This window comes from Lactuca saligna, chromosome 6, assembly GCF_052625555.1.
Source record: "Lactuca saligna cultivar CGN05327 chromosome 6, ASM5262555v1, whole genome shotgun sequence".
NCBI classification, from domain to species: domain Eukaryota; kingdom Viridiplantae; phylum Streptophyta; class Magnoliopsida; order Asterales; family Asteraceae; genus Lactuca; species Lactuca saligna.
This window is the reverse complement of record NC_136422.1, coordinates 42983167-43055255: the sequence shown is the minus strand read 5'-3', so window position 1 is coordinate 43055255 and position 72089 is coordinate 42983167. Positions and strand designations below refer to the sequence as shown.

Here is a 72089-nt window from a genome sequence, read left to right as displayed (position 1 = left end):
AAGATCCCACACATATAATGCCCCTTTTCTTGTAACAAGCAACAACTTCCAAGATTCATCACAATCGATGAACACAGGTGTGGACCCCATCATCATAGTTGGCATAGATCTTCTCCCACATTTTGTGTAAACCTTTTCAAGATTTCAACATTAAACACAACAACTACTAATAATCATACAAAAATAAAACACTTTTTCAATTTAACCATCATTTTTTTCCACCTAAATCATAAATTTTCAATTTGTGACCATTATTCTTTCACCATAAAAAAGATGATGTTGCATTCTTTAGAATTTTTTCAAATTGACCAATTTGACCTCGGATCAAGAATTCAAGATCCTAGGTCAAAAGGGTTGATTTAGAAAAAATTTGGAACTTCTATGGTTTTTAATTGGAAAAAATAGAAGTATTAGTGGTTAAACCGCAAAACCACCGAAAATATAGTGGCTTTTATGTAATTTGCTCGTGAAAAATATTGAAAATATAAAGCTTTTCAAGATTTGAACATTAAACATACTAATCATACAAAAATAAAAACACTTTTACAATTAAACATACTAACCATTATTTTTTCCACCTAAATCATAATTTTTCAAGTTGTGACCATTATTCTTTCACCATAAAAAAGATGATGCTGCATTTTTTCGAACTTTTTCAAATTGACCTATTTGACCTCAAATCAAGATCCAAGTCAAAATGGTTAATTTAGAAAAAGTTTAAAACTTTTATAGTTTAATTGGAAATATTAGTGGTTAAACCACAAAACCACCAAAAATATAGTGGTTTTTTCGTAATTTGCTCAAGAAAATATTCAAAAAAAAATAAAAATAAAAATAAAAAAAACAACTAACCTGAAGAGAACCATCTTCACAACCAACAGCCCAAAAATTTGCATTTCCCGCCAAAACCATGACATTCCCAGAAATTCGATCTGACCAAATCATTTGACCATTTTTCGTGCAAGAAATTTCTGTTTCTTTCATAGTAAATGACGTTCCTACCCCTACAAGGTCATTTGGTGCATGTTCTTTAGGCCGAGCTTCCAAACAAACATGTGGTGACTCACCTCCTCCCTCTTTACTAAACACCCTTATTGAAATACCTTTCAAAGATCCCATCTTTTTCACACCTCCAATTTGTTCAACACTAATATTCCCATCTTTATCATTTAAAGGTGACACCTTTTCAATCACAAGACTCTCACTAACAGTAGCACGTGCAGCCACACCAGATCGCTCCCTCACATCAACGGGTCCCACTCCCACTCCCACTCCCACTCCCACCATTGCTCTTTTACTAGGAGGCCCCTCGTGAAACCCTGAGTCATGTACAAGTGCACCATTATTTTCGGTTGACTTTGTGGAAAAGTCAACCGTTTGAGGGATGTTTTCTGGAACCCTAACAGCTTCCGGAATGATCCGTTTCCTTCCATCGGGTCGCCTGTATTCTCTTTGCTTCACTGGACTTGAAACTCGGGGAGAGGGTTTAATGGTGGATGAAGAAATATTGGTATTGATATTGTTGGTGTTTGTGTTTGTGTTTGTGTTTGTGTTTGTGTTGTTGTCAAGTTCGTGTAAAGATTCGGATGCTTTTGATGGAATTATTGAAGAAGATGATGATTTGATGGTGGAGGTGTTGTGGTTTGTGGTGGCTCCGGTGACCTTTTTGGAGGCGGCTTCGAGGAGTAATTGGGCGGGAGATTCTGCTAAATTTGACTGGCGGATGATGACATCACCATATCGGCTTTTTTTCAATTCTTCTAATTCGATTTCGGTCAACCTATGACCGAGTTCTTTGACCTCAAAGTGAAAAGTGGCAACTGTTCCATCTAAAGAACATGCAAATAGTGAATACCCATCTGGGCTCCTGAAAAAAGAAATGAATTAAAGTTTGATATGATGGAATGGAATGAAGAAGGGAATGGAATGGAATGGATCATTGAATTGGATTAAATGTGCTTGTTATGTGTGAAGAAAAGTGAATGATGTTAGATTGATGTATGAAGAAAAGAATGTTTTATGTGTTGGAATAAAGATAGATAGTCTATGCCCTTTAAATTATGTATAGAGTATATGTATTTCAAGTAAAGAGATATAGTTATCATTTATTCAATATTGTTTAGAGAGATAAAATATTAATACCATGAAACTTTGAAATAGAATTATAATAGAAAATAATTTTGGTTATTTGAAAATAAACAATCTCATAAAAGACCTTGTATTTTGTTTGCCTGAAAAAGACCTTGTATTTTTTCATTTTTTTCCGAAAAAGCCCTCGATTTTGTTTTTTTTTTCCGAAAAAAAAAAACCTCAACCTTCTAAATGCTTTGAAATAAACCCTCAACTTTTTTTGTTTTTCTCGAAAAATCCCTCGCATTTTACAATTTTTTTGTAAAAAAATGACTAAAAGGGCCAGATAAGAAAAAAATGATGGAATACAAGCTCTTTTTTAGGCAAAAAAATAAATTTGAGGATTAATCCAGAAAAAACACAAAATATACGGTCTTTTATGAAATTAACCAAAAAAAAAAAAAAAAAAAAAAAAAAAAAAAAAAAAAACACTAATTTAACCGGAGTTTGGAAATCTTTTCAAGAACTCTAGTGTTATTGAAGATTATATAAACAATAGTAACTTGGGATTTTAATGTATTATTCCATTCCACCATGGAATAAGAAAAATAAAATAAAAAACAACCCTCGTTCGTGGAAGGAAAAACATCTAAGGAGGAGGAATCACTCATTCCATTCCTTCTTCAATTACTTCATACCAAACACTACGTATACCAAAATAAAGAAAAAAACATAAACTTGTGCTTTAAATGTGAATAGATAATGTGATTTACCAAGATAAATCCACAACACTTTGAGAAAAGAAGTGTTTGGCAACGAATAAAGGGCGAGCACTTGCAGTAGTCCACACAGTTATGGTTCGATCTTGACTTCCTATTGCAATAACATTATACGGTTGTGATTCTTTTCCATTGTTTTTTGAAAAACCATTAGCCCATCCACCCGAACTAGCTTTTCCTTCAAGGGTATTTGTTGGGTTTCTTTTAAACATCGAGTGATTAAACTTCACCACAATAATAGGGGCGTTGTGTCCTAAAAAGTCAAAGGTTGCAGTCCACTCTCCCCTCTCTAGAACAGGTGCCGAATGCCTTGGTTTTTGAAAACCGTGTGTTGTTGTTATGAAATGACCACAAGGAGACCACCCTAGTCGCCTGAAGAAAGTGGATCCAAGCTACCAAAAGAAAGTATACAGACAATAAAGTATAAAGCAGGTAAACAGACAATAAAGCATAAAGCAGGTAAACAGACAATAAAGCATAAAGCAGGTAAACAGACACAATAAAGCACATAAAGCAGGTAAACAGACAATAAAGCATAAAGCATGTAAACAGACACAATAAAGAACATAAAGCAGGTAAAAAGGCACAAAGCAAGTATACAGGCAATAAAGCATAAAACAGGTAAACAGACAATAAAGCATAAAGCAACTAAACAGATAATAAAGCATAAAGCATGTTACACAATAAAGCATAAAGAAGGTAAAAAGACAATAAAGCACAAAGCAAGTATACAGGCAATAAAGCATAATGCACGTAACCTGACAATAAAGCAGGCAATAACGGAATAAAGCATAAAGCATAAAGCAGGAACTAACAATAAGGGCATCCACAATGCATTGAACTCTATAGTCCATAGAGTTCAATAGATTGTCACATCAGCATTCTATATTCCATACAACTCTTTATCAATTTTTTCCTACAATGCATTGTACTCTACAAAGTTCAATGGAACATATTTAAATATTTATTTAAGAATCATAAAACTTTCCTTTCCCCATTGAAGGGTTCAATGATCATTGAATGCCAATGGGATGGCTTGCTAGTTGCCACCTCATTCAACTCTCTAATTGAACTCTACATTGTAGAATGTAGATGCTCTAAGGCTAAAAGAGAAAAGGGGAATAAAAGAAGATACCAAATAGGGAAAAACAATATGCAAGTAAATGATGTACAAAAGGCACAATCATATAAGAAAGAAACTAGGACCTAATGACCTATACTAAGGGAAACAATCTCATTTATTTGAATTTTAAAATTTGAAATACATACCGATTTTGACCAATGTCCATCTGTTCTATGTGCAAGACTCCAATCAGATGTTCGCCAAATAATTACAGTTTTGTCATCCGATTGACTTGCTATAAATGAGCCAATGGGATCCCAAGTTACCCCTTTAACAAGACTAGAGTGACCCCTTAAAACAGCTGTGCAAATCCCATTGGTCACATCCCATATATGAATAGTGTTATCCAAACTCCCACTGGCTAAAGTTGAATCATCTGGTGACCAATTTAGATCCACCTACTCTAAGCACAATAAAGAAAACCTCCATGATTAGAAAAATGTTAAACAGTTCGATTTAAGATGATACAATCAGTTAATTACCACATCTGCAGTATGTCCTCTTAAAGTGGAGGCGATTTTCCAGTTTTCAACATCAGGTGCCTCACCACTACCAAATTCAGTTGTTCCAGAACCAGGTTTTCTTTCATGTATTTGAATCACTTGATCATCTGAACCTGATGCAATGTATCTGCCATGTTTGGCCCATCTAACACAATTCACAGATCCAAAATGATCACGAAGTGTAGCAAGAAGTTCTAACTTTGATTTATCTGGATCCAAGTGAAGGATTTTGGCAACGTATTTCATGTTCCAAATCCTTACCTACATGATGAAGAAAGGTCATGACCATGCATACAAGTGGTATAGAAAGTGATGAGAATCTTCCTAATTCATCCTACCATTTCATTAGAAATTTAGAATTATGATTGAAATCCACAAAAACCAGAGTAATTGGCAAATTCTTACACTAGAACTATATTCAGGCACAAATTAGGATATTCATATGTAAAGACATCTTATAGCATTATGTATTATTCCATGTATTTGGTTCTCTATGGACATATACGCCAAAAGATTTATGCCTTCAAGTGTTTTTCATTGATTTAGGGATCAGAAGTTTCGAAATTTATCATGTAATTGAAGATAAGCCTGTGAGTAAGAGTGGAACTGATATAACTTATGTTGACAACGTGAAATAATGCTACTATAGGTCAATCAACTCTTACAACTTCATACAACTGTGATTTCTCTTCGAACCCTAGCAAACATACAAAAATACGCTCTTTTTCATAGAGTAAACAGTAAGAAAACGAGAAATTGAAAGCGCATTTGTTACTGATACCTTGTGATCGCCACCGCCAGTGGCAAATCTAAGCCCTCCAGGCTGTATATCAATTGAGAAGATTTGCATGCCTTCATGTTTAACCCAATTTGGTTTTTCTGCAATCATCTTCAGATATATGTTGATCTTCAAGCGAAACCGAAATGAGCTTGATTAACAAAGGAAAGCAGTATCATAATACGATATCTCTACAAAAATTCCATCAAGAAGAAAAGCCCAGAAATAACACTTGTCAGAATTGGAAAATTAGAGAAAATGGAATAAACCCCTTTTTCGAAATTTTGGTGCCCTTTTTTCTTGACAAAAACCCTAGAGTTTTGGGTGTTTGCGAGCTTTATGTTCTTTAAACGGTCATAAGCCGATGGTACGCGATGAGTCGATGAGGACTCTACTAGTGTCGCAAATATACACGATGAATTTCAAATCCCTCTACTTTTCATTGATCTACATATTTTATCCCTCAAAGGAAAAAATGTTTGAATTTTTTAATCTTTGAAATTTTTGTCTTAGTTTGAATTTTTTTTTTAATTACAAAGCACATGTAATTAAAGTTAAGCTAATTTAATTATCATCGTACAACGAGTGAGATGTCAAACGGACAACGAGCTTCGTCGCTAAGCCTTTTTTTTATGGTGAAACTAATTCTTTTAAACACTACATTCATAGATCTAGAGGATATAACATTGGTGTGCATGATCCGATGTACTCTATTAAGAAGTTTCACCGCATCCGGCGCGAGAAAACCAAACGTATCAAATGCAAATGGTATGATCACGTGTTGATTTTCCATGCACAATTTCTCATGTGTTGGTGACTTTGCATGTAGTAGCTTTTAAAGCAGCATGTCTCACTGTGAAACCCCCAACCCTCAAGCCTATGACAAGGGATACCCCTGTAAGGTCCACACATATGTGTTTCCCTCCGACCCATCCAAAAATCAAAACGTCAGTCAGTCTAAGGGTTGACCTTCCTTCTGGTGGGTCAGTCAAGAAATTTACAGGTGCATCTTTCTTGGCGAAAACTCTGACACACTTGAATATGTCAAACAAAACATCCCTAACCATATCGTGTCTGTATTTGAACCCCAGGAGTTCTTTACAATGAACCACATGCTCTCCAAAAGATTCCAAACATATCTTACGATACATCAGACATATCTCGTCAGCTGGGAATATTGGAATCATGAGTCGATATTTGAGGATAGTACGATACTCCACACAAAACATATGTTGTCCAAGCCCATCTATAGGGATAGCTAGACGAGAGTCTTGAGCATATGGTGCACGTAAGCACTAGAAAACCGCTTTCTGCCGAGCCACCATGTCGAGATGCACTTCCATATCTTGGACAATTTTACGAAAAATGGCACTCGCTAGTGTATTCTGGGATTTAGGGGGCGATGTCTTTAGTAGTAAAACTGCTAAGGCCAATATCCAGAAGTTTGTTACGAAGAGAAGCCAAGGCACAATCATAATCAGAATTCATACCATATATGGCGCTATCCCATAAGATGTGGTATTGCAATACCCAAGATTGGACCCTTAAGGCAACAAAAGCATATAAGGTAGACTCTACTATCGGATATAAACATAAACCACCAAACTTGATGGGTAAGGAAGCAATCCCCGACTGTATGTCACCAAAGAAAGGGACACCATAAACCACAATGTCCTCAATCACCCCGTGCTACCTATTGTCAAAGAATATTGCCACCTTCTCCATGTGAACGGGTTGGCATGCCTCAGCCTAAATAAAAGCTTAGCAAAACCTATACAAGACCGAAGCAGAAGAATCTCACCCTGGATGTTAGACAATTGTGGAAGAATGCGCATCAAATTCACAACGTTTTCAGCTCTCTTTATGGCTAAGCTGCTAATAAAACTAGCATATCTACTAACAAATCCCCCAAGAAGTTTCACCCTTAAAAGGTGGATGTCAAGCGGGAATAGCCCTTCACGTAGCTTCTTACAATCACACGAGGGCCAAAAGAGCTCGTTTTCTTGATATTCAGTTGAAGGCCTAATTTTGGGCCACTCACCGTAATGATATCGATCGTTTTGGCCACATCCTCCAAATCTCCAATAAGTGTGTCATCATCAAGGTACCATGCATGGAAAAAAAGCTTTCAATTGTCTCTAATATTATGCAAGAGCGGGTGCAACACAAGGGCAAAGAGAAGTGGTACCAATGGGTCTCTTTGTTGAACCCCAACGGTGGACCAAATATGTGTGTTGCCTAAATACAATCTTGCTTCTTAACCATAAAGGAATTCTACCCACAAGGATATATAAGGACACCTCAATCTGGCCTCATTAAGTAATATGGATCTCTCGATAGGGTTAAAGGCATTAGAGAAGTCTACGGTAAGCATGGAAAGAGATCCATAATCATGGCACTCACTCAACACCCTATTGGCGTTATGTAATACGGCCTTAGCACCACCCGACACCCCGACCCCGAACTGAAAATCATTGAGATACTTGGCCATTTATTTACTAATGCCTTTCATAGCCAACTTGGAAACCAAACGTCTCCATATACTGCCTACTGCAATAGGTCGTATTCCCTTGTCAGGTTTTAAGAACGGCGTGAGAGGAGCAAAGGCAACAAATTTTGCCAAACTTGAAGGCATCTTCCCCCTAGCCATACATTAACCTTAGGTGTAATAACACGTAGGAGTCTTTAGCTATAGCTAAACCTTCTCCACAAAGAGCATCCAAAATATGTTGAGCTCTTAACCCATCTCTCCCACACGATGTACCTTTAGGGAAGGATTTAATTCCCCCAAGGACATTTTCAACATCCACTATAAGGGGAGGTTCTGAAAATATGGTGATTGGCATGGAAGGTGGTGGCTTGTATTAATGATTATCATCTAATGCCTTCGTGGTATCACCCCCAAAGGGAGCAACCCCAAAGAACATAAAACTTTCGTTGCCGCTGTAAAGTGTCCATCAACAACCTTACGAAGACATTGATGGGTTATATACAAACGATCATATATGTGCATGCAACCCTAGTTTTGGATCTATGTTTTCTCTATTAGACATACAACATATGAACACAAAAGTAAAACCTAGCATGCATCTAATATTTCGAAAATTACAAATCAAACAATAAAATACATACATTTGTTGCTATAGTAATTGATGGGTTTATAGCATTCTAACACTCCTATGGTGTACATACAACACTAGAAACCTTGGATCTATGTTTTCTCTAATATTCATGCAATTTTGATTTTTCCAAGGTTTACATCCTAACTAGCATACAATGGGGGAACTTGTAATATAAAAACCAGTAGAATGACTTGATGGGTTTTGGCCATATGAACATTCCTATGTGCACATGCAAACCCTAATGCTTGGATCTAGGTTTCTCTAATTAAACATGCATTGAATCCAAGACTTCTAATGGCTAATTAGGTATAAGAATAATACAAAACTAGAGTTAGAAGCTAACCTTGAAACACTTGTTTGATCTTCTTGTTCTTGGAGCTTTAGAGTCACAGTTGTCACTCCTCTAATGGCTTACAAACACCAACTAGCAAAGAGAATGATTTGAGAGAGAGGAAAGAGGAGGAAATCGGCCAGGTTTTCCTTGATTTAGAAGAGGTGTCGATTTCCCTATCCCAAGGGGTCTGTTTATACTTGTAAGGCTCCTAGGGTTTCACCCTTAAACCCTAATTGGATAACTTAAACTCTAAGCAATCCTAATCCTTACCTTAGATAGGCCTTGGACGGATTTGAGGCTTATCCTAGCCCTAGAAATCGTCCAACCCTCATCCCTTAATGATTTACAGCCCAAAGTGTAACTATCAAACAATTGACAGATTATACCCTCTTATTTAATTAATCTCTTTAAGTCACCAAATTAATACTAATTAATTTATGACTTATATTAATCAAATAACAATATTGTTATTCCTTATATTATTCTCATAATATATTAATAATATCTATTTTCTCATAATAAATCATCCTATCAAGTTGCTATGGTGAAGGCAACCCAAAAGGACCATGCACAATCGGGTCAAATACTTGCCTAATATAGTTGCAGCCTTAGACACTATTCCAACAGTCTCCCACTTGGATAAGTGTAGAACTATATGCACAAGTATAATTCGATTTGCAATCGTAGCTCTCAAAGATGCTGTCAAACTCTGATCTAATCAATCCTGTCCTTTAGATAAGGGATCTTACAGTCCTCTGTTAGATATAATGCTGACAATTCTATGGAATAATTAGTCAAGCATTTGGTTTCTCGATCTCCGATTTATTTGACATAGAACTTAATCGAACACATCAATTCAGTTCTGACCGAGCCCGGCACATAAGTCAAATCAAATCATCAAGCGGCCGAGATATCGCTTTTTCCTTATTAGGATAAAAGTTACAGATAAACTTCGACTTATATGCATTTACTTATTCATTAATCAACTATACACAACAATGCGTTTTATAACATCGAGTTACCAATGCGTTTTCGCATTATCAATGTACAATCAATTAACAAATAACAAACCATATATCTAGGTTTTAAGACTATATGATATTATCGTCTTGCGATCACCCTTTTTATCACATTCCATAAGGTGATTCCAGCAAGCGCGGGTTTGTTCCAATGCTCAAAACTAGTTCATAAGCACTCATGAACGTTGCAGCAATCTTTTGCTATGTCTAAAACCATTTAGACAATCTACACACCTATTCATGACAATCTTCATTCATATCTACTTCCGACATATGAACGATTGTGGACAATTTGAATAATTCGATTATTCTTAATAAACTCAATTATTCTGGAAGTCAAAACATGCAAAGTGAAACAATAGTTAAACAATTAACATAAGACAGTAACATTACTTATAAATAAAACTCCTTTATTTAATCATCAAATGTTAATTACATTTATCTATTACACGTTTCTAATATTATCTAATCTATGCTAATATCATCGTTCAGCCCAATACTCCTAGCATGCTGCAAGTGCTAAACCCTACTCAGTCCCTTCGTAAGCGGATCTGCTGGGTTATCTTCTGATGATATCCTCTTCACTACGAGTTGTCCTTCTTCTACATGATGTCTAATAAAGTGATATTTTCTGTCGATATGTCGTGATCTACCATGATCTCTCGGTTCCTTGGTCAAGGCAACCGCTCCTTCATTTTCACAGAAAATCTCCATGGGCTCCTTTATGGCAGGTACAACTCCAAGATCACCAATGAAGTTCTTCAACCATATTGCCTCCTTCGAGGCTTCGCTCGCTGCAATGTACTCTGATTCGCACATTGAATCAGCTACGGTTTCCTGCTTGGAACTTTTCCAAGTCACTCCTCCTCCATTCAGGGTAAAGACCCAGCCCGACTGCGAACGGTAGTTGTCCCTTTCGGTCTGAAAGCTGGCGTCACTATACCCTCGCACCTTCAAGTCATCACTCCCTTCGAGGACTAAAAAGTATTCCTTCGTCCTCCGAAGGTACTTAAGGATATTCTTGACCGTAATCCAATGGGCTCTGCCAGGATTCCCTTGATATCTATTAACCATGCTCAAAGCAAAGGCTACATCAGGGCGAGTACAAGTCATAGCGTATATGATTGAGCCAACTGCGGAAGCGTATGGAACTCGGCTCATTTCAGCTATCTCAGCTTCGGTACTTGGACTTTGAGTCTTACTCAACTTGGCATTACTTTGTATCGGTAATTCTCCCTTCTTCGAGTTTTCCATACTAAAACGTTTTAGTACCTTCTCTAAGTAAGTGTTCTGACTAAGTCCTATTAGTCTCTTACTTCTTTCTCTTACTATCCTTATTCCCAAAATATAGGAAGCCTCTCCGAGGTCCTTCATAGCGAAGCACTTCTCGAGCCAGGAGTTAACCTCCTGCAGAGTCGGGACGTCGTTTCCTATGAGTAATATGTCATTGACATATAGAACGAGGAAGCTTACTATACTCCCACTGGATTTGACATATACACACGATTCATCTTCGCTTCGTACAAATCCAAACTCTTTGACTTTCTCATCGAAGCAAAGATTCCATCTGCGAGACGCTTGCTTAAGTCCATAAATGGACTTCTCAAGCTTACACACTCTATCTGGATGCTTCGGATCCACAAACCCCTCTGGCTGAGCCATGTAAACATCCTCAGCCAACTTCCCGTTAAGGAAAGCGGTATTGACATCCATTTGCCAAATCTCATAATCATGAAATGCGATAATAGCTAGCATTACTCTAATAGACTTTATCTTCGCAACTGGTGAGAAGGTCTCATCATAGTCAACTCCGGGAGTTTGAGTAAAGCCCTTCGCAACCAATCGCGCCTTATACGTGTGTACTTTTCCATCCACGTCGGTCTTCTTCTTGAAGATCCATTTGCACCCAACGGTCTTACGTCCAGGTACATTGCCCTTCGCAACCAATCGCGCCTTATGCGTGTGTACTTTTCCATCCACGTCGGTATTCTTCTTGAAGATCCATTTGCACCCAACGGTCTTACGTCCGGGCACATTGTTAACCAAATTCCAAACTTGGTTATCATACATGGATTGGATCTCGCTATCCATTGCCTCTTTCAATTTTTCAGACTCCGGGCCTGCCATGGCTTCCTTATAGCTATTAGGTTCATCAAGGTTTATTAGTGTACTATCACTAATATACGTGTCCCCTTCGGTAGTAATATGAAAACCATACAACTGGGGTTGAACTCTAACTCTTTTGGAATGTCTAAGAGGTAAAGATACGTCAATCGGTTCAACTCCAACTCTAACTCTTTTGGAATGTCTAAGAGGTAAAGATACGTCAATCGGTTCAACCGGAGTTTCCTCCTCGGGTTGAGCGCCAGTGGTAGAGGTTCCTTCATCTATCGACTCTTGAATCTCTTCAAGCTCAATTTGCCTCCCACTGTCTCCTTGGCCTATGAGTTCTCGCTCTCGGAAAACTCCTCTCCTCGCAACAAAGACAACATTGTCCTTTGGTCTATAAAAGAGATATCCAAAGGATTTCTGCGGGTAGCCAATGAAAATACATCGCTCATTACGAGGTTCGAGCTTGTCATGAGTATCTCGTCTTACGAAAGCCTCGCAACCCCAAACCTTGATATGTGCTAACGAAGGAGCTTTCCCCGTCCACATCTCGTGATGTGTTTTGGCAACCTTCTTAGTAGGGACTCGGTTAAGGATATGGGCGGCAATCTCTAAGGCGTACCCCCAAAAAGAGATAGATAGCAAAGCACGACTCATCATAGAGCGAACCATGTCCAACAAGGTTCAATTACGCCTTTCTGCCACACCATTCAATTGCGGTGTCCTAGGTGGCGTCAATTATGAAACTATTCCACACTCCTTGAGATAATCGTGGAATTCAAGACTTAGGTACTCTCCTCCTCGATCGGATCGAAGCATCTTGATTTTCCTACCCAATTGATTCTCCACTTCATTCTTGAACTCTTTGAACTTTTCAAAAGTTTCTGACTTTTGCTTGATTAAGTAGATATACCCATATCTACTATAGTCATCGGTAAAAGTCACGTAGAAGCGGTTTCCATCCTTCGTGGTAGATCTACACGGTCCACACACATCGGTATGTATGAGGTCCAATAGACCCTCACCCCTTTCGCAAGTACCAGCGAAGGGTGGCTTAGTCATCTTTCCAAGTAAACAAGACTCGCATGTGTCATCTTCCCTAAGGTCGAATGACTCCAACACTCCATCATTTTGGAGTTGGGCTATGCGTTTCTTATTGACATGTCCAAGATGACAATGCCACAAGGATGCCTTATCCATACTATTGGAAGAATCCATGCATAAAACATCATTTCCTAAGTTATCTACAATCATAACGGTTTCATAAATTCCTTTACATGGTATAGCTTCAAAATAAAAGACACCATTTAGATAAGCCAAAATAGAACCATTCTGATTATTAAAAGAAAATCTAAAACCTTGTCTAAACAAACCATGAAATGAAATGATGTTTCTAGCCATTTCTGGCGAATAGCAACAATTGTTTAAATCTAAAGATAAACCATTCCTAAGCACTAAAGAATACACTCCAATCTTGGTCACAGGCGATGATCTTCTGTTCCCATGATTAGATTTATTCTTCCATGCTCCACGTCTCTATTTCTTCTTAGTCCCTGCACATTAGAACAAATGAGGTAACCACAACCGGTATTAAGAACCCAAGAAATATCATGAGATGAATCGTTAGATTTAATTGTGTATATACCTGCGAAAGACGGCTTGATCTTTCCTTCCTTGATGGCTTGCAGGTACTCTGGGCAGCTTCTCTTCCAATGTCCTATCTTGTGGCAGTGGTGGCACTCTGCCTCCTTTGGGTTAGGGCAGGGCTTAGCGGGATCAACTTTGGTCCCACTAGAAGAGGCACCATCTCGGGCTTTAACCTTGCGATAGTTCTTAGACGAAGCCTTCCTCTTCTTTCCCTTTCCTTGTCCAATTGCCAAAACAGGAGCGGCGGGCGGATTGGGAGTTGGTGCAACAGACTTGTCCTTGAAGTTGCTCTCAACGACCCTCAAGAGACCTTGGAGTTTGCTTAGGGTGACCTCTTCTTTGTTCATGTGATAGGTCATCCTAAATTGATTGTAACTTGGAGGCAAAGAGTGAAGCACCATGTCGATCGCCAAGTCTTCGGCAAAGTCAACATTTAACTTGCGAAGACGGTCGACAAACCTTTGCATCTTTTGCAGGTGCACGGTAAGAGACTCTCCATGACCCATCTTAGCGGAAATCATGTTAGTGAAAATCTCATAACGCTCTTGTCTCACGTTTTGGTGGTATCTCTCCAATAAGTCTTGGTGTATTTCGTACGGATACATGTCCTCGTAGGACTTTTGGAATTCGGAGTTCATAGTGGCGATCATGATGCAATGTACTTTTGTTGCATCACGCTCGTGAGTTTCAAAAGCGGTCATTTCAGCCGGAGTAGCGATTTCAGGGTTGATTTTCTCGAGCTTCTCATGGAGGACATACTCCTTATCCTCATAGCGAGCAATCGTGCAAATGTATCTTATCCATTCGCTAAAGTTCGTTCCATCGAAGGTGACCTTTTGACAAAGGCTCATCAAAGTGAATGAACTAGCAGCAACGTTGTTAGCGTTCGACATCTACAAATAGAAAGGACAAAGATATATTAGAATATGAATCCCTAATTATCACCCAATAAGAAAAATTAGGGCTAGGATCCAACAACAATATTTACACATTAGAAAAGGGATGCCGTAATCTAATATGCAAACAATTTGAAGGTAAGTGAATGACGATTCACTAGTTCTCCACCATGAAAAACATAACTTTAAGTCCTAAATGTATTGAGAATTCCTAGGTTTGGATGAGATTCATTGAAACTTTTCAATGGCATGTTTAAATCTCGATATGCCCCTCTTGTTTGTGACTGGGATACCGAGGATCACAAAGCGGGTGTGAATTACCATGCAAATTCACATGGTGCCTTCATTGTAACGATCACCTATTCGATATGCTGGTAAACCACACACGCTCCATCGAACTATGATAAACAATGAATCACCCTTTGCCACCTTCGCTTAGAACCAAATAGTGTGCCGGTAAACCACACGCTCCACTAACTTCTTAGCAAGGTGCAAAGTGTAATTTCATGGGATTGCATCAATTCACTTTTCCTAAAGTAACTAAGATTGGGAAATTTTAAGAAAACATGTAGTTACTTTGTATTTCATATTATACTTTTAATGAGAGGATGAGGTTGCCCTATCCTACCCGTTCGGCTAACGACCCTCCACCGATCAAGCAAGCGGTGGGTGTGAGTGTACACCCAGTAAGTGCCATTTTATAGGCCGCAACCTTATACCCACCTTATAGACCGACTTCGTGAATGAGGTCTACTAACGGTAAGACTAGCATTTAAGTCATACATACATACATATATATATATATATATATATATATATATATATATATATATATATATATATATATATATATATTAATCTTGTAATATTATATTAGTATATGGTTGGATTTTAAACTTGTAAAATTCTAGGCTTTGAAATTTAAATTATCTAAATTAAACTTTTAATCACAAAACATAAATTTCAAAACTTGAGGGCAAGTTTTAAACATTTAAAACATAAAGGATCAAATATCAAATAATTTAAATTAACAATTAATCACATAATTATCCATATTTGATTTATTTATGATTTATTGAAAAACAATTTACCAATTTAATCAAAATAATTAATAATTATCATATAAGGAAATTAAATATTTTATTAATTGATAAATATCTTCAATTAGATCAAAAATATAGTCATATATATCATAAAATCGAATTTGGGTTGATCTAATATGATAAAGGTAAGTTTCCAAAGATAAATATGAAAAAATCCCGATTTTGGCTCTTCCTGACGCTCGGACTCGCCGAGTACCCACTCTGGACTCGCCGAGTCAGGCCAACTCGCCGAGTCCACTATGGGACTCGCTGAGTCCATGAATCAGAAACATAAAAATCGAATTTTGCAGGTAAGATTCAAACAGTCAAGCAACAATTTAATAGAAACCAATCTAGTCTCTGATACCACTGATGGGTTTTGGTCATATGAACATTCCTATGTGCACATGCAAACCCTAATGCTTGGATCTAAGTTTCTCTAATTAAACATGCATTGAATCCAAGACTTCTAATGGCTAATTAGGTATAAGAAAAATACAAAACCAGAGTTAGAAGCTTACCTTGAAACACTTGTTTGATCTTCTTGTTCTTGGAGTTTTAGAGTCACAATTATCACTCCTCTAATGGCTTACAAACACCAACTAGCAAAGAGAATGATTTGAGAGAGAGGAGAGAGGAGGAAATCGGCCAGGTTTTCCTTGCTTTAGAAGAGGTGTCGATTTCCCTATCCCAAGGGGTCTATTTATACTTGTAAGGCTCCTGGGGTTTCACCCTTAAACTCTAATTGGATAACATAAACTCTAAGCAATCCTAATCCTTACCTTAGATAGGCCTTGGACGGATTTGAGGCTTATCCTAGCCCTAGAAATCGTCCAACCCTCATCCCTTAAGGATTTACAGCCCAAAGTGTAACTATCAAACAATTGATAGATTATACCCTCTTATTTAATTAATGTCTTTAAGTCACCAAATTAATACCAATTAATTTATGACTTATATTAATCAAATAACAATATTACTATTCCTTATATTATTCTCATAATATATTAATAATATCTATTCTCTCATAATAAATCATCCTGTCAAGTTGCTATGGTGAAGGCAACCCAAAAGGACCATGCACAATAGGGTCAAATACTTGCCTAATATAGTTGCAGCCTTAGACACTTTTCCAACATGACTTACCTTTGTGTGTTGATGATTCCTTAAGACCTTGTGAGCCTAGCACCCCAGGTGTGATGCCTCAAATGTTTCACACAACACCAAAAACCCTTGGAATAATTTGAGAGGAGAATACTTTGATCACAAAGTTGACTAGCCCTCACTCAATAGTCTTAGTGCCGATTTTTACTAGCTAATGAGGTCTTTATATAGCGTGCCACATGTAGGGTTACTCCATGTAAACCCTAATTCGCATGGCTTTTCATATTCCATGATCCATAGGTTCGTAACATCCATGGACCATCCATAGAGAACCCAATGGTTCCTAGCCCAATCTAGTGAATCATGGACCTTTAGCCCACTACATAAGAATAAAAGATTTACATAATCTATCCTCATATTGTGACATCCCCATTTTCACGGACAGAAAAGACCGATTTTGTTTATTCTTTAATTAAATCAGAGTACCTCTTTTAATTAAAATGTTACGGAATTTGTTCCCAGTAAAATATGATAAATACATTATCAAAGCATTTCCGAAAAAAAAAATATTTTTTTTCGTTTTAAAACATTTGGGATGTCATCGTCAATACAGAAACATAAGCATAAACATAACTTAAATTCATTATCACTAGTGATTTATATCTCATTAATCTCTCAGTGTAATGTGACTTCATATCAACACTTGTGATATAAATACACTGAGTGGTACAGGTTGGGAAAACATGGTGAGTACATAGGGTTTTCAACCCACAATAAATAATTTTATTAACTTTATCAAACCAAACAAAGCCGATTACCCATTCCCGTTAACCTCACTTTACGTCCCTAAAACATCTAACACAAGGGACCTAGTCTATGGACTTCCATCAGGGTGACAACACATGCTTTGGGGGTTCATCAACAATTTATGTCAAATAAGGCAACCATGTGGGGGATGGAGTACTACTGGTGAGCACACAGTTCAAATAAACACCTACATGTTGTGAGGCTTCTCTATAACATCTATATTGAGGCCTCTCGTTATTTTATTTGATCACACATCAACTATTACATCTACCCATGTTTTACCCAACACATTTTGTAGATATAAAATACATATAGAGTTTAAATCATTTAAAACGTGTATAAAAATATTTCACCCATTATAGACAGCAAGTATTCAGACAATATGCACACATAGCACGTAATTTATATTAAATACTTCATATCTATGTGTAAGATGAAAGGGACCATGTACTCACTTGAAAAGGTGGTGATTCGGAACTCAGACAACAATTCGCTTCTTAAAAATAATTCCCGTCGACGAAACCTACTATTATTACCACTAGAGTTTAGTTTGTTATTCGTCGAGACTTATTAATAGTCTAGCTATTATTGTTGGAATAGTGTCTAAGGCTGCAACTATATTAGGCAAGTATTTGACCCGATTGTGCATGGTCCTTTTGAGTTGCCTTCACCATAGCAACTTGACAGGATGATTTATTATGAGAGAATAGATATTATTAATATATTATGAGAATAATATAAGGAATAGTAATATTGTTATTTGATTAATATAAGTCATAAATTAATTAGAATTAATTTGGTGACTTAAAGAGATTAATTAAATAAGAGGGTATAATCTATCAATTGTTTGATAGTTACACTTTGGGCTGTAAATCCTTAAGGGATGAGGGTTGGACGATTGCTAGGGCTAGGATAAGCCTCAAATCCGTCCAAGGCCTATGTAAGGTAAGGATTAGGATTGCTTAGAGTTTAAGTTATCCAATTAGGGTTTAAGGGTGAAACCCTATGAGCCTTACAAGTATAAATAGACCCCTTGGGATAGGGAAATCGACACCTCTTCTAAAGCAAGGAAACCCTAGCCGATTTCCTCCTCTCTCCTCTCTCTCAAATCATTCACTTTGCTAGTTGGTGTTTGTAAGCCATTAGAGGAGTGATAATTGTGACTCTAAAGCTCCAAGAACAAGAAGATCAAACAAGTGTTTCAAGGTAAGCTTCTAACTCTGGTTTTGTATTTTTCTTATACCTAATTAGCCATTAGAAGTCTTGGATTCAATGCATGTTTAATTAGAGAAACCTAGATCCAAGCATTAGGGTTTGTATGTGCACATAGGAATGTTCATATGGCCAAAACCCATCAGTGGTATCAGAGACTAGATTGGTTTCTATTAAATTGTTGCTTGATTGTTTGAATCTTACCTGCAAAATTCGATTTTTATGTTTCTGATTCATGGACTCGGCGAGTCCCATAGTGGACTCGGTGAGTTGGCCTGACTCGGCGAGTCCAGAGTGGGTACCCGGCGAGTCCGAGCGTCAGGAAGAGCCAAAATCGGGATTTTTTCATATTTATCTTTGGAAACTTACCTTTATCATATTAGATCAACCCAAATCCGATTTTATGATATATATATATATATATATATATATATATATATATATATATATATGACTATATTTTTGATCTAATTGAAGATATTTATCAATTAATAAAATATTTAATTTCCTTATATGATAATTATTAATTATTTTGATTAATTTGGTAAATTGTTTTTCAAGAAATCATAAATAAATCAAATATGGATAATTATGTGATTAATTGTTAATTTAAATTATTTGATATTTGATCCTTTATGTTTTAAATGTTTAAAACTTTCCCTCAAGTTTTGAAATTTATGTTTTGTGATTAAAAGTTTAATTTAGACAATTTAAATTTCAAACCCTAGAATTTTACAAGTTTAAAATCCAACCCTATACTAATATAATATTACAAGATTAATATCTATATATGTATAACTTAAATGCTAGTCATACCGTTAGTAGGCCTCATTCACGAAGCCGGTCTATAAGGTGGGTATAAGGTTGCGGCCTATAAAATGGCGCTTAATGGGTGTACACTCACACTCACCGCTTGCTTGATCGGTGGAGGGTCGTTAGCCGAACGGGTAGGATAGGGCAACCTCATCCTCTTATTAAAAATATAATATGAAATACAAAGTAACTACATGTTTTCTTAAAATTTCCCAATCTTAGTTACTTTAGGAAAAGTGAACTGATGCAATCCCATGAAATTTGTAACGCCCGTAGATCCGGGCTAGTCAATATAGAGGCAATAGGGGTCGAAAATGACTTTTCACAAAAAAGATTATTTAGAATAAATAATCTTAACCAATTTGTGGAATATGTCACAAGGTTTCCGTACATATAAAGAAGGCCGAAATCCGAGTTATAACGAAGAAGTTATGACCCGCCGAAGTTTTACGGCAAAATCGGCACGACACCGGAAGACGTAAATAGTGAATTTACGATAGAAGACTTTTAGCCTTATCAATATAAAAAAAGTCATAGAATATGTTAAACTAAGAACATCGATAAAAAGAACGCCCAAATCTGACTTTGTATGAAGAAGTTATGATTTTTCTAAGATTCGGCTTAACAGTGCACGACCCGAAACTCGAATTTTAGTTCGAGCGGTTTTTGGCTTACGCGACCTAAATGAGAGTTGAAGATCTCATTAATAGGAACTCAACGGTAAAAAGACAGACGAAAACGGAGTCCGTATGAAGGAGTTATGAACTCTTCGTGGTCATTTAACAGTCTAAACGCCTCCTATTGTTAAATTTGAGATCGGTCGAGAATTAGCCGACGGAGTCTAAACGAAAGTTGTAGATCTTGATTTTACCTACGTGTGGATATAAAGAACGTCGAAAACGGAGCTTGTATGCGAAAGTTATCATTTTTCTAAGTTTGAAGGCTGATACGCGATAGGGGGTGACGTGGCACCACCAGAATTGGACACGTGGCACCACCAGAAGGCCACCACATGGACCAACTCGGCGAGTCATGACTTAGACTTGGCGAGTCCATCAGATTCTTCCCCTATAAATAGAGGTGCCGGGTTCCTTCATTTCCTCACCCCTCAACCCTCTTCTTTCTCTCTCTAAACTCTCTCTCTCTCTCTAAGCTCCCTAACCCCCCTAAAGCCTAGGTAAACCCCCTAGCACCCGAAGGAAGCCCCGAGGCTCCCGGAGTTCCGAGAAAAGAGCCTTTCGGCTCGGGAAACGCTGCTCCAGCGAAGCCCGGTTTTGCGAAAAACCCGCTGTAAGTGAGCTACGCCTACGCTAGTCTTAATATAGCTTCTAATTAATTATAGTAACATTATTAGGACCTGAAAATAATTATTTGGGCTATTATTATGAGTTATATTGAGTGTTATTTAACGCTTATATAATAATAATAATAGTCAGACTATTAATTTGTCGCGGTTATCGTTAAACTAAACCCTAGTGGTATCGGTACTAGGTTTTATCGAAGGAATACCGTTTTGAGAGTATCGAAGCGCTGTCCGAGTGCTGAGTCACCACCTACTCAGGTGAGTGCATAGTTACTTTCAGCTTACACATAGATATGAAGTATTTTATATAAATTACGTGTTGTGTGTGTATATTATCTGTATACTTGCTATCTATGCTGGAAGAACGTTTTATACATGTTTTCAATGATTTAAACTGTATATGTATTTTATATCTACAAAATGTGTTGGTAAAACATGGGTAGATGTATTAGTTGCTGTGTGATAAAATGAAATAATGAGATGCCTCGTTATAGCTGTTCTTGATGATCTAGTCATCTAGCGGAGTATAGATGACGACCACGGACTATTCTAGACAGTCCAGTGGAACACTAGCAGGCTCGCAACCTGTAGGTGTTTATTTGAACTGTGTGTTTATTCGAACTGTGTGAACTGTGTGCTCACCAGATATACTCCATCCCAATGATAGTCCTTTGACTAGGTCCCTTGTGTTAGATGTTTTAGGGACGTAATGTGAGGATAACGGGAATGGGTAAGTGGGTTGATTGTTTGATGTTTAAAAATAATAATTATATTATTGTGGGTTGAAAACCCTATGTACTCACCAGGTTTCCCAACCTGACCCACTCAGTTTATTTATCTCACAGGTGTTGATACGAAGTCACTTTACACTGAGAGATTTAAAGAGATGTAGATCACTAGTGTAAATAAATGTAAGTTCTGTTTATGCTTATGTTTCTGTATTAACGATGACATCCCAAACATTTTGAAATGAATAAAATACGTTCCTTCGAAAAAAATTTAATAACGTATTTATCATGTATTTCTGGGAACAAATTCCGCAACATTTTTATTAAAAGAAGTACTCTGATTTTTATAAAGCATAAACAAAATCGGTCTTTTCTGGCCGTGAAAATGGGGATGTCACAAAATTACACTTTGCACCTTGCTAAGAAGTTAGTGGAGCGTGTGTGGTTTACCGGCACACTATTTGGTTCTAAGCGAAGGTGGCAAAGGGTGATTCATTGTTTATCATAGTTCGATGGAGCGTGTGTGGTTTACCGACATATCGAATAGGTGATCGTTACAATGAAGGCACCATGTGAATTTGCATGGTAATTCACACCCGCTTTGTGATCCTTGGTATCCCAGTCACAAACAAGAGGGGCATATCGAGATTTAAACATGCCATTGAAAAGTTTCAATGAATCTCATCCAAACCTAGGAATTCTCAATACATTTAGGACTTAAAGTTATGTTTTTCATGGTGGAGAATTAGTGAATCGTCATTCACTTACCTTCAAATTGTTTGCATATTAGATTACGGCATCCCTTTTCTAATGTGTAAATATTGTTGTTGGATCCTAGCCCTAATTTTTCTTATTGGGTGATAATTAGGGATTCATATTCTAATATATCTTTGTCCTTTCTATTTGTAGATGTCGAACGCTAACAACGTTGTTGCTAGTTCATTCACTTTGATGAGCCTTTGTCAAAAGGTCACCTTCGATGGAACGAACTTTAGCGAATGGATAAGATACATTCGCACGATTGCTCGCTATGAGGATAAGGAGTATGTCCTCCATGAGAAGCTCGAGAAAATCAACCCTGAAATCGCTACTCCGGCTGAAATGACCGCTTTTGAAACTCACGACCGTGATGCAACAAAAGTACAGTGCATCATGATCGCCACTATGAACTCCGAATTCCAAAAGTCCTACGAGGACATGTATCCATACGAAATACACCAAGACTTATTGGAGAGATACCACCAAAACGTGAGACAAGAGCGTTATGAGATTTTCACTAACATGATTTCCGCTAAGATGGGTCATGGAGAGTCTCTTACCGTGCACCTGCAAAAGATGCAAAGGTTTGTCGACCGTCTTCGCAAGTTAAATGTTGACTTTGCCGAAGACTTGACGATCGACATGGTGCTTCACTCTTTGCCTCCAAGTTACAATCAATTTAGGATGACCTATCACATGAACAAAGAAGAGGTCACCCTAAGCAAACTCCAAGGTCTCTTGAGGGTCGCTGAGAGCAACTTCAAGGACAAGTCTGTTGCACCAACTCCCAATCCGCCCGCCGCTCCTGTTTTGGCAATTGGACAAGGAAAGGGAAAGAAGAGGAAGGCTTCGTCTAAGAACTATCGCAAGGTTAAAGCCCGAGATGGTGCCTCTTCTAGTGGGACCAAAGTTGATCCCGCTAAGCCCTGCCCTAACCCAAAGGAGGCAGAGTGCCACCACTGCCACAAGATAGGACATTGGAAGAGAAGCTGCCCAGAGTACCTGCAAGCCATCAAGGAAGGAAAGATCAAGCCGTCTTTCGCAGGTATATACACAATTAAATCTAACGATTCATCTCATGATATTTCTTGGGTTCTTAATACCGGTTGTGGTTACCTCATTTGTTCTAATGTGCAGGGACTAAGAAGAAATAGAGACGTGGAGCATGGAAGAATAAATCTAATCATGGGAACAGAAGATCATCGCCTGTGACCAAGATTGGAGTGTATTCTTTAGTGCTTAGGAATGGTTTATCTTTAGATTTAAACAATTGTTGCTATTCGCCAGAAATGGCTAGAAACATCATTTCATTTCATGGTTTGTTTAGACAAGGTTTTAGATTTTCTTTTAATAATCAGAATGGTTCTATTTTGGCTTATCTAAATGGTGTCTTTTATTTTGAAGCTATACCATGTAAAGGAATTTATGAAACCGTTATGATTGTAGATAACTTAGGAAATGATGTTTTATGCATGGATTCTTCCAATAGTATGGATAAGGCATCCTTGTGGCATTGTCATCTTGGACATGTCAATAAGAAACGCATAGCCCAACTCCAAAATGATGGAGTGTTGGAGTCATTCGACCTTAGGGAAGATGACACATGCGAGTCTTGTTTACTTGGAAAGATGACTAAGCCACCCTTCGCTGGTACTTGCGAAAGGGGTGAGGGTCTATTGGACCTCATACATACCGATGTGTGTGGACCGTGTAGATCTACCACGAAGGATGGAAACCGCTTCTACGTGACTTTTACCGATGACTATAGTAGATATGGGTATATCTACTTAATCAAGCAAAAGTCAGAAACTTTTGAAAAGTTCAAAGAGTTCAAGAATGAAGTGGAGAATCAATTGGGTAGGAAAATCAAGATGCTTCGATCCGATCGAGGAGGAGAGTACCTAAGTCTTGAATTCCACGATTATCTCAAGGAGTGTGGAATAATTTCACAATTGACGCCACCTAGGACACCGCAATTGAATGGTGTGGCAGAAAGGCGTAATCGAACCTTGTTGGACATGGTTCGCTCTATGATGAGTCGTGCTTCGCTATCTATCTCTTTTTGGGGGTATGCCTTAGAGACTGCTGCCCATATCCTTAACCGAGTCCCTACTAAGAAGGTTGCCAAAACACATCACGAGATGTGGACGGGGAAAGCTCCTTCGTTAGCACATATCAAGGTTTGGGGTTGCGAGGCTTTTGTAAGACGAGATACTCACGACAAGCTCGAACCTCGTAGTGAGCGATGTATTTTCATTGGCTACCCGCAGAAATCCTTTGGATATCTCTTCTATAGACCAAAGGACAATGTTGTCTTTGTTGCGAGGAGAGGAGTTTTCCGAGAGCGAGAACTCATAGGCCAAGGAGATAGTGGGAGGAAAATCAAGCTTGAAGAGATTCAAGAGTCGATAGATGAAGGAACCTCTACCGCTGGCACTCAACCTGAGGTGGAAACTCCAGTTGAACCGATTGACGTATCATTACCTCTTAGACGTTCCGAAAGAGTTAGAGTTCAACCCTAGTTGTATGATTTTCATCTTACTACCGAAGGGGACACGTATATTAGTGATAGTACACTAATAAACCTTGATGAACCTGATAGCTATAAGGAAGCCATGGCAGGCTCGGAGTCTGAAAAATGAAAAGAGGCAATGGATAGCGAGATCCAATCCATGTATGATAACCAAGTTTGGAATTTGGTTGATAATGTGCCCGGACGTAAGACTATTGGGTGCAAATGGATCTTCAAGAAGAAGACCGACGTGGATGGAAAAGTACACACGTATAAGGTGCGATTGGTTGCGAAGGGCTTTACTCAAACTCCCGGAGTTGACAATGATGAGACCTTCTTACCAGTTGCGAAGATAAAGTCTATTAGAGTAATGCTAGCTATTGTCGCATTCCATGATTATGAGATTTGGCAAATGGATGTCAAGACCGCTTTCCTTAACGGGAAGTTGGTTGAGGATGTTTACATGGCTCAGCCAGAGGGGTTTTATGGATCCAAAGCATCCGGATAGAGTGTGTAAGCTTGAGAAGTCCATTTATGGACTTAAGTAAGCGTCTCGCAGATGGAATCTTTGCTTCGATGAGAAAGTCAAAGAGTTTGGATTTGTACGAAGCGAAGATGAATCGTGTGTATATGTCAAAGCCAGTGGGAGTATAGTAAGCTTCCTCGTTCTATATGTCGATGACATATTACTCATATGAAATGACGTCTAGACTCTGCAGGAGGTTAACTCCTAGCTCGGGAAGTGCTTCGCTATGAAGGACCTCGGAGAGGCTTCCTATATTTTGGGAATAAGGATAGTAAGAGAAAGAAGTAAGAGACTAATAGGACTTAGTCAGAACACTTACTTAGAGAAGGTACTAAAACGTTTTAGTATGGAAAACTCGAAGAAGGGAGAATTACCGATACAAAGTAATGCCAAGTTGAGTAAGACTCAAAGTCCAAGTACCGAAGCTGAGATAGCTGAAATGATCCGAGTTCCATACGCTTCCGCAGTTGGCTCAATCATATACGCTATGACTTGTACTCGCCCTGATGTAGCCTTTGCTTTGAGCATGGTTAATAGATATCAAGGGAATCCTGGCAGAGCCCATTGGATTACGGTCAAGAATATCCTTAAGTACCTTCGGAGGACGAAGGAATACTTTTTAGTCCTCGAAGGGAGTGATGACTTGAAGGTGCGAGGGTATAGTGACGCCAGCTTTCAGACCGAAAGGGACAACTACCATTCGCAGTCGGGCTGGGTCTTTACCCTGAATGGAGGAGGAGTGACTTGGAAAAGTTCCAAGCAGGAAACCGTAGCTGATTCAACATGCGAATCAGAGTACATTGTAGCGAGCGAAGCGTCGAAGGAGGCAATATGGTTGAAGAACTTCATTGGTGATCTTGGAGTTGTACCTGCCATAAAGGAGCCCATGGAGATTTTCTGTGAAAATGAAGGAGCGGTTGCCTTGACCAAGGAACCGAGAGATCATGGTAGATCACGACATATCGACAGAAAATATCACTTTATTAGACATCATGTAGAAGAAGGACAACTCGTAGTGAAGAGGATATCATCAAAAGATAACCCAACAAATCCGCTTACGAAGGGACTGAGTAGGGTTTAGCACTTGCAGCATGCTAGGAGTATTGGGCTGAAGGATGATATTAGCATAGAGTAGATAGTATTAGAAACGTGTAATAGATAAATGTAATTAACATTTGATGATTAAATAAAGGAGTTTTATTTATAAGTAATGTTACTGTCTTATGTTAATTGTTTAACTATTGTTTCACTTTGCATGTTTTGACTTCCAGAATAATTGAGTTTATTAAGAATAATCGAATTATTCAAATTGTCCACAATCGTTCATATGTCGGAAGTAGATATGAATGAAGATTGTCATGAATAGGTGTGTAGATTGTCTAAATGGTTTTAGACATAGCAAAAGATTGCTGCAACGTTCATGAGTGCTTATGAACTAGTTTTGAGCATTGGAACAAACCCGCGCTTGCTGGAATCACCTTATGGAATGTGATAAAAAGGGTGATCGCAAGACGATAATATCATATAGTCTTAAAACCTAGATATATGGTTTGTTATTTGTTAATTGATTGTACGTTGATAATGTGAAAACGCATTGGTAACTCGATGTTATAAAATGCATTGTTGTGTATAGTTGATTAATGAATAAGTAAATGCATATAAGTCGAAGTTTATCTGTAACTTTTATCCTAATAAGGAAAAAGCGATATCTCGGCCGCTCGATGATTTGATTTGACTTATGTGCCGGGCCCGGTCAGAACTGAATTGATGTGTTCGATTAAGTTCTATGTCAAACAAATCGGAGATCGAGAAACCAAATGCTTGACTAATTATTCCATAGAATTGTCAGCATGATATCTAACAGAGGACTGTACAATCCCTTATCTAAAGGACAAGATTCATTAGATCAGAGTTTGATAGCATCTTTGAGAGCTACGATTGCAAATCGAATTGTACTTGTGCATATAGTTACTAGACTTATCCAAGTGGGAGACTGTTGGAATAGTGTCTAAGGCTGCAACTATATTAGGCAAGTATTTGATCCGATTGTGCATGGTCCTTTTGGGTTGCCTTCACCATAGCAACTTGACAGGATGATTTATTATGATAGAATAGATATTATTAATATATTATGAGAATAATATAATGAATAGTAATATTGTTATTTGATTAATATAAGTAATAAATTAATTAGTATTAATTTGGTGACTTAAAGAGATTAATTAAATAAGAGGGTATAATCTGTCAATTGTTTGATAGTTACACTTTGGGCTGTAAATCCTTAAGGGATGTGGGTTGGACGATTTCTAGGGCTAGGATAAGCCTCAAATCCGTCCAAGGCCTATCTAAGGTAAGGATTAGGATTGCTTAGAGTTTAAGTTATCCAATTAGGGTTTAAGGGTGAAACCCTAGGAGCCTTACAAGTATAAATAGACCCCTTGGGATAGGGAAATTGACTTCTCACCTAAAGCAAGGAAACTCTGGCCGATTTCCTCCTCTCTCCTCTCTCTTAAATCATTCTCTTTGCTAGTTGGTGTTTGTAAGCCATTAGAGGAGTGACAATTGTGACTCGAAAGCTCCAAGAACAAGAAGATCAAACAAGTGTTTCAAGGTAAGCTTCTAACTCTGGTTTTGTATTGTTCTTATACCTAATTAGCCTTTAGAAGTCTTGGATTCAATGCATGTTTAATTAGAGAAACCTAGATCCAAGCATTAGGGTTTGTATGTGCACATAGGAATGTTCATATGACCAAACCCATCAATTATTACTATTATATAAGCATTAAACAATACTTATATAACCCATAATAATAGCTCAAGTACTTATTATAAGTTCCTAATAACGTTACTATAATTAAATAAAAACTATAAAAAATAGCGTAGGTGTAGCTCACTTACAGCGGGTTTTATAGAATACCGGGATTTGCTTGGAGTAGCGTTCCCGAGCCAAAAAGATCTTCTTCTCTGAGCCATCAGCACTTTGGGGCTTCCGCCTCGTGCTAGGGAGTTTCCATAGGCTTTTCGGGGGGTTTCGGGGCTAGAGAGAGGTTCTAGAGAAAGAGTAAAGAGAATAAATAATGGGAAAGGTGTGAAAAAAATGAGGGTGTGAGAGGTTCAATTTATAGGGTGAAATATAGCTGAACTTGGTGCCACATGTCACCATCTGGTGGCAAGACTTTGGGAGAAAGCAATGGCAAAGATTGTGTCACGTCACCCATTTTCGCACAACACACTTCCGACTTCTAAAATCCATAACTTGCACATACGAGCTCCGTTTTTTACGTTCTATATATACACGCGTAGGTAAAAATAAGATCTATAACTTTCATTTTGACTCTGTCGGCTAATTCTCAACCGATCTTAAATTTAACAGTACGAGGAGATTATATTGTTAAATGTCCGCGTAAAATTCATAACTTCTACATATGGAATCTGTTTCCGTCTGTCTTTTTACCGTTGAGTTCCTATTAATGAGATCTTCAATTCTCATTTAGGTCACATAGGCCAAAAACCGCTTGATCTAAAATTCAAGTTTCGGGTTGTGCATTGTTAAGCCAAATATTAGAAAATTCATAACTTCCTCATACGAAGTCAGATTTGGGCGTTCTTTTTTGTATGTTCTCGGTTTAATGTATACTACAACTTTTGTTTATATTTATAACGCTAAAAAGTCCTCCTTCATAAATTCACTATTTACTTCTCCCGGTGTCGTGCCCGTTTTGCCGTAAAACTTCGACGGACCATAACTTCTTCGTTATAACTCGGATTTCGGCGTTCTTTATATATACAGAACCATTGAGTACAATTTTGTTAAGATTATTTATTATAAATAATCTTTTGTCAAAAAGTCGTTTTCAACCCCTATTATCTCTAAATTGACTAACCCAGATCTACGGTCGTTACGCATATATTTAATTAGTCTCTATTTGATCACAAAATTAATTCCAAATCAATTCTTGATCAATACTAATTAGATAATCATATTAATATATTAGAACTTATAATATATTAACAAACCATAAGTATTCTTTTCTTATTTGTCTATCCAGTTGTTTCGATGTCATGCAACCCAAATGGACCATGCTAAACCGGGTCAAGTACCTACCCAATATAGTTATGGACTTAGACACTTTATCCAAAAGTCTTCCACTTGGATAAGTCTAATAACTATAGTTACCGGTATGACTTCAAGAACTGATCAGCAATCGTAGCTCTTTCAATGTCTCGCAAAACTGAGATGATGATGATACGCCATTTAAGATAAAGGATCATATAATCCTTTGTTCTAGATATCAGTCGGACAAATACATAGAACAATGTAGTACTTATTGTCCAGAAGTTTGTTTCCTGATTTCCGATTCGTTTGACATAGAACTTAATCGAACACATCAATTTAGTTCTGATCGGGCCCGATACATAGGTCAAAACAAAATCATCGAAGGGCCCATATATCGCTTCTAATCCTCCAAGGACTAGAAGGAACAGATAAACTTCGAATCATATACTTGTTCTACTACTTGTTGAATTATGCACAAAAGCACGTTTTACAACATCGAGTTACCGATGTGTTTTCGTATAATCAATGCACAACCAACTCATAATCAACAACTCATATCTCTAGGTTTGAAGACTTATATGATATTACCATCTCACGATCACTCAAGATAAATTCCATTAAGTGATATAAGTGAGCGTGGGTTGAATCCAATACTCATAACTTATGAGTACTCATGGTTGTTGTAGTAACTTTTACTATGTCCAACATCTTAGACATCTACAAGCCAACTTCATTACAGTCTTGATTCATATCTACTTCCAACATATGACTGACTATGGAGAATTTGAATAAAGAAATTATTCTGGAAGTCAAAACATGCAAAATTGAAACAATAGTAAATAATTGACACAAGATAGCAACACTTTACTTATAAATAAACAAAAACTTTTATTGAATCATCAAATGTCAATTTACATTTTACAAGTTTCAAAAATAACTATCTAATCTGTAAAACTAATATCATCCTTCAGCCCGATACGCCTCACATGCTGAAAATGGTTAACCCTACACAGTCCCTTCGTGAGGGGATCTGCTGGGTTTTCATCCGATGATATCCTCTTAACCACGAAGAGTCCTTCTTTTATCCAATGTCTAATGAAGTGGTATTTTTTGTCGATGTGTCTGGATCTGTCGTGATCCCTTGGTTCCTTAGCTAAGGCAACTGCACCCTCATTATCACAAAAAATCTCCATAGGCTCTTTAATAGCAGGTGCAACTCCAAGGTCTCCAATGAAGTTCTTTAGCCATATAGCCTCGTTTGTCGCCTAGCTTGCTGCTATGTACTCTAACTCGCAAGTTGAATCAGCTACTATTTCTTGCTTGGAACTTTTCCAAGTAATTGCTCCTCCATTTAGGGTAAAGACCCAGACCGACTGAGAGCGGAAATTATCCTTATCAGTCTGGAAGCCAGCATCACTAAACCCCACAACTCTCAAGTCATCGTTCCCACGAAGGGTAAGGACCCAGTCCCTAGTCCTTCGTAGGTACTTGAGAATAGTCTTCACCGTAGTCCAGTGAGCCTTGCCCGGATTCCCTTGATATCTGCTGACAATGCTCAAAGCAAAGGCCACATCAGATCGAGTACAAGTCATAACATACATGATCGAGTCTACAACTGAAGCATACAAAACAATTGGCTCATCTAAGCTATCTCAGCCTCTGTACTCGGGCTCTAAGTCTTACTCGATTTGGCGTTACTCTGGATTGGTAAGTCACCTTTCTTGGAATCCTCCATGTTGAACCTTTTTAGCACCTTATCCAAGTAGGTACTTTGAATAAGTCCAGTTAGTCTCTTACTCATGTCTCTCAATATCCTTATCCATAGTATATAGGCAGCTTCTCGAAGGTCCTTCATAGAGAAACACTTGCTAAGCCAGGATTTAACCTCCTGCAAGGTTGGGATGTCATTTCCTATAAGTAGTATGTCATCCACATACAATACCAAAAAGCTAACTATACTCCCACTAGCCTTAACATACACCTAAGACTCATCTTCACTCCTCGAAAAGCCAAACTCTTTGACTTTCTCATCGAAACAAAGATTCCACCTGCAAGATGCTTGTTTTAGCCCATATATAGATTTCTCCAGCTTACACACTCTATTAGGGTGCTTTGCATCGACAAAACCCTCTGGCTGACTCATGTAAACATCCTCAGCCAACTTTCCATTAAGGAAAGTATTTTTGAGATCTATTTGCCATATTTCATAATCATGAAATGCAGCTATGGCTAGCAAGACCCTAATAGACTTAATCTTTGCTACTGGTGAGAAGGTCTCATCATAGTCAACTCTCGGAGTTTGATTAAAGCCCTTCCCTTCGTGACCAGTCGCGCTTTGTAAGTGTGTACATTTCCATCCATGACGGTCTTCTTCTTGAAGATCCACTTGCACCCGACCGTCTTACGACCCGATACATTGTCAACCAAGTTCCAAACTTGATTGTCATACATGGAATGAATCTCGCTGTCCATAGCCTCTTTCCATTTGGCGGACTCGGGGCCTGCCATGGCTTCCTTAAAGCTGTTAGGCTCATCCAAATTTACCAGTGTGCTATCACTGATAAATGCATCACCTTCTGCAGTAATATGAAAACCATGGTAATGCTCCAGGTGGGTTCCTAACTCTTGTGGAACGCCTCAGAGGCCCAGACTCATCTATCGGATCAACAAGAGTTTCCTCCTCAGGTTGATTGCTAGTGTTTGAGGTGCTTTCACCGCTTGACTCTTGAAGTTCTTCAAGGTCAATTTGCCTCCCACTGTTTCCTTGGCTTATAAACTCTCTCTCGCAAAAGACCCCTCTCCTTGCCATAAAGACCACATTCTTACTGGGTCTGTAGAAGAGGTAACCAAAATAATTTTGTGAGTAGCCGATGAAAATACACCACTCACTACGAGGTTCGAGCTTATCCCGAGTCTCACGCCTCATGAAAGCCTCGCAACCCCAAATCTTGATGTGGTCCAAATTGGGAACTTTCCCAGTCCACATCTCGTGAGGTGTTTTGCTAACCTTTTTGGTAGGGGCCAGATTAAGTGCGGCAGTCTCTAAGGCATACCCCCAGAATGAGGTTGGTAACGAAGCTCGACTCATTATGGAACAAACCATGTCTAACAAGGTTCGATTGCGCCTCTCAGCCACATCGTTAAGCTATGGTATTCTGGGAGGTGTCAATTGTGAAACAATTCCACATTCCTTAAGTGTAACGCCCGGGTTTCAAGGCTAAGCATTTTAGATGATGTAATAGTCTAGGTCAACTATTGTAACTCTTTTGAAGTAATAAAGATGAAATATTTGAATACTATGTGAATTATGTGTATTTACGTGCTTATTACTTATTTATAAATGTATAATAAATAAAGAATAAAAATAAGCGTCAAAATTAAAGTATGAGATAAACCCGATATCTTTACATAAAGTTGTAGTGGTCGAAACAAGGATTCTAGGGATATAAATAACGCCAAAATTCGAGTTATAACGAAGAAGTTATGACCCGTTGAAGTTTCGCGACGGAAGCGACACGATACCAGGGAGCGTAAATAGTGAACTTACGGTAGAGCGACTTTAAGCCTTATCTATCTAAAAGAAAGTCGTAGAATACGTTAAACCGATAGTGTCCATAAAAAGAACGCCTAAATATGACTTTTTATGAGGAAGTTATGATTTTTCGAAGTTTCGGCTTAGCGGTATACAACCCGAAGTTTGAATATTAGATCGAACAGTTTTTAGCCGACATAACCTAAATGAGAATCGAAGATCTCGTTAATAGTAGCATAATGATAAAAATATGGACAAAAACGGACATCGGATGAAGAAGTTATGAATTTTTAAAGGACCAATCTTATCCCTGCCTGTTAATAATATAACTTTTAAAATAAAGTCAAAATTATCCGAATAAGTCTAAACGAAAGTTTTAGAGTACGTTCTCGCCTTTGTGTGGATATAAATAACATTGAAAACGGAGTTCGTATGCGAAAGTTACGAATTTTTAAAGGTTGCACTCAAATTTGCAAAGCCTGTTGCTCGATCGATGATGTGGTCGGATCCTAGCCGCTGCTTGCTGATCATGCTTCGCCTTCAGATGATGACACCTGTACTTCGGACGCCCAGCATAGCCAAGGAGCTCCTCGTGTAGGATGTACGCCCTGCATGCGAAGAGGGAACGTCGCGCGTAGTCGTTCTGCTTGGTCCGAGGAGTAGCCACGTCTCACCATCCGAAGCCCGCCAGCTGTTGATCTTGTCCGAAGAACGCGCCGCATAGCTTGACAGAACACCATGCGTTCGAGGAGCCCCCAACTTAGGTCCGAGGAGCGCAGCGCGTTTCCCAGCAGCTCCAGCCTATAAGTAGGTGCGAACTCTTCCGGATTATTCACACCAATTCCACTTCTCTCTCTACAATCTTTCTCTCTCTGGGGTTTCTAACCCTCCCTAAAGCCTAGGTGAACCCTAGCACCTGAAGGAATCCCCGAGGCTCCCGGAGTCCCGAGAAAAAGGGTCTTTCGATTTAGAAACGCTGCTCCGAGCAAAGCCCGATTTTCTTTATAACCCGTTGTAAGTGAGCTACGTCTACGCAACTATTAATATAGCTTTTAAATAATTATAGTAATGTTATTAGGACCTTATAATAAGTATTTGGGCTATTATTATGGGTTATATAAGTCTTTTTAACACTTATATAATAGTAATAATATCTACACTATTAATTAGTCGCGGTTAACGTTAGACTAAACCCTAGTGATATTGATACTAGGTTTTATCGAGGGATAATTGTTTTGAGATAACGAAGCGCTATTCGAAGGCCGAATCACCACCTTTTTCAGGTGAGTGAATAGTTACTTTCATCTTACACATACATATGAATTATTTTAATAAATTATGTGTTGTGTGTGCCTATTATTTGTATACTTGCTATCTATGCTGGTTGAACGATTTTATACATGTTTTAAATGATTTATATTGTATATGTATTTTATATTTACAAAATGTGTTGGGTAAAACATGGGTAGATGTAATAGTTGCTGTGTGAACAAATAAATTAATGAGAGGCCTCGTTATAGATGTTATTGATGATCCAGTCATCTAGCAGAGTATAGATGACAACTACGGACTATTTTAGATAGTCCAGTGGAACGCTAGCAGGCTCGCAACTTGTAGGTGTTTATTTGAACTGTGTGTTTACCAACAGTACTCCATCCCCCACATGGTTGCCTTATTTGACATGAATTGCTGAGGAATCCCCGAAGCATGTGTTGTCACCCTGATGAAAGTCCTTAGACTAGGTCCCATGTGTTAGATGTTTTAGAGACGTAAAGTGAGTACCGGGAACGGGTAATCGGGTTTGTTTGGTTTGATAAAGTTAATAATCTTATTTATTGTGGGTTGAAAACCCTATGTGCTCACCAGGCTCCCAAGCCTGACCCACTTAGTTTCTTGCATTACAGGTAGTGGCGCATGAGCATAGATGTTTGGATGAGAGATAAGGGATTATAGGCCTGTAAATACGAAATAATGCAGTAAGGCTTATGTTGTACTGTTTATACTGTTGATCCGTATCGAACATGACATCCCGAGTCTTTTAGTGAAATACATTTCTTTGGAATTGCTTTTGATAAATCTTTATCATATTTTATTTTGGGACAAAATTCCGCAACACTTTTACTTAAAATGTTACTCTGATTTTCAAACAAGCATAAACAAAATTGGTCTTTTCTGGCCGTGAAAATGGGTATGTCACATTAATATAGTCAAGGAACTTTGTACTAAGATACCCTCCTCCTCAATCGGATCGGAGCATATTAATGTTCCTGCCCAACTGATTCTATACTTCTTGTTTAAACTCTTTGAACTTTTCAAAGGTTTCCAACTTATGCTTGATTAAGTAGACATAACCATATCTACAATAATCATCAGTAAAAGTCACATAGAAGTGATTAGCATCCCTTGTGGCAGTTCTGAAGGGTCCATACACATTTGTATGTATGAGGTCCAACAAACCTTCACCCCTAGCACAAGTACCAGTGAAGGGTGACTTTTTCATTTTTCCAAGTAAACAAGACTCACAACTATCATCTGACCTTAAGTCAAATGACTCCAGGACTCTAGCCTTCTGGATTTGGCCTATGCGCTTTTTGTTAACATGTCCAAGATGACAATGCCACAAGGATGATTTATCCAAACTATTGGAAGAATCGATATGTAATACATTATTTCCTAAGTTGTCTATAACTGACACATTTTCATATGCACCATTACAAGGTAATGCTTTAAAATAAAAAAACATTATTATAGAATGCATTAATACCACCAACTTCATTATCAAATGAAAAAGTGAATCCTTGTTTGTACAAACCATGAAAGGAAATAATATTTCGCACCATTTCAGACGAGTGACAACACTTATTCAAATCAAACACTAACCCACTACTTAGAAACAAATAATAAACTCCAATCTTGGTGACAGGTGAAACTTTCCTATTCCCCATGATCAAGTTTATCTTTCCCTACTCCACATCCTCACTTCTTCTTAGGCCCTGCAAATCAGAACAAATATGAATGCCACAACCTGTATCAAGAACCCAAGAAGTAGTATGTGGTGAGTTATTAGATAATATAGTGTAAATACCTACATGGATAGGTTTGACCTTCTCGTCCTTAACATCTTGCAAGTACTTGGGGCAGTTTCGTTTCTAGTGCCCCTTAGAAACATTGAGCTTCCTTAGGGTTTGAAGAAAGAGAGATGGAACCACCTTTGGTTCCACTTGAAGAGGAGCCATCAAGGAACTTTCCCTTGGTACCCTTCGAAGGGGTTTTCCTCTTCTTCTCTCTACTTTGCCTGATTGCCAAGATAGGGGCGAAGTTAGAAGTAGGAGTGGTAACAACAACTAAAGTTTGACTTTGAGATCAAGCGGTCTTTAGCCGAAACAATCTAAACTAGAATCGAAGATATTGTCAATGGTAGTGCAACAGTAAAAAGACAGACAAAAACTGACGTCGAATGAAGAAGTTATGAATTTATAATGGAGTTTTCCTGTCTCAGCCTACTAAAAATAATATATTTATAATATATTAAAAATAAAGTCAAAATTAGCCAACAGAGTCTAAAAGAGAGTTGTAGATCATAATCTCGCCTATGGGTGGATATAAAGAACGTTGAAAACAGAGCTCGTATGCGAAAGTTATGAATTTTTGAAGTTCAGGGCGTGAACCCCAAGGCTGTGTCAGAGCTCACGAGGTGAGCATTAGTGGCTCATGAGGTGAACAGATGATGGACGTCTTCCAAGGCAAGTGTCCATGACGAACTCAATGACGTATCGAGCTCACGAGGTGAGCATATGTAGCTCACGAGGTGAATATTAGAAATTCACGAGGTGAACCCAGAAAATTCACCCTATAAATAGAAATCAAGGGTCAGCCAAGTTTGGTTGCTCATCTCTTACTCTCCCACTCCCGATACTCTCTCTAAGTCCTATTTTAACCCACCTAAGCCTCGGTATCATCCCGAGACCCGAAGAGAGTCCCGAAGCCCGAAGATCCCGATAAGTGAAATTCCCGAGCCGAAGCTCTGCATGCGAGAAGCCGGTTTTTGTGAAGATCTTCCAGATCTACCGATGAATACTACTTTTACAAGTCGTAGTACTGTCCGAGCATTGTCTAATCAAGTGAGTGTGTAGTTACTTTCTTCTACCGCATAGATATGAAGTATTTGCTATGAAATACGTGCTATGTGTTTATACGTTGTTTGTTTACTTGAGATGGTTGTTGAATGAATGTTTTATATAGATTTTTAAATGATTTAAACTATATATGTAATTTATATCTACAAATATGTTGGGTAAAACATGGGTAGATGAAATAGTTGGTGTGTGAGGAAAGATTAGTTTGAGGATGAGACGAAAGATGATATAGATCATGAGATGAGGGTGACAGGTGAAAAATGAGTGGAACCTTTACCCAAACGATGACCCCCGTCATTCAGCGGAGTATGGATGATAACCACGGACTATTCTAGATAGTCCTGTGGAACACTAGCAGGCTCGCAACTTGTAGATGTTGTGGACTTGATGTTCACCGGTGATGTCTCGAAACCAATACTATCAATAAATGACATAAACCTTGGTGACTATGGAGTTAGCGCCTGTTACATAAACCTTGGTGACTATGGAGTTAGCGCATGTTACATAAACCATGGTGACTATGAAGTTAGCGCTTGTTACATAAACCTTGGTGACTATGGAGTTAGCGCCTGATAGCTATGGATTTAGTACCTGATAGATAAAGTTTGGTAGCAATGGACTTCGTGTCAGTTCCTTAGGTAAATCCTTAGGAATGAATGAAGGAAGGATAGTCGATTCTTAGGGTAAAACCTTAAGAAATAAAGAAGATAATGGGGATGGGTAATTGGGTTGATTGTTTGACGATTGAATATAATAAATATATTATTGTGGGTTGAAAACCCTATATGCTCACCAGGCTCCCAAGCCTGACCCACTCAGTTTTCTTTGCATTACACGTAATGGCACAAGAGTATAAGTTGGTGGACTTGACGAGAGATTTTGAATTATAGATCAGTAGTTATAAATAACTGTTGTAAGGTCTATTTTATATTGTTTATGCTTTTGGTCTGTATCAGAACATGACACCCCGGGATTTTGTTGTTTAATGAAAATACATTTCTTTAAAGAAATGCTTTTGATAAATTCTTATCATATTTTGTTTTGGGAACAAATTCTGCAACTGTTTTCTTTAAAAGATTACTCTGATTTAAAAACAAAGCATAAACAAATCGGTCTTTTATAGCCGTGAAATTGGGGATGTCACACATCTCAAAAGGGTAAAAGTCCTCATAGGACTTCTGGAGTTCCGCGGTCATTGTGGCCAACATGATACATGCCACTTTGGTAGCATCTCTCTTATGTGCCCTAAAGTCAGCAATCTCCTCTGGAGTAGCAATGGACTCATCAATTTCCTTTAGCTCCTTGTCGAGACATATTCATTATCCTCGTAACGAGTGACCATCCTGATGTTCTGGATCCAATCCATAAAGTTGGAACCATCGAAGATGACTCTCCCACAAAGGTTCATGAAAGAGAAAGGGTCGGTGGGGTTTGAGCCGGAAGCAAGATTGATGGAAGACATCTGAAAAAGAAGAAAAACAAGTTTAGATTAGATATAGGATCCTTAACAAGACACCCAATTGTAATATTAAGGCTAGGACCCAACACAATACTTTATAACTTGGAAGAGGGATGACGTAATCCAAGCTATAAACTATTTGAAGGTAGGCGAATGATGATTCACCAATTTCCACCATGAAAAACGAAATAAATTATTAGGATTTAATTGGTTTTGAAACTCCTAGATTCTTTTGAGATTCATTGAACTTTTCAATGGCATGTTTCAATCTTGATTGTGCCCTCTCAAGTTTGTGACTGGGATGCTGAGGATCACAAACAAAGTGTGAATAACCATGCAAATTAACTTGGTACCCTTAATCTTTATCACCTAATCGATGTGTTGGTTATATAAACGCACTCCACCAATCTATGATAAACATTAAGTCACCCTTTGCCACTCTTACTACTCCATGTTAGTGTGTCGGTTACCCACACATGCTCCACCATCGACTTAGTAAGGTACAAAGTTTAATTTCATGGGATAGCACCAGTTTCACATTTTCCTATAGTAACTAATATTGGGAATTTATAAAAGGCTTGGTTACTTTATACTTTCCATTATACTTTTAATGAGAATTATAGTCATTGTCCTACCCGTTCGGCTAACGACCCTCCACCGGTCAAGGAAGCGGTGGGTGAGAGTGGCATTAAGCTGCCATTTTAATGGCAACAACCTTATACCCCCCTTATAGACCGACTTTGTGAATGAGACATACTAATGGTAAAACTGACTTGCTCTTATATATATATATATATATATATATATATATGTTATTAACTTATAATACTATAAAGTATAAGGGTTGAATTTTAACTTTTAAAACTCTAGGGTATGGAATTAAAGTTTTCTAAAGTGACTTTACAAATTCCAAAACTTGAGGAGAAATTTTCAAACTATTCAAAACCTTTCATATTCATAACTTATGAGTTTAATGGTTAATTAAAAAGAATACTCTTCATCTTTATGTAACTTATGGTTCTTTAATAACTTTTAGAGAAGTGGCATTTGGTAATCCATAACTTGAGGACAAATTATGGACTCCATCAATAACATTTAGAGCAAGAATCATATCATCAAACAATTTGCACATAATTTCTATGATCTTACTAAAAAATCATAAGCATGAATATTCATATCAACAATTTCAAGAATCATATAAACACATACAAAACTTGAAATTTTGATAATAGCCATTGAAAATGGATTAGCATAACCATTACACCATCAAAAACAACTTTTGTAAGACCAAAACAGTTTAGGGTAATGTTTCTAGTCCATTTCCAGCAGCAAAACTCGAAAATCTGCACACATGGCCATCTATTCGTCGAGTGCAGTAACCTACTCGACGAGTAGGTTGAAGAAACACTTGGACTCGTTAAGTCCCCCATGGACTCGGCGAGTTCACTGTGAAGATGGTAGAAAAACGACTTTTTTCAAGCATTTTGCATCAATATCAAGAAAGCAAGCCTAGGCTATGATACCACTGATGGGTTTTGAGCAATCTAACACTCATATGATGTACATGCAACCCTAGAAACCTTGGATCAATGTTTTCTCTAATATTCATGCAAATTTGATTTTTCAAGGTTTACATTCTAACTAGCATACAATGGGGAACCTATAATATAAAAAATAGTATAATTACTTACCTTTGTGTGTTGATGATTCCTTAAAAAATTGTGAGCCTATCACTCCAAGTGTGATGCCTCAAATGTTTCACACAACACCAAAAACCCTTGGAATAACTTGAGAGGAGAATACATTGATCAAAAAGTTGGCTAGCCCTCACTTAATAGTCTTAGTGTCGATTTTGCTAGCTAATGAGGTCTTTATATAGTGTGCCACATGTAGGGTTACTCCATGTAAACCCTAATGTGCATGGATTTTCATATTCCATGATCCATGGGTTCATAACCTACATGGACCATCCATGGAGCACCCAATGGGTCCTAGCCCAATCTAGTGAATCATGGACCTTTAGCCCACTACATAAGAATAAAATATTTACATAATCTATCCTCATATATTTAATTAGTCTCTATTTGATCACAAAATTAATTCCAAATTAATTCTTAATCAATACTAATTAAATAAGCATATTAATATATTAGAACTTATAATATATTAACAAACCATAAGTATTCTTTTCTCATTTTTCTATCCAATTGTTCCGATGCCATGCAACCTAAATGGACCATGCTAAACCGGGTCAAGTACCTACCCAATATAGTTATGGACTTAGACACTTTATCCAACATCAATAACAACTAGTTTCTTGAATTTCATTTGCTCTTTAGAATAGGTACCAAAAATGTAGTACCTCTAATGGCTCACAAACACACTTGAGTAAGATGATGAATATGAGAAAGATGAGAAAGGGTAGCTTGCTCATAAAATTGGCTCTATTATGGTTTCTCCAAGGGTGGACAAAATCTAGAGCCTAAGGGGTTTATTTATACTTGAGGCTAGCTAGGGTTTCACGGTGGAAACCATAATTCCTTAGCTCAGGGTCTAAGCAAGTTCATGGACCTCCTACCCTTTAACCTTAGACGGAAATTCCTAGATCCTTCTAGGGATTTTTGACCCTTGCTTAATAAGGTGATCCAATGGCCCAAAGCCTCAACTATCAAATAATTACAAAACAGCCCCTGCACTTTTAATCAATTCATTTAATCCCCAAAATTAATTCCAAATTAATTTCTGATTAAATATTAATTAATAATATAACTTCTAAGTAATATAGTATTCTTATAATATATTAATGAATCATATTTATACCCCCATTTCATTATTCTTAATAATGAATCAGCTTCTCTCCTTAACAATCGTCCTATCTAGTCACCAGTGTGAAGGCAACCCCAAAAGACCATGTTACTATCGGGTCAAGTACATCCAAATTATAGTTATGAGATTAGACACCTAATCTAACAAACATTATCTGACATTGGTGTTGCCCGATGTTTTTTCCTCCTGAATGTACTCTTACTTTATACCTCGTTGCTCCAGTCTTGCATTGTCAAATGTCAACTAAGTTTTTAAGTAGCTTGGCGATACCGTTTTCAGTCCCCTGAGTAGCTAATGTGCTAAGGATATTACGATGTTGCAAAGACTCCGTGTTGCTAGATCTACTTTCTTGCATATTCTTGGGTTTGAACACTTGAAGAATACACCTAGGAAAAACTAACAAAGAAACCTATGCTTCAACGACCATAACAAAATGACCATCTCATTTTCCAAAAATACATCATGATATACAGTCCCATCCCAGAGGGGGCAAGTTGGGCGATGGCCCAGGGCCTCAAAAAAAAATTGGGCCCCCCAAATCGAACTCTGAGTTATGTATATATTTATTATTCTATTTCATTTTGTGTACATCTTGATGGAGAATGGTGCCTATAGTCCCAACACATTTAGAACAGTTAGTAATATTACTATTAGTAGTAGGGTGCTTTTGGGTTACACGCAATGGCATAAATAAGCAATAAATGATATAGGAAGATTATAGAGACTTGTTTTGTTAATTAATTAATATTATTTAACTAATTAAATGAAATCTAGACGTTATTGAATATTTTGGAGGATAAAAAAGGATAATTAAGTAGTTAGATAATTACCATTTATATGGATAATTATTAGTTGACTAGATAATTATCTTCTAGGGTTTTCTACCCTTCCCTATAAATAGAGAGACCTTATGGATGAAATTGATGATGAGTTTTACACAAAACCCTAAAGGAAATTAAGTGATACCTCCTCTTTCCCGAAACCCTCAAATCACGATGCCATATCGTGGTGGCTTCCATGCCACAACGTGAAACTTGTAGTTCCAGTAGATTTGGGTTTGTGAAGCCATGTTCATAGTGTTGGTTGCTTGGGTTTTTGTCAAGTGTTGCTAATCTGAGTTCCTTTGGTGCGATTGCGAAAGAAGAGTTCTATGCTGGACTCTTAGCACTCATCAATCAATTGAATATCTACAAGGGTTTTGAAAACCCCTAAAAGGTTTTTTTCTTACATAATCAAGTTGCTTTAGATAGGTTGTATGGAGATCCTATTTATGGACTTATTGAGGATTAAAATTGTTGCTTCTGGTGTCCCTTTAATGTTGTTTAAGGATCCTTAAAACCCATCAGTGCTATTAGAGCGGTCTGTACACGTCTATTGCAATTTAGGTTTTTCGTTCTTGTAGGTTTAATTGAGTTTTCATGCTTAGATCTGATCTAGTTCCTGAATGTTAAATAGTTTTAACTTTTTTTAGAAACATAACTTAATGATCAGCTAGCACTTGTAATTTTATTTCAATTAAGGCAGATGATTTCATCACCTCCTGAGGTTTTATGTCGGAGATCCAAAAACATTGAGGGTTTTCATCGTATATTGTTATGTTATTGCATTTACTTTCATTTATTTTTTGTTGTTTGATTGATCACAACTTATTCTCTCATTCATTTGATTGTTAATCTATTTTCATTGCTAAAAGTACTAAGATATTCTACCATATCTTGGTAACTTTTTAAGTATCTTGAGATTTCTTATATGAATTCACTTATCGACTTACTTTAACACTATTTTGTCCCAAAATACTTCAAATACACTTATTTAAATATACAGATAAAATAATTTTGTAAACAGTCTTCTAGATATCATCATTTTCCACCCAGAATCTTGGGCATGACCAAGATCGTCAACACATTTCAATATCTTCAACACTTCAATTTTCAACATCTTATTTCAAATGTCAAACCATAAATATGGGGATAGGCTCTGACTAATGGAGATGGATGGAATAGTGCTAGAAGTGGATTTTGGTATAGAAGACATTTTTAAAGCAAAAGGTGTAAGTGATTGAAAATATCTGAAAATTCTGTTTTAATAACCTTAACAAAAAAATGTAATAACACCACTTGTCTCACGGATAGCACTAAACTGTTTTGGTAAAATATTAATAGACTATATATATATATATATATATATATATATATATATATATATATATATATATATATATATATATATAAAGATTTGTAAAACTAAAGCACTCAAAATCTTGAAATATATCAAAGATCTTGATTGTGCCCAAGGTCGTAGGAAGAAAACTATAATATTCACGAAACTGTTTAATAGAATTGATATGTTCTAAAGTGCAAAGAAGTGTATTTGAAGTGTTTGAGACAATATAGTGTTAAAGTTGTTTAATAAGTAAATCCGTATAACAAATCTCAAGATACGCAAAAAATATACCAAGATACCCCATAATATCTTGATAGTCTTGACAACTAAATCAAATAAACAATCAAGTAAATATGAGAAAATTTTGTAATCGATCAAATAACATTAAATAATTAGAAGCATGTGCAAGAACACAACGATATAATAGGAAAACCCTTAATCCTTTTGGATCTCCGACATAAAACCTCGGGAGGTGATGAAATCACTTGCTATAGGACTTATATTAATTAAAATAAAATTACAAGTGCTAGTTGATCATGTTTGTGTGAATGTTGATTAGGTAGGCTTTTATACATATCCATAATAACAACTAATCCAATATTCTAAGGATCTTCCTTGATCTATGCATGAACCAGTTTCTCTCGATGGTCTTCAACGTTCACAAGGCTTTGAACACATGTTATTAACCTGATCTTATTCTTTCCTAGTCGATCTTGTGATACTTGCATAATATATTACAAGAAAACAAAGACAGTCCCAAGATATTGGGCTACCTAGGATGTTAGCATGAGTTCAAGATTTTAAAAGTGGTATGATAAAAATTCTACCCACAACAATAGGGATGAAGACTTATCTAAAATAGTATGGACTAAGTCAAAGTGCATGTGGTCAAACCAGAATAGATGTTGAATTCTCTCTTAAAAACCTGGTTAAGCAAGAATCAAGGAACATCCTATGATTTTAGGAGAATTAGTTATAAGATCCTTATTTATAAAGAGTAGTCAATCATAACACGGGGACATGCACTCTAGCACTCGTCTTCTTTCTGAACATTCTTGAGCACAATTACACTTACTATAAGATCAATTTTGGGGTTTTTATTCAAAAATTAAGGTTTCATAAACGGTAAAATGACAACGGAAGCTTTAAAGTTGTTGGATAAACTTAAAACTAGTTTAACCCATCAAGGATCATTGTGCAAACATGTAAAGATTAATACAACAATAGGAAGAAAAGAATGCAACCTTTAAAGAATTTGATCCTCTTGAGAGGTTGAAAGTTGATGAAGAATTTATAGTAGAACCATACCTTAGTTAGAAACACCAACACTTTTCACCTTAACATGGATGTTAGTTCTTCTTGTAATAATAATACTCTTAAGCCTTTAGGAAAAGAATACAGCCTTTAAAGACTTTGATCCTCTTAGGAGGTTGAAAGTTGATGAATAACATATAGTAGAACCCCACATTAGTTAGAAACACCAACACTCTTCAACTTAACGTGGATGCTAGTCCTTATTATAATAATAATATTCTTAAGCCTTTAAGAATAAAGCAAAGCTTTTGTTCTAAAATAGATTTCAAGTAAAGTATCAACTATTTCCTACTTTAATCTTAACACTTTAATAGACAAGAAGTAGAGAGAATATGGAGATGGGAAGCCCAAAATTTTGTGGTTTTTCGCTAGTTAAAGAAGAGATACACGCAATCCTTTTAATCATTTTAATCCAAGTCCTTACCCATTGAGTCTTGATGTTTTAAGATACAATGTCTCTAGAAACAAAAGGCTACAAGTGTAAGAACATGGGTTTATGACTAAATAAATGCAAGCATGTTTCTTTTCCCATTATGGTCTCCTTGATTATTTTATTAAGGGGGTGTTTGGATTAGATTTTTAGCTTATTGCTTATAGCTTATTTGTGGTGGGAATAAGCAATAAGCAATAAGCATGGGGAGGAATGCTTATTAAAATTAACTTATTTAGCCTAATAAGCTGGATTTTATCCAAACACTTAAATTAGCTTATTGTGGGAATAAACAATAAGCATCTCTTTTTTTCCTATCCAAACACCCCCTAAAAGAAGAAGGTAGGTTTTTTTTTTTTTTTTTTTTTTTTTTTTTTTTTTTTTTTTTTTAATAAAAACTCTTCTAATTTTTATAACTTATAAAGACATAAATCCATATAAGAAAAAAAAAACTTTTTTGGTCCAAAAAAATGTAAATTGCATAATAAATCATACATTATGATATATTTTCATTCTTAACATTGAAAATTATTATTTTCATGATATAAATAATTTCTAACTAATTACAAGATTTATATTTACCTATGAAGAATCAATTTCTTATAAATAATATATTTACATCAACTTGTTGTTAGTATGATCCTTTAAAATTATATATTATCTAGCAATATCATTATATAATGACTCTTGAGCATAAAGATCTTTCGCAACTAGCACCTATAACTCATTTTTATTTAATTAAAGTTTTAAGACGGTTCTACATTGTTACCTCCTAAAGTTTTATGCTGGAAATCACAAAGGATCATATATCATTGTGTTCTCACGTTTATTTTATTTGCTTATTGTTATTTGATCAATGTCAACACTCACTTGATCACTTATTTACTTACACAACTGTTTGACGATTACAAACTCAAGATATTTTGAGGTATCTTGACCTTTTTAAATATCTTAAGATTAATCATTTTATTCAATGAGTTTACACCTTAAGTATCACTTTTGTCCCATTTTAAGAATATACACATATCTACACTCTGGTATAAGTCAAACAATCACAATCATTATCACATTGCAAATCTTAATTTTATTGTCTTATTTCCAAGATCTTGGACGCATCAAATATCTCAAACATATTTAAAAATCTTCAATAGATCTTAAGCATATTTCACCACACTTATTAATTTAGTTATAAAACTAGTTTATTGATTTTTACCCAAAATGGTAACTTTGGGACCAAGTTTACCATCATCAGCCTGATTTTGTTGGTGATGCGATATGCCCATGGGCCCAATCTTAGAAAAAATTAGGTCAACTCCAAGTATGATTGTAATTGTAATTCATGATTGTAACTGTAATGCAGAAAGTGTGTTTTCATAATTACTAATAAAATTTATCTTTAGTTCGTTTGATTACTTTGATCAAATGAAACATTTTAAATCATTGTGTTGTTATTATTATTCACATCATCATTATCATGCTTTTGTGTGTAGAAGTCCTTAATTTTAACATTTGTTCTTTTGTTTTATTTTCTAAACATTTTACCTAACTAATTAACACCAGATAAAAATTTATTTAACTTAATTGAATGATTATTGTTGCAATCCGGATTTGATTTGTTCGATATAACTTGTAAGTTTGTTGTAGACTTTTTTGGATTCTTTATTTAGCTATTTGCTAGCCCTTTTCACATTTATAATAAATTATTATCATTTTTCGTCATATATTTAAACATGGGTTAATATAATAAAAAAAAAAACCTTATATATTGAATGTTTTTCCAGATTAAATCTTCATTTTATTTTATTTTCCTTTAAAATACTATATTTTTTTCCAAAAAACCGTCACATTTAAAAGAGTTTTTCATGAGGAAAAAGAAACTGCTAAAGGGTAAAATAAAATAAAAATGAAAAATGAAAGTTATTTTCTAGAAACAATAATAAATTAAGGTTTAAGTTTAATATGAAAAAATATTTCACTATTTTAATAAAAGAATCAATTTTTGTTACATGTCTTCTCCGTCTCCCATTTAACCTAAAAAATTATCCTTATTTTCCTAATTTATGAAGGATATATTATAGTATTATACGTCTAATTGAGGATATGGTTACAATATTTAATTTAAAATCCCTAATATTTTACCCTTTCCATATCAGATGTAATTTTGAATTCTGTTTTTAGTATAATGTAATTTTGTTTTGAATGCACTTATTATTAGAGATTTTATCTTATTATTATTTAAAATAAATGGATGAAATAAATATCTTCTTATTTTTGTATCAATTTATTTTTAGATACCCACTTCATACAATTGCAGATAAAATTAATTACATTTAAATAAGAAAATAAATGAATGAAATATTATTAGAAATTGTATATTATTATTATTTAAATAAATGAATGAAATAAATATATTCTTATTAAATCCAATCTTTAAAATAAATAAGAAAATATATAAAATTAATTACATTTTTTTTAATATTATGTGGTGTGAGAAAGCAAATTAAAAATGTGTGACCAATTGAAAATGAATTCATGGTACTATGTTTTGTGTAAAAAGTTAATTAAAATTAAATTATAAAATTTTAATCAAAACTAGGAAAGCATTTATTTTATTATTTTAAAATATTTTTATTTTCAAGAACATAGTTTGGAAAAAACAAAAGATTTAAAACACACACACATACATACATATATATATATATATATATATATATATATATATATATATATATATATATATATATATATATATATATATCATTGGGTAGATTTATCATATTATGACGATGTAATGAGAACAAATGAAAATAAGATAATAGGATGTTATAAACAAAAATAAAATTTGATCTATTGTTTTTATATTAGTTAAACTGGTCATCGGATGAATATTATATTAGATACTCTAGTACAATATACATAATATATTTTATGATATTAACTATTTAAATATTTTTTTAGCTTTTTTATATACTTTTAATCGGTATTTCATCATAAGTGGTCATCTAGGAGAATTTTACCAAAACAAATTAAGGCATACAATATTTTCAATTACACTGATGCATTCTTGGGATTTCCTAATATTTTTCAAGAATTAAAGATAACTTAATTTTCACTTTTGACATGATATGGTACAACCTTTAGCCATTATTTTCATCTTTAAAAAAAATACTTTATCACGAATATATGGAATTATAACTACTTTTGAGCCCACATTTATGTTGTGAATTATTTAGTAGCATAAAGTGCATGATTTGTTTGGTTAAATAGTGTGTATACACCCTCTCGTTGTTTACATTCCATAATGATCTATTTGGTCTATAACTCATTTATTGGGACACTAGAAGGCTGTCATAGTTTGATTTACTAAGACATTCTTGCTAATGTTAGCTATGAATCCTATGGTTGTTTTTGAGATATAGGGGGAAACTAAGATTTTGTTTATTCTTTTGTTGTCTTGTATTTTTATATATATTTTGTGGACCGCATAATCCAACACACATCTTCAAAATCAAGAATTGCATCTCTCTATACTACTATTATATATATTTAAACAAAAGTTCTTAAGAATGATATACTTTTTGTATCATTTGGCCACCATAATTTGCAATGGTTTTAATAGGAATGCTTGTAACGAATCCTACCATAATTTGCAATAGTTTTAATAGGAATGGTTGCAAAGAATCCTAATAATTGATTGTGCATATATCGTGTATTATAGGGAAAGTTGCTGTAATTTTTTTTTATATATTTGGTCTAATGCACAACTCACGAGATTAAGGGTAATCAATATACAACCCTAATATAGTACTTTCTTCTTCGTGTTCATCATGGTCAACAACTCCACTAATCCAAATTCCCCTCTTCCCCTCTCCACTATCCTTCATATGCTTAGAATTAAACTCTTATAAACCAATTATCTCTTATGGAACAAGAACATGTTGTCTCTTTTAGCTTATCAGAAACTTATAGTTTATGTCTATAGATTCATCCTTGCGCCGCCCACCACTATTATTTCCAACGAAACCACCATATGAAATCCGACTTATTTATCATGGGTAGTCGTTGATCAACATGCTTCGATTTTGATCCAATCTTATCTCTGTGAAGAAGTCATGACAAATACCTTTGGCCATACTACATCTCGTGCCATATGGTCCACTCTCAAGGCTCCTCTCCTGTCACATAAAAGCATATGTGACCAATTCAGGCCATTGGTCACCTCCCGGACGAAAATGACAAATCCCATTGGTTTCTTTGTGGGCTTGCTTGGTGAATCCTTTGAGATTTGCAGCCAAGATAATCCCATTAGCTTTTTTTTTTTTCACTTTGTTGTGTAGTTTTTTTTTTTTTTTTTTTTTTTTTTTTAATTTTTAATTTTTAATTTTTTATGAAACGTCCCACATATTCATTATTTTTCATCACTTTCACTTGTATACCATGTATTCAGATAATGATTTTCAAATTTTAACAAATTTCCTCTATTTTTTTTCCTTGTATTCAGATAATTTACCAATTAGTTTACCAATGAGAACCTATGTTTAATCTTTGCAAAATATGAATTACCATATACTATTGGGTTAAATATTTAAGCCGTATCAAAAAAAAAAAAAAAAACTTGGTCAACTGAGTTCTAATACTTGGTACAAATGTTCGGATAAATTACAGTTGTCAAAGATCTAAATTGTGCATTTATCTTTAAAGTTCAAGTCTTGTAAGATAATATGACATGCTCTAATTTATACATTAAACATGTAATTGAACAAAAAGAAAAATTCAGGTCTAAAAAGCATTTTACATGACTACAAGTGACTTTATCATAGAACATAATTTCTTTTAAATTTCATGAGAAATCAAGTAAAGGCATTTCATCCAAATTTAATCAAACGATTAAATACAAATCCATCAACAAAAGATGAATTTTATAAACTTGACTGACATTGCCTAAAAATATAGTAACATTGTAAAACTCAAGATAATGGTAAAACTAGATCTTAAAGTTTAAGCTTATTATTGCAGTTTAAAAAAAGAATTTTAAACTAAAGTCAATAAAATAATCAAATCCATTGTGTCTCTTGTCACAAAATAATATTTTGAATGTGTGTCTGCTTGCCTTTTTACCAAAAAAATAAAAATAAAAAAATAAAAAATAAATAAACATAGGCATAAATCGCGTACAATTTAGGGCCATTATTAGGTCATGGTATGTTCTCATTTTAGCTAATACATAGGCGCGTTTGTTTTGTGGGATTCCAAAGGAAAGTGAAGGAAATGGAAAGTAGAATCCCGTAGTCATCGTGTTTGACTTACCAACTGAATGGAATCGGATTTCCATAATCATATTTTAATTCTGTAGTTGATTGATTTCTAATTCTTTCCCAGCATATCAAGAATCTATATTCAATTCTATATCCTCCTATTATCTTTACGGGTTTGAAATAAAAAAAAAAAAAAAAAAAAAAAACAACTACCGATTGTCATTATCTCTTCCCCAATTATTGTATCTCAATATATCTACATATCTTGATCGGTTCTACAATACAATTTCATTGCCGATCGATTTTGTTGTGCGCCTGCATCTGATACCTTTGTTGACTTGAGGTTAGTTCTTCCTATTCTTTGTTTCATCATTTTAGCAAAATGTCGAATTCATCCACAGTTCTTCAAATAACATTGCTTCACCATTCTTGTATAGTTTTTTATACGTTTTTGCTTCATCTTTGAGTAATATAAAATAATTAATTTCTTAATTAGCTTATGAATTATGGTCTTTAAGACTTTGACTCTCTGTTACATTTGACTCTATGTTACTAGCTTGGATTTACCATTGTAATCTACCTTTTTTAACTTGTACGTAGATGTTAAAGTCACAATAACTTTTTTATTTATATTTTATTCAATTTGTTATAGTTTGTTAAACACATGTTGGATGTTAGATATTATGCTTGTTTTCTTGGAAAAGATGAGACAAAAATCCAGCGATTGTGATAAAAGCCATAACTACAAACCAAAATACTCACAAAAATTGTTTACACATTGTAACATTTTGGAGTATAATTCCTTGTTAAAGAAATATGGTTTCATTGGTTCATTTTAGACCCACCCCCTTATATGTATTACATTGGATATAAAACATAAGTTTTATCATTTTATAATGCCAACTGTTGAGTTTTGGAGTCTCTTAATTAGGTTAGTTCACTTTCATATCAAAATATATTTGATAATATTGCTTTTTTGAAACTACTATTTAATTCCTTTCTTTACAAAATTACTTGTACCAACAAATTTCTACTAATACTCAAATTTGTTGATGATTAAAATTCACAACAATGTCAACTATTATGTCTTTAAATTGTAAAATTTTCCTTTTTTGGGAGATGAGCAGGAAATGGCACGACTTAGTCTAACTAGAAACAAACATAGAAAAAAGATAAGTCAAATAGTCGTTACATTTTGGAATGAAGTTATGACTAGTATTACATGGGTTTTTATCACGATGTGCAAGCTACTACAAATATACAGAGGAGGTAAACCACGTATAAAAAACATATCGTCGGATGTGGATCGACAATCAATAATGCACAAATACGCTTACAAAAGTGACACTACGTGCATATCAAATCTCAGGATGACCCGAAGATGTTTCACAAAGTTGTGTGACATGTTTCATACATTAGGTGGGTTAAGAACAAGTAGACATATGGATATTGATGAACAAGTGGCCATATTTCTTCACATTATCGCACATAATGTGAAGAATCGAGTCATGATAGGTCGTTTCCAGCATTCTGGAGAAACAATTAGCAAAATTGTTTCGCGAGTTTGCAACGCGGTGATAAGGTTGCATCCACATTTGCTTAAGAAACCCGAACCTGTTACAGAAAACTCTACAGATCAAAGATGGAAGTGGTTCAAGGTATATATTAGACTTATAAAAAATTTCGAGTGCTACATAAATTGCTTGATATGATATATGACCATTTCTTATCTTATATTATGTAGAACTGTCTAGGAGCTTTAGATGGAACACACATAAAGTGCTTAGTGCCACTTAAAGATAAGCCTAAGTACAAGACAAGAAAAAATGATATTGCCACAAATGTCCTAGGGGTGTGTTCACAAGATATGCAATTTATCTATGTTTTACCAGGATGGGAGGGCTCAGCTGCGGATGGTAGAGTGCTTCGAGATGCCTTAATTAGGCCACATGGATTAAAGGTCCCAAGGTCGTGTACGTATAATAATTGTTATTTTAGAAATATATTAGTTATTAATTATGCTAACTTTACTACATATATAGGTTATTATTTGGTAGATGCTGGTTATACAAATGGTGAAGGTTTCTTAGCCCCATATAGAGGTCAAAGATATCATTTGAATGACTGGCGTGCAGGACACCAACCAACTACACCTAAAGAATTATTCAACATGAGGCATTCATCTGCAAGAAATGTTATAGAAAGATGCTTTGGTATTTTAAAGGCAAGATGGGGAATTTTAAGGGACAACTCATATTATCCTATTGATCTAAAAAATAAGATCATAATGGCATGCTGTCTTCTTCATAATTATATAAGGTAGGAAATGACAACTGATCCGTTTGAGAACCACTTTGAACTAGACGAGGGAACTGGAGATGTCGGTGGTGGAGATTATGATAATATCACTTCTGTTGGTGTATCAACCGAGTGGACCACATTTAGAAACAACTTAGCGCAAAATATGTTTGATTCTTGGAATACTACACATTGATCATTTCTATTTTTGTTATGTTTATCATTTACTATGAATTTGTGCTATATTTTTTATTTTCAATAATGAGATTTAATTTACTTTTACTGGTTATATTCGTAATATATATATGGTTGTGTATTTTTTTATAGCATGCATTGTTTCATCTAATTATTATTTTTATAAAAATAGTAGGTCTGATGGAAAAAATCAGAAACTATCGCAACTGGACAATTACTGAAGATGCCAAGCTCATGGAAACATTGGTAAATATGGTGAACATCGGAGGATTTAAAGCCGATAATGGTTTTAAATATGGATATTTACTGCATCTAGAAAACACATTGAAGGAAAAAATTCCCAACTCTGGCATATTGGGTAAACCCCACATTGAGTCAAGGATCAAAACCATGAAAAAAGATTGGCAAGTTGTTTATGATATGGTAAATGGTACGAACACAAGTGGTTTTGGTTATGATAGCTCTACTCATTCTGTAACAGCTGAACCAGCGGTCTGGGATTCTTACATACAAGTACAATATTATAACTTTTATATATTTTGTTACTTCTTAACTATTTATATTATATTTTTATGTGCTAACCTTTTATGATACAAAATAGGTTCATAAAGAGGCAGGAAAATGGAGAAATAAGATATTTCCTCATTACGAGGATTTATGTATCATTTTTGGAAAGGATAGAGCTCAAGGGAATAAAGCCAATGATTTTGCCCAAATGGAAGAAGATGCAAGCAATGAAGAACAATCAGAACAAATAGAAGATGTTTTTGAAGAACAAACCATAGAAAATGAAGAATCTCCAAACATGGCCTCAAAGAAGAGGAAAAGAGTTGATGTTGTTATTAAGGAAATATCTATTGCAGCTAACGTCCTTGGAGAAAAACTTGAAAAAGCGGCAAATAGCATGAACCAAGCAATACTAGGAGAAACAGAAGTGCAAAAAAAAGCTTCAATGGTGATTCCTGAAATTTCAAAAATGCAGTCATTAAGTGCCTTTGATAGGTTCAAAGTAAGTAGGAAAATAATGCGTGACCCTGAAACCGTGTTAAGTTTTTGGAATTTGGAAGGAGAAGATCGGGAGAACTTTGTGAGGTTTATGTTGGAAGAGTGATATGATTATGAACTAGGTATTTAGACATTATTTTACCCGGTGTGTGGTTACCTCTTTTTTTTTTTTTTTTTTTTTTTTTTTTTTTTTTTTTAAATTTTAGTTTGAGAATAATGAATGACATTTGTTGCTTTATATTTTTATATTTAATGGTTTTATATCAATTTTTTTAATTATATGAAAATTAGTAATGTTTATTAAAAAATATGATAAGCTTCAAAAAATCATTAAAGGATATTTTTGTCATAATACGTAATTTATTTTCCAATTCCGTTAGGAAATTAGCAAACCAAACAGAAAACAGATTCCATTCCATGTCAACCAAACATATTTAAGTTTCTGGTACATTCAGATTCAAATTCCTCCAAATTCCAATTTTTTTGACAGATTCCATTCCTTTGAAAAACATTCTGTGAAACAAACGCGCAAAAATTTAAAAAAAAAATCGGGGATGGGGACGGGGCGGGGGCAAGGTTAACCCCCGTTTGAATTTCGGAGGCGGGAGCAATGGTAGACAATCTCGTCCCGAAACCCCCATGGGGACCTTGTTAATAAATTACGTATATATTTGAATATATTAATTATATAAATATAATAAATAATAACATGATTTTGAGTTTCCAAAAGTCATCAAAAAATATGTTTTTAAGTTGTTAATAATGTGTTTAATATGTCATAACTTTTTATTTTTAACATGTAAAATTCTGCTATAAAGTGGATTCGGGGGCGGGGTGGGGGTAATAAAGTGGATCCGAGGCGGGGGTGGGGTTAGAAAGACTGAACATTTTGGGGGCGGGGGCGGGGGTGGTGGAACGGGGAAATTTTCGAAGCGGGGGCGAGGGATGCATTCCTTTTCCCGTTTTCCTCCGTTGACATCCCTACTAACACAAATGGAGACAAGAGGAACTTCATATTTTTTAAAACAAAATATGAATAGAGAGAACACTTCATGGTCAATAATTGATTAGAATATTTAAATTAAGGGATTTGTCAAAATGACCAAATAACATACCTAATTGCCAAAAAATGGCCTCTTCCAATGACTATCAAGTACGCAGATGTCCTTTACGAACTTACCTTTCGCACTGTGGATTTGTTATCAAAGTCGGAGAGGTTTCAGTCCTAACTTTATTGTGAATTCATAGGTTTTGTACTACGAACTTAGGGTTCGTACTGCGAGTTCATCTAAAATTTTTTTTTTCTTTTTTTTTTTTTTTTTTTTTTTTTTTTTTACATTTTTAGATTTTACTTTTTTTACTCCAACTTTTTTTACATTATAAAATGGTCCAATGGTAACATCAAAACTCCCATTCATTTCCAAATAGCTTCTAAATTTCAGATGGCTTCTAACGTTTGTATTCTCATTTATGTTTTTTTTTAAACAAAGAAGTTAACAAATCAAGAGAAACAAATTTATCGGGTTGTGAGATTTAGGTTGGTTTTTACCTATGATTTGGTGATAATTACCCATGAAGATATTTACAAGATGTATTAAGATTTATACTTGTGATGAAGAAGATGACAAGTTGGCAACCATAATTTAGGTTCTTTTTAAGTTCTTTTAACTATTTTTATTTAGAATTTGTATGCAATATTCAACGATTATTATGTGAGTGTATGAGTCAATGTGTTTGGAAAATATTATGGCTAAGAATGGATCCTAATTTAATTAATTAATGATATTTTGTTTTAATTAAATTGGTGATAAAAGCGTTATTATTATCTTAAAAATGGAAGTCTACATATTACAAGCATAGAACCGAATTCTTTTGTGTCACCGGTTAATAACATTCCATGTTTTTAGGAGCGAAAGATTGATGATATTATCATATGATTATATGATTTCCCTCAAACCAAATCAATCGTCCTTTTTAAAAGATTTCTTATTCCAAACAAATTTCAAAACAAATTAGGAGAGAACATCAAAACAAATTTCACAAAAACAACCGAGTCTCGGTGACGAAGACGATGATTTTGTCAATCCATTGATACTGGGTATTTTTTATTGTTTATGATTTATTTTTCAAGAATTCGGATAAAAGGCACACATTTTGTGAGAAGTCACATGTAATCCTTGAGAATGTAGATTGAATTTCAGTTAATAGCAAGTTAGGGTTGGAGTGTAGTTATGATTCTTCTAGGTTTTTGTATTGCTTGTGATGTATTCTTTAAGAATAAGTATAAGCATTAATGTATTCAGCAAGAATAGTTATAATCATCAGACATTCTGTCATGCACATGTAATCGTTGAAAATATAGAGTGTATTTTATTTTTAACAAGTTAGGGTTTGAGTGTAATGATTCTTGGAGGTGTTTTTACTGTTTATGACATAAGGTATAACATCATGATTTTTGATAGCATAATAAATTCTGAATGAATATACACATATTATTTGTGTAAAAGCATGCTTTATGTTTGTGTATTGATTGATGGGTCAGTATATTGGTTGTTTGATGTGCACGGATTATTTACTTTGGTATTCTTTTAGAATAAAATAAATAAAGTATGGTCATATAATGGTTTAGTTTATAAAATTCTAGAATTGATATGGTTCAAGTAAGTTAATACTCAATTTTTAACTTGTTTTCATTGACAAACGATGTTGTAGTAGCATAACCTCTCCAAGAAGAACTAGAAGCTTATGAAGAATTACCCAAGGTGGAAATCGTTGTAAAATAGGATGGAGCTATGATTGAAGGGGGAAAGTAAATTAGAAACAAAGAAGGAAGAAACACAATGTAAAATCAACAAAAGGGTAAAAAGGTAAAAAAAAAAAAAAAAAAAAAGATGATGGTGGAAATGTCGGTGAAATTAGATCGAAAATGAAGTGTGATATAGCAACACACCAGTCTATTTCTCAGTGGACCATAATTAAGGAAATGATACATGAGATTATGGGTATATCTATGGAGAGGTCAATATCCCCAAAAAAGTATTCAAGCACAACATATTAAGAAAAATAAAGGAGTCGAAAGTTGATGACCTTCTATTTAGACTTAGTTATATAATAATGTTTATCAACACTTTTATTGATTCAAAACAAATGAGGACATGCCAAATAGAAGTTGTTGAAAGGTTAACTTTGTTAGAAGACTATCCAAGTATCTATTTGTGTTAGTACATTGTTGAAAGCTTGATAATAATGAAGCAATTGTGGAATCAGCAGTGGCGTAGTCATAATTTTGTTTTCGGGTAGGCTAAATAATATACAAAATATGAACGAGTGACAAAATTCTTTGTAACACTCCGTTATTTCAGGTCAATGTAATGTCTAAAAGTCGAGTCTTGTAACCTCTTTGTGATGTAATAAGAATATCATCGAAAATGAAATGTTCAAAAAGCTCCGTTTGAGTACACTATGTGGTAGATATCATGATAAGGTTTCCAAAAATATAAAGAACACTAAAATCCGAGTTATAACGAAGGAGTTATGACCAATCAAAGATTCGTAACACTACCGGTAAAGCGTTGTTAAACATAAAATGAGAAATTTCAATAAAATACCTTTTAGCCTTAGGTATCTAAATAAAAGTTGTAGATATCATTAAATTGCAAACATACATAAAAAGAACGCACAAATCTGACTTCGTATGAGGAAGTTATGATTTTTCAAAGTTTCGGACCAAGCAGTAGACAGCTAAAAACTCGAATTAGAGATCGAGCGAATTTCAGCTAACACAACCTAAATGAAAGTTGAAGACCTCGACACTAGGAATACAACGGTAAAAAGACTGACAAAAATGGACATCGGATGAAGAAGTTATGGAATTTAAACGGATTTTTCTTGATCCGGCCTACTAAAAATAATATAATAAAAATAAAGTCAAAACTAGCCGATGAAGTCTAAATGAGAGTTGTAGAGCATTCTCACACCTACGGGTGCATATAAAGAACATCGAAATCGAAGCTTGTACGCAAAAGTTACGGATTTTACAAATTCGGGACACAAAACCCGAGTCTGACTCAGCCTCACGACGTGAACAGTTCCATATTCACGACGTGAGACTGTGACTGATGGGTTCCAGAGTGTTAGCCACGTCAAATCATCGAAGGGGATAGAGCTGACTCAGCCTCACGACGTGAACAAGGCTATATTCACGACGTGAGACCCCAAAACCCTCCCTATAAATAGAAGCTTAGGGGTGTCGGGTTTAGTGCTCATTTCTTTCCATCTAAGTGTCGTTGCTCTGCGTTTATACCTCTCGAAGCCATCCCGACACCCCGATTTTCACACTCAAGATCCGAAGGAAGTTCCACACTCCCGAGATTCCTGAGAATTTAGATCTCACTAGTCGAAGTTCTGCTCGATTCTTCTCTCGACTACTTCAAAACAACCAATTCAATCAAGTGAGTTCATACCCCCTTTTATACACCTTCAAATACTTTATAATGTACTTTTAATACATTTCGGGGGAGAATTCAAGTAAACACACGGTTGATCCCGAGTGAAAACGTGAAAACTCTTGTTATACTTTACATGCATTAGATTTATACAAAATGCATAGTATCCAGGGTAGCCATCCTTGTTAAGCCATTTTATGCAGTCAAAGAACTTATAATTTATGCTTGTCAAACATTGTGAAAAGGGATAAACATTGCACACAAAACTATTATTTTAATACAGACTTAGTTGAGAATCCGTGAGACGATTTCATCTTCAATGCTACCTTTTTGTTAAAAGCTACTACCTAAAGTCCTGTCTATTATAACCAGAGTCTCCCGTTTGAAGAGCGTGTCAAATGTGTATAGATCTATACGGGAAGTCATGATCCCGCGCCCTGACTGTTAGCTACACTCCTTTGGGTGACAGTTTGTCATAACGTTTCGACGCCTGAAGACCATCACCACAAACATATTATGTTTAGTATGGTTATAAAACTCACCGGATAGACAATTGTTATGGTGTTCTAATTTTATGAATGAGTAGTTATTAAAACTATTATTCATCTAACAAGTGCGATCTTCTTATAGCTTTATTATATAAAACTATGCCTCAATCTTTTAAGCATTTCAGTTGCTTGCGATTTTTGGTCTTGGACATTATAAACTGTCTGTTACTTTAGGAAAATAAGGGATTTTCCTGTATCCAAAACAATCAACTAATAAGAAAATAAGAGGTTTTCCTGGTACAACTATTTACAATTCACAACACGAACATTCATATGCATTTCATACTTTTATAAGGAAATAAGAGATTTTCTTGGAAAACGCTTGAACTTGGGAATGGTATACATTTTCTCAAAACCGCTTATGAACTCACTAACTTAATTGTTGACATTTTTTCTTTGAAATAACTTGTATTCTCAGGGAACCGCTAAGCATGTTTGGAAACCAACTTTTGGGGATTAACGCTCTGACGTTAATTACTTCTTTTGAAAGATGTTTATGTATTTATCTTTTGAACATGTAACGAATACAATTATGTAAACATTTTGAAACCTTTATACATATGGTGGTATGTACTTTCCTTACTATGAACTGTTATGATACTGAATATGACGTCTTCCGCCCCCGAACGTTTCCGCCGTTCTTGTTTAGGGGTGTGACATTCTTTAACCCTAATTGCTTTTATTTAACAAAAATATATATTGTACATACAATATATGCGTAACCTTAATTTTTTGTGGGTGTGGCCTTGGCCCACTCTTGCCATATATTGGGTACGCTCCAGGACCAGTTTTGTTACTCGGGGCCTATTACTGAATTGTTAGTATAAATTTCATTATAATTGTTTTAAATACAATTGACTATTAGTTTATATTATGTATTAAATTTTGCTATCAAATTACAAATTTGTATGCGGTTGGTTTCTGTGTATAATATCCGCATCAGTAAAAGCATTAAATTCAAAAAAAGACTCCTTTTATAACACATGTTAGTCGAGATAAGTTGAAACAAGTTGGGAACTTTGAAGCGAATGCAAATGCTCTTGGGACGGAGCAGTTTATAAGAAGGGAAGATGATGAGCATGAAGCTGAAAGTAGTGACACACGGATAGGGAGTTGGAAATGGTTGAAAGAGAGTTTGCGGAGGAGGAGATAAAACATTATACATTGTTAATTTTTCTTTCAAAATTGATTTGTAAAGAATCATTACATAAATTTCTATTTATTGGTAGTGAGGTTAGAATGCAGACATGATAATCAACTTCGGAATCTTGTAATACATTTTCTTTAAGAAAGAGAAGTTCATAGTTTAAAATTCCTAAAGAATGTTGAGGTGTTATGAGGTTGTAATGATTAATAATATTACTTAAATCTTAAATAATTAAGTAATATGACATTTTCCTAGTATAAATATTCTGAAAGAATTAACAGTTAGTATTATTTTTTTATGAAAGTTAAACTATTTACAACTTGCAGAAATTTTGTCCGAAATTTAGCATTAGTTACAGTACAATAATGATTGAAAAACATATTAGCATGTGAAACGATTGTTAAATTGTTTCCATATATATTACTATTTTAATTTGGGTAGATAAAAGGAAAGTGTCCATTATACATGTATTTGTTTAATTAATCATTTATTTATTTCTAAAATCTCATTGGTTCACACATTCATACAATAATTAAGGTTTATATATGAACCTAACACACACACATTCTCTCTCTCTCTCTCTTATATATATATATATATATATATATATATATATATATATATATATATATATATATATATATATATATATAGGGTTAGGTTCATGTGAGACGGTCTAATTTTGTGAGACCGTGAGACGCATTTTTTTATTTATTTTTATTTATATTTATTTTTTGATTTTTCCATTTATTTTGTATTTTAAAATTATTTTTAGAATATGTACAGTGTAATATTCTATTTACAATATTTCACGTATTTTAAAAAAAAAATAGGATTTTTATTTTTATTTTTTTTAGTTAATTCAAGTTCCGAAAATAATATTTAAAAAAATAATTTTTAGATTTTTCCATTTATTTTGCATTTTAAAATTATTTTTTAGATAATGATTTAGAATATTTCACGTATTTTAAAAAAAAAGGGATTTTTTTAATTTTTTTTAATTAATTCAAGTTTCGAAAATAATATTTAAAAAAAGAATTTTTGGATTTTTCCATTTATTTTGCATTTTAAAATTATTTTTAGATTTGGTCTCACGGTCTCACAAAATTAGAATTGTTTCAAATGAACCTGAACCTATATATATATATATATATATATATATATATATATATATATATATATATATATATATATATATATATATATATATATATATATATATGTGTGTGTGTGTGTGTGTATGTGTGTGTGTGTGGGCGCGCGCGTGCACACGCAAGATGTAAGCATTGCTTTTATTACATAATTTGTTTTACAGAAGATGAAATCATACAATGAATATGCATCTCTTGTTTGATAACTTTCACATTACTTTTTGACAAATTTTCTTCAAAAAAGTTAACAAATCAAGAGACATATCGATATCGTACTTTTGCAGTTTTATTTACCATATCGATAAATAAATAAAATACAAAAGAAATTTCAAACAGAATTCTACAAAAATATAGAGACAAAAAAAAAAAAAAATTATTGATATTTATACTAATAAGTTGACAAGTTTGCTTAATGGAAGCGAAAAAAACACCTTATTATTCGACCGTCGGTATGAATATGAAGTATGGAAGAGAAGTCTGCTGTATGAAAAGGTCATTCGGTTATTTTTGGCAAGATTTCTTAAATTGTTTGGTTTTGTTTATTTTTGGCAAGATTTCTTAAATTATTCGGTTTTTGTTTAATGAAATTAGGACGAACCACAAATTAGAAATAGAAGGCAAATGAGATGTTTATTTCACGTTTTTAAAACAAAAACACGGTTAGCGCGAGCACTTCATGGTCAACGCTTTGACATGTTACAAAAATTTCAAGCCAACTTCGATGCTGCCTGAGTTCAATCAAGACTATGAATTTACAAAAGCTCAAATCTTTTAGAAAGCTTCAAACATCTTATAACAATCAATCCTATTCGCTACAGTGCTTTGCTTCTACAACCGAGCCCAAAGCTCATAGTGATTTCTCCGAACATGGCGTCTTCCGTGATGCACTCGACCCGCTCGACGGAATGCCCCAGAGAGATATCGATGCTTCTAATCACAACCACCTGCTTTTCGAGTATGCTCGAACCAACAACAACGCTCAAGCTCTCCAACACTTTTTACGAATTCGTCGTTTGGGTTTACCAGTTAACGGCGCAAGCTTTTCTTGTGTTCTTAAAATATGCGGAAGCTTCTCCGATCAAATAATAGGCAAGCAAATACATTGTGATTGTATTAAATACGGTTTTGTTGAGGATGTTAGCGTTGGCACTTCCCTCATTGATATGTACACAAAAACCGAATCCATTTCAATGGCTGAGAAGGTATTCGATGAAATGCCTGACCGAAATGTGGTGTCTTGGACTTCAATGCTTACAGGGTATTCACTAAAGGGGCTTCATGATCAAGCTATAGACCTTTTTCTACAAATGCAAACTGAAGGAATCAAGCCTAACCCATTCACATTTGCTACTGTTCTTGGAGCTTTAGCTGACAATGGTGCAGTTGTGAAAGGGATGCAAGTTCATACCATGGTTATCAAATTTGGCTTTGAAAAAACCACATATGTGTGTAATTCTTTGATTAGTATGTATTCAAAATCAGGAATGATCAGATGTGCAAGGGAAGTATTTGATTATATGGAGGTTAGAGATGCAGTTTCATGGAATGGAATGATATCAGGTCTTGTTAAAAACTTGCAAGATTTACCTGCCCTTGATCTCTTCCTTAAAATGAGACTTTCAGGGGTAAAACTGACACAACCCATCTTTGTTACAATACTAAAAGTATGTGCTAACATTAAAGAAATACGTTTATCTAAACAACTCCATTCCATTCTTTGGAAAAACGGAATGGAATCGGATCCCAATCTTAGAACAGCACTCATGGTTTCCTACACAAAAAGCTCTGAAATGAATGACACATTGAAACTATTCAACTCAATGAGTGGAATCAAGAACGTGGTGACATGGACAGCTATGATTGGTGGATACATCAAAAACGGGGACATGAAAAAAGCTGTGAACATCTTTCAACAAATGAGAAAGCAAAATGTTTGGGCTAATGAATTCACCTATTCCACTATCCTTACTTCTCACCACATACTTTCTCCTTCTCAAATTCATGCAGAAGTTATAAAAACAAATTATGAATCATCAACTTCAGTTGGAACAGCTCTTTTAGATGCTTATACAAAGCTAGGAAACATGAATGATTCCATAAAAGTCTTTGATAGCATTCAAGAAAAAGATATAGTCACATGGTCAGCTATTTTATCAGGATATGCACAATCAGGAGACATTGATGAAGCTATACGAGTGTTTCTTGAGTTACAAAACAACAAAATCACACCAAATGAATACACATTTTCCAGTATCCTCAACGCATGTGCAACTCCAAATGCAGCAATTGAACATGGGAAACAGTTTCATGGGAGAGTATTGAAATCAGGATATGAAATCGCGTTATGTGTAAGTAGTGCTCTTGTTACAATGTACGCAAAAAAAGGAAACATCGAAAGTGCAAACAAAGTTTTTGAAAAACAATCGGAGAAAGATTTAGTGTCATGGAATTCAATGATTTCAGGGTACGCACAACATGGATATGGGAAAAAAGCGTTAGAAATATTCGAAGAAATGCGAAAAGAAAATATAAAAATGGATGATATAACATTTATCGGTGTAATTTCCGCATGTACACACGCAGGATTAGTCAACGAAGGTGAGAAATACTTTGACCTGATGGTTGACCATGGAATCAATGCAACATTAGAACATTATTCATGTATGGTTGATTTATATAGTCGAGCAGGATTTATACAAAAAGCCATGGATTTCATAAATAAGATGCCGATTGTTGCAGGAGCAACGATTTGGCGTTCGATTCTTGCATCGTGTCGCGTTCATAAGAATTTGGAATTGGGGAAAGTTGCAGGAGATAAGTTGATGGAATTATCACCACAGGATTCGGCTTCTTACGTGTTGTTATCCAATCTATACGCGACAAGTGGCGATTGGAAGGAGAGAGAGAAGGTTAGGAAGATGATGGATGAGAGGAATGTGAAGAAGGAAGCGGGATCCAGTTGGATTGAGATTAAGAACAAGACGTATTGGTTTGTAGCGGGTGATGTGTCGCATCCTTTGTCGGATTTGATATATGGGAAATTGAGGGAATTAGGGTTGAAGATGAGGGATGAAGGGTATGTAGCGGATATGAGTTATGTGCTTCATGATGTTGAAGATGAGGGAAAAGAGGAGATTTTGAATGGGCATAGTGAGAGATTGGCTGTTGGGTTTGGGTTGATTGCAACGGGTCGGGGTGTTTTGTTGCAAATTATGAAGAATTTGAGAGTTTGTGGTGATTGTCATACTGTTTTTAAGTTTATATCAAAGATTGAAGAGAGGGAGATTATTGTTAGGGATTCGATTCGGTTTCATCATTTTAAAGATGGTGAATGCTCTTGTGGAGAGTATTGGTGATTGTCGTTCCATAAACTTTCAGATAGCATTTGATGTCAAGATCAGAACAGAACAAAACAAAACATAAAACTGATATGATGGTTGCAGCAATCGAATCAGAACATAGTGTAAATTTTTTATTGGACCTAACAGTTTCGGTTTGGTTAGATTTCCAAACCGAAACAAAGTCTCATTTTTGTAAGAACTAAACTTGCTTTGTATTTTATAATTTGAAGATATAATGTTGGGTATATTGATATTAGTCTTGCATGGAAATTATGTGAATAAAATTGGACAGTAGCTTTAAGCAACTTGTTCCGCTACTTAGGCGACGCGACTTAAGAAGGTCGTGTGGCAAGTTGCATTGGGCAAACACAAATGTGGGTTTGCGACTTGTAATGCGAATTGGGATGCGACATGGCATGTTGTTAAGAATTTTTTTGAACCCATTGTTTATTGTTTGTTTGAGAAAGTTGGAAAAGTTGTGTGTTTTTATTAGGTGTGTTCGTATTAGAATTGGACGGAACCATGTAGTAATGAAACCTTTAGGGGCCTAAATAAGAACTAAATGCTGAACCGAAAGTTTGATTAAAAAAAAAATTTAGTTTGAATTTAAAGGTGAGCTCGGTACCGAGACCGGACTGAACTATTACCGAAATGTGTAGTACCACCAAAACCGTTTGGGGCCAAAAATAAGAGTCAACCCAATATATGGGCTAAGCATCTTGAGAAGCCAATCGACATCTAGAAAAACACATTATCGAGTTCAAGGAGGGGAGCCTTAAGCCTTTAAGCGACTGATGAACTGATCATTCTCACTAAAAATTCTACTTATCTCTTAAACCTAGTGGCTACTACATCAGATTTCTTTATTTCTCATTATAATTTAAGATTTCTCTATTTCGATTCTTTGCTTCTCAATCTATACTTCGCGTAATCGCATTCCTGGCACTATGATTTTTGAAGCATAGCGGCACCGAAAATCTGAAGAATTACGAGGTTTTTGATTTCTTAATTGGGTTTGGGTACTGGATTCTCATCTCTCTTATTTTGTTTTCTTTTCAGATTCTAACTCCTGAAACACCGAATTTCTCTACTTCTCATTCTAATTTCTGACTAATTTTGGAGTTTCATTTTCTTTTTGTTCTTATTTATGAAACACAAGCCACGAAAAGAAAATTTGAAGAAGCTTGAGGCTTTCAATTCTAAATTGGGGTTGGGTGTGTTGGATTTCTAAATTATGATCTCTCATATTCTATATTTTTCTCATTCCAATTTCTGATTTGTTTTCAATGTTTTTGTTTGTTTCAGGAGTTAGACTATTTGCTGGTTGTTGGAGCACGATTACAGCTTCAGATTAAATTTATACTCTTGTAGAGTTTCTAAAATTTTATATTCTGTTTATGTGATTTGAATCAAGAGGCATATAATTTTCTATTTAACTTATGCTTATTTTGAATATATGGACTTCTAGAAGCAGCAATAGGCATAAGTTTATTCCATTATTGTATTTAGGTCAATAGTTTTTAAAATAGCATGTCTATTTATGATATTATTATTATTTTTCCAGATCTTTTGACTTCTTGGCGTGGAAACAAAAACAAACTTTGTTGAGGTTATGGTTGCTTTAGTGAAAAGAAGTTGTTGAAGCTCTTGAAATTGTATCTACAAAGTACCATGACTTAAAAAAGATCAAATGAATTAACAATTTTCAACATCTAAAGTGATTTTTTTTATAAAATATTGATTATTGTAAAATAAAAGATGTTTTCGCTTCAAAAAATACACAAATACATCGTTTTAATTGATTTTTGTTGGTTTTTGTCTGTATTTTTGTTTGATTATAAAATTTATTGTATTAGTGATTTACTAAATTTTTATATAAATGTTTGCTCTATCGTACGACATATATAGGGTACGATATTGGTCCTACTAGTTTGTCTCATGAAATCAGGTTCACATGCTCACTCCTTGGGTTTTTAGAAGACTCATATGTTTAATGATTTTTCGGTTTAAATTAAAATTGTGTATTTATAAAAAAACCTACAACTTTCTCAAATTTTCTATTTTGCTTATTTACACGGAGGTTAACCCATAAACAGGTTAATCGAGAAATATGAAAGAAATTGAAAAAGTTGCAGGTTTTAGTTGGAAAATAAAACTTGTGACTTAAACCGAAAAGCCTTTAGGTAACTTTTGAAGTTAACCCTAATGTCTTGTTTACGACTTTTTTTTTTTAATTTTTATATTATTATATATATATATATATATATATATATATATATATATATATATATATATATATATATATATATATATATATAAAAGAAAGGTTAGGAAAATATAGCTAGAAAGAGAGGGGAAAGAAAATTTATTTATTTCGTGTTCCCGAGTTCATGGAAATGAAAGGAAAATCTTAAGTATATGTCGGAAAAAGAAAATAAAACTTAAGGATTTTCCTTCCTCTCACTTTCTTCCTAAATCCGTCCAAATTAAGAATAAATTTTAGAAGAAAAATGTGTCTCCAAAATCCTTTCATTCCCCTCATTTTTCTTTCATTAATGAAATCCAAAACGATTTTCATTCGACATCTCTCACTTTCTCACTATACCCATCAATATCTCTCCTTAAGCCGAACTTGGGAACAAGGCATAAGGGTGGATAGATATCGTGCATCCCGCCAGTTTGTCTATCAAGTCTAACAGATTTTGTCTTACCTATACAGGTCCATTGTACCCACTACCCACTACTCAGGACGACTTAGTCACCACATCAACAACCCCTCCAACTCCTCTTCACTTTCTTGAGCCCTTACACCCTGTTTCCGAGTTCAACTTACTGAGAGAAAAGAAAGTAAATGAGTGAAAATGAGAAGAAAGTAAAAGAAATTGGTGTTCCCGAATTTTATTAAAAGAAAGAATTGGAGGGAAATAAAATGATCATTTTCCTTTATAACTTTCCGTCCGATTTGGAAGGATTTAGAAAAAAAAGAACAAAATGATTAACTCTATTTCACAGGGGTAACAACCGAAAATACTACAAATGAAAGGGGGAAAATTAGAAAGTGCAAAAACAAAAGAACAGTAATCGTAATCCAATTTCACAGCCGCCTACTGAAATCCTCTGCAAGAAGAAACCCGAAAATGGGGAAGAACGGGAAGAAGCAAAAAAACCAACGTAATCAGAGGTCTGCATCTTACTACCTCGAAGACGAAGAACAACAAACTTACCCTTCAAATCATCCAGCCCCTTCTTCTCAATCCGATCCTAATCTCACTCTCTCCGACGAAGAATCAGAATCAGACGAACAAAACGACCAAAACCCATCACCAGATGACGACAATAGCCTCCCTTCAAAGTTCTCACTATATCAACAATCAGTACAGGTACAAATAGCCTGAACAAAACCCTCAATTTCATCAGCATTTTACTTGATTCTAATGTGGGGATTTATTGGGTGTTGTTCAATTTTTGTTACAGTCGCCTAAAGGAGACATTAGTTATCTACAGAAGTTCTTCTTGACTTACGTTGGTGGAAGGGCACCCCTCCATCTTCAAGAAGACTTCTGCGGCACTGCTCTTCTCAGGTACTTCGATGAATCTGTGAATGAATGAATCTATGGCTCAAGTTTGATTGCATTTCTTGTAAATTACATGAAGAAACCCTAATTTTTCGATCAATTGAACTACAGTACAGAATGGCTTCGGAGTGATTCAAGAAGAACAGCCGTAGGTTTGGATTTGGACGTGGAGGCTCTTGATTGGTGCATGGAGAACAATGTGAACAAAGTCGGAGCTGATTTATCTTCAAGAATCGTTCTTTACCATGGGAATGTGTTGCAACCTCACGAAGCTAAAGTAGTGAAATCCAGTTTTCAAAACACGATGCATAATGTAACACTTGAAGATGATGAAAATGGGATTGAATCTGTTGCTAATTCTGAAAAACTTCCACCTAGGGACATTGTATGTGCTTTCAACTACAGTTGTTGCTGCCTCCATAGTCGTCAAGAATTGGTTTCATATTTCAAAAATGCCCTTAGCTGTTTGTCTAAAAAAGGTGGAATTTTTGTGATGGATCTTTATGGAGGCACATCATCTGAATGTGAACTTAGGATGCAAAGAAAATTCCCAAATTTTACGGTAATTTCTTTAATTAATTACATATATTTCATCAACTATTTGATATTTTTCAGTTGTTACATGTATTTTTGTACCAAAACTACAATTCTTGATAATTTCATCATACTTTCATGTCGTTTTTTGGTAATTTTGCGTAGTTTTAATATTAATATGTTTTCAGTATACTTGGGAGCAAGCTGGGTTTGATATTATTCAAAGGAAAACACGGATAAGTCTCCATTTTACTCTGCAAAAGCATCAGAAGAAGAAGCTTCGTCATGCTTTTTCGTACAGCTGGAGATTGTAAAGATCGTTACTTTATGCAATTTATAAAAACGCTACAATTTATTTATAGAAAATCACTAAAATGACTATCGTGTATGGCGTTTTTTTTTAACAAAATGACCATCTTTTTGAGCTTTTACATACTCACCACATGGGCCCACAAATGGCTTTTTTAATGGTCCCCACCACAAAAAGTCAAATAGTCATTTTGGTGATTTGTGTAAAAGTGATTTCACATGTGGGCATTTGTGTAAAACACCAAAAAGGCATTTTGTATTTTTGTTAAATGCTCATTCTTTATGTTATGATTTTCTCATATATAAAACTTTCCCAAGAAAAAAAAACAAGATTTCATTTCAATCAAAGGTTTTGTTACAAGATTACCATTTTGTCCTTCGGTAGTCATCACAAAAGGTTGATGACTTTTGATCATTGATGAGGGTATTTTAGACATTTGACTAATAGTCAGAGACATTTATCAGGTGGTCATTACCGGAGATTAAAGATTGTATGGAAGAAGCTGGATTTCGGTCTATTCATTTCTGGATCCGTCAAATGCCGGATAGTGAGAACATCAAAAGTATTGAAGGATTTGGTGGGGGTAAAGATGTCAAATATGAAGAAGTTACAAGTTTTCAACAAAAAGATTCATGGAATGCTTATATTGTTGGGGTTTCATAGTGATTGATGCTTTCTTTGAATTCTTTAGATGTTATGTACTTGATTAACATGGTGGATTTGTTAAAACATTGATAGATCCATCAAAAACATAGACTTTGATTTTTAAGGTCAATGTTTGGCATTTGTCGTATGATTAATGATTAGGATATTGTGACAAAGTTAAAGGAATATTCATTTGTTGAGGTACTATAAGAATGTTATGTAATTTTGATGATGATAATTACCATGTTTGACCATGGAGTCAAAGTTGAATCTTTATGGCTACGTGTAAAACACCTTTTGCTTTATTGGAGATGGAGCCTATTTCTAGTTGAAACCGGCCTATTGACTTTTGAGATGTGTTTCTTGCAAGACGAGCAATTTTGACCTTTTTTTGGGTTTCAATTTTTATTTCTTTAAATTATAATGGGCAAACCTTAAGAAAAAAATGAAATATATTTGTATCTTTCTTTTTTGGAACGGAATTTTATAAAACCGGCCTATAAAGAACAAGGCATACGAAAAAGAAAACAAAAACAACACAACCAATTACAAAATGTTGAAAGGCCAACAATACCAATGTGTCCACTTATAATCACCAAAATTCATTCTATTTTTATCCCAAACATGCACTGAAGTAATGACATTATCCGCTGTTTTTATTGTCATAACATGAATTTTGTTGAATAGTTTGTTGTTTCTTACTTTCCAAACACACCACAAAAACCCGTAAAAAAATAGCCAGTAAAAATTTCCTTTTTTGGGGCAATTTCCTCGGTTCCCAGCAAACTTCACGAAATTGACCACAGACGAAAAATGAATAAATGGAATATCACACCATTTTAACACCCACTCCAACGCTTCATTAGAAAAAGAGCACCTTGCTCGGAAGTGGTTAGTCTCATCCAAACCATTAGAACATAAATAACAAAGCGAAGAAGGTTGAGCAATGTCACGATGCGAAAGAGTCATAGCACAAATTTCAATGCTACCCAATTAATTTTACTTTTGTAATCAATACCTCCTTATATAAACCGCTTTCTAATTTTCTCAAGAAAATCAATTAACCGAATTTGGAGCTTTAAAGAGGGAAAAATAATGAAGATTACCAAGAACCGATTTGACTAAGGTCAATCTACCACCAAACACAAATTTCAAGCTTTCCAAGTAGAGAGCCTACTTTGCACTATCTTGATGACACACCAACAATTCTTTTTTTAAGGACATGTTAGCTTCTACTGGGACCCCTGAATATTTAAAATGTGAAGATTTCGTATCGTACCCCAAAATACAAGCACATCTAGCCACCTCTTTATTCGAGACACCAATGCCATACACCTGCAGCTTATGAAAATTGAACTTAAGACCTGAAGAAGCATGAAAGCATCTCAGGATTCGAGCCAAATTGATGAAATTAGAATTCGTCCACTTCCCTAAAAAAACATGTCATCAACATAAAAAAGATGAGAAATAGATGGCCAATTATTTGGAATGGAACACTTTGGAATAGAGAATTTTGGCAAGCAGATTTCATGACCATGTTTAAACCTTCCATCGGTAAGATAAAGAAAAGGGAGAAAGAGGATCTCCTTGTCTAACTCTTTTAGAGATAGAGAATTCTTTTGTTGTAGATTTGTTGATAAGCACCGAGGCCTGCGAAGAAGAGAGGCACCCCCGAATTCAAAACAACCATTTGGCCCCAAAACCAATGTAAATCATAACCGAATCCAAATAATTCCAATTTAAGGAATCAAAAGCTTTGTTGAAATCTACTTTAAAGAATAATAGATTAGTTTTAGTCTTTTTTGACTGATTACAAACTTCATTCATTATCATGAAACCATCCAGTATGTTGCGGCCTCCGATAAACGACGTTTGAACCTCATCAACGATCGACCCAATGACACGCTTGATTCTAGATGCAAGAACTTTAGTAAGAATCTTATAGATGCAACCAATGAGACTAATAGGTCAAAACTCGTTAAGAGATAAATGATCATTCCCTTTAGGCAGCAACGAAATTAGAGAAGAATTACTTCCACGAGAAAGATATCAAAACTCTTCAAAATGTTTAATGATACGCATACCATCGTCTTGAATCAAATGTCGGAAGTGCTTAATAAAGTTGAAAGTGAAGCCATCCGGCTCGGACGCTTTTTATCTAATTCTTAAATAATTATTATATTATTTTTTAGGCATTAAAACCTTTATATTTTATGAGAATCTTATTAGGACTTTTGACTTTAGAAAAATGCAACCTATTTTCATCCAAACATTAAGAAAAAGGGAAAACGACACATTAACTCCATTTATGAAGGAATAAACTTGTTATTGACTCGTATTTTTAGTCACCCAACTTATTTTAGCCGGTTAATAGTGACACATCAACACTTAAAGCCACACCAACGTTGATTTGGAGCAAACAATGTCTATTTGATTCTGCGGTCTTAACCCCACGCATCCGACTGTTCATTTTCCACCTCCCTATAAAATAATACTT

At 35.2% G+C, this 72089-nt stretch overlaps 3 protein-coding genes across 4 annotated transcripts in view; 2 read left to right on the top strand and 1 right to left on the bottom strand.

The window, feature by feature from the left end:
- HIRA (histone chaperone HIRA-like protein) overlaps positions 1-5615 on the bottom strand; it is an 8172-nt gene extending 2557 nt beyond the window's left edge. For both annotated transcript variants that reach the window (XM_078959264.1, XM_078959265.1), the window contains exons 1-6: positions 5257-5615; positions 4455-4736; positions 4119-4370; positions 2844-3241; positions 853-1867; positions 1-132 (exon numbers count right to left, since the gene is read on the bottom strand). The exon at positions 1-132 is cut by the window's left edge and continues 67 nt beyond it. In XM_078959264.1, coding sequence (XP_078815390.1) covers positions 1-132; positions 853-1867; positions 2844-3241; positions 4119-4370; positions 4455-4736; positions 5257-5364 — 2187 coding nt within the window. In that variant the 5' untranslated portion in view covers positions 5365-5615. The remainder of the gene's footprint in view (positions 133-852; positions 1868-2843; positions 3242-4118; positions 4371-4454; positions 4737-5256) is intronic.
- Positions 5616-61669: 56054 nt separating this feature from the next.
- Positions 61670-64784, top strand: LOC145001998 (Tetratricopeptide repeat (TPR)-like superfamily protein). Its single transcript, XM_078961315.1, has one exon. The coding sequence runs from the start codon at positions 61934-61936 to the stop codon at positions 64541-64543; it is 2610 nt and encodes an 869-aa protein (XP_078817441.1). The 5' UTR covers positions 61670-61933; the 3' UTR covers positions 64544-64784.
- A 2813-nt stretch (positions 64785-67597) lies between these two features.
- Positions 67598-69868, top strand: LOC145002256 (S-adenosyl-L-methionine-dependent methyltransferases superfamily protein). Its single transcript, XM_078961559.1, has 5 exons — positions 67598-67908; positions 68003-68109; positions 68215-68665; positions 68826-68947; positions 69412-69868. The coding sequence occupies exons 1-5, from the start codon at positions 67666-67668 to the stop codon at positions 69608-69610; spliced, it is 1122 nt and encodes a 373-aa protein (XP_078817685.1). The 5' UTR covers positions 67598-67665; the 3' UTR covers positions 69611-69868.
- Positions 69869-72089: the final 2221 nt, after the last annotated feature.

What these genes read in the sequence shown, in the direction of transcription:
- LOC145002256 (XM_078961559.1), top strand. Translation starts at nt 67,666, where the DNA reads ATGGGGAAGAACGGGAAGAAGCAAAAAAACCAACGTAATCAGAGGTCT. An exon ending in TATATCAACAATCAGTACAG is followed by an intron (nt 67,909 to 68,002) that starts GTACAAATAGCC and finishes TTTTTGTTACAG; the next exon opens with TCGCCTAAAGGAGACATTAG. An exon ending in GAAAATTCCCAAATTTTACG is followed by an intron (nt 68,666 to 68,825) that starts GTAATTTCTTTA and finishes ATATGTTTTCAG; the next exon opens with TATACTTGGGAGCAAGCTGG.
- LOC145001998 (XM_078961315.1), top strand. Translation starts at nt 61,934, where the DNA reads ATGAATTTACAAAAGCTCAAATCTTTTAGAAAGCTTCAAACATCTTAT.